This window comes from Procambarus clarkii, chromosome 26 (assembly GCF_040958095.1).
Source record: "Procambarus clarkii isolate CNS0578487 chromosome 26, FALCON_Pclarkii_2.0, whole genome shotgun sequence".
Classification (NCBI taxonomy): domain Eukaryota; kingdom Metazoa; phylum Arthropoda; class Malacostraca; order Decapoda; family Cambaridae; genus Procambarus; species Procambarus clarkii.
In genome coordinates this window covers 26,343,319-26,415,407 of record NC_091175.1, presented here as the reverse complement: position 1 = coordinate 26,415,407, position 72,089 = coordinate 26,343,319, and positions in this window count along the sequence as shown.

Genomic DNA, 72,089 nt, shown 5'->3' with positions numbered 1-72,089 from the left:
ACCGAACCTAACCAACCCTACCTAACCTAACCTATCTTTATAGGTTAGGTTAGGTTAGGTAGCCGAAAAAGTTAGTTTAGGTTAGGTAGGTTAGGTAGTAGAAAAACAATTAATTCATGAAAACTTGGCTTATTAGGCAAATCGGGCCTTGCATAATAGGCCGAGAAGTGCGTTCTGGCTACTAGTAGCCAGAACGCACTTCTCGGCCTACTATGCAAGGCTCGATTTGCCTAATAAGCCGAGAGATTTTCTTTATTTTCAATAAATTGTTTCCTATTGGTTTATTTTAAATATTATTATTATAATATATTAAGAACATAAATTATTGATTTAGTTATGTTAGTTTAGGTTAGATTAAGATAGGTTTGGTTATGTAGGGTTGGTTAGGTTCGGTCATATATCTACGTTAGTTTTAACTCAAATTTAAAAAAAATAGCTCATACATAATGAAATGAATAGCTTTATCATTTCATAAAAAAAAATGAGAAAAAATATGAGGAAAAATATAGGCCGAGTGATTTTCTTTTTCTTCGACAAATTGTTTCCAATTGGTTTATTTGAATTATTTGAATTTATTTGAATTTGGTAGCCGAGGGTAATTCCCCATCCTCCCGCCGGCACTCTGATGGTAATCTTGGGCATGGTATTTTATCAAATAACCTCATTCTTTGGGGCACATGTGAGGAACACAAATGCGAACAAGCCTGAACAGTCGGCATATATGCAACTGAAAACTCACACCCCAGAAGTGACTCAAACCCATACTGCCAGAAGCACTCTGCAACTGATGTACAGGATCCCTTAACAACTCGACCATCACGACCAGACAAAAGTGAATTGTGTCATTTATAAAATACCTTGTAAAGACTGTAATAAGTTCTATGTTGGGCAAACATCTAAAGATTTGAAATGTAGAATTTCGCAACATAAATACTCTGTAAGACATGGCCAATTGTCTAATGCTTTGTTTGTTCATCTGACAGAAGATGCTCACCAAATTGATTGGGAGATGTCTTCTTCAATAACGAATTGTAAAACACTTATAACATAAACATAATTGAATCTGCTTTGATACAGATTACAAAAGAAAGTAATTTGAACATTAGCAGTAGTTTATATAACTTCGATCCATTTTTGATAGATCAATTAAAGGGCGATTTGAGTAGGATGATTGGGACACATTTGTCTCACTAATTCATTGTAAATATTTACTATCTTATGCTATTATAAACCATGTGTGGACCTGTTGGTGGGTATAGATGGGAGCTGCATCGTATGGGCTAATAGGCCTTCAGCATTTCTTGTGCGGCTCATATTTGTGTCCACCTAACTGCCATTCATTTGTTATTGTACCTCACCTCACTCCACCATTCTCTTCTGCCTATTTATGTCCAGTACTTGACCTGTAAAATCACTCCTTCTGAAGATGTATTAATATACGAATGTACTTAAGGAAATCTATGTTTCAATTTTCCTCCGTGGTCTGACACTGTTTGACAAAATATCATGATTTGATAAAATACCATGCCCAAGATTACCAACCGAGTGCCGGCGGGCTGATGGGCTAATAGCCTCGGCTACCATCAGCTTTTGTCCGGTCGTGTTGGTCGAGAGGTTAAGGGATCCTGTACGCCAGCAGAATGCTCCTGGCATTATGGGTTCGAGTCAATTCTGGGGTGTTATATATATATATATATATATATATATATATATATATATATATATATATATATATATATGTATATATATATATATATATATATATATATATATATATATATATATATATATATATATATATATATATATATATATATATATACATATATATATATATATATATATATATATATATATATATATATATATATATATATATATATATATACATATATATATATATATATATATATATATATATATATATATATATATATATATATATATATATATATATATATATATATATATATATATATATATGTCGTACCTAGTAGCCAGAACGCACTTCTCAGCCTACTATGCAAGGCCCGATTTGCCTAATAAGCCAAGTTTTCATGAATTAATTGTTTTTCGACTACCTAACCTACCTAACCTAACCTAACCTAACTTTTTCGGCTACCTAACCAAGCCTAACCTATAAAGATAGGTTAGGTTAGGTTAGGTAGGGTTGGTTAGGTTCGGTCATATATCTACGTTAATTTTAACTCAAATAAAAAAAAATTTACCTCATACATGTTGAAATGGGTAGCTTTATCATTTCATAAGAACAAAATTAGAAAAAATATATTAATTCAGGAAAACTTGGCTTATTAGGCAAATCGGGCCTTGCATAGTAGGCCAAAAAGTGAGTTCTGGCTACTAGGTACGACATATATATATATATATATATATATATATATATATATATATGCCTATACTTGCATAAACCACAAGTGAAGATTAACAATCTTTGGACAACACCCACCAGTGGGCCTCGAACCCAGAAAGCACAACTACCTTCCAGTAGCTGCCATAACTAATACGCCTTAACCCATATATATATATATATATATATATATATATATATATATATATATATATATATATATATATATATATATATATATATATATATATATATATATATATATATATATATATATATATATATGTCGTACCTAATAGCCAGAACTCACTTCTCAGCCTACTATTCAAGGCCCGATTTGCCTAATAAGCCAAGTTTTCCTGAATTAATATATTTACTATAATTTTTTTCTTATGAAATGATAAAGCAACCCTTTTCTCTATGTATGAGGTCAATTTTTTTTATTGGAGTTAAAATTAACGTAGATATATGACCGAACCTAACCAACCCTACCTAACCTAACCTAACCTATATTTATAGGTAAGGTTAGGTTAGGTAGCCAAAAAAAGCTAGGTTAGGTTAGGTTAGGTAGGTTAGGTAGACGAAAAAACATTAATTCATGAAAACTTGGCTTATTAGGCAAATCGGGCCATGAATAGTAGGCTGAGAAGTGCGTTCTGGCTATTAGGTACGACATATATATATATATATATATATATATATTAGTATATTTTGGTAGCAGTCTTTCCTGTAGACATATATTATTAAATATGACCGAAAAGGTAAGATTAATAATTCTAACACGAATTTTCTCAATCTTTCGTACATTACGCTTCACTGTTGGAGGTAAATCAAAAATCACTTCTCCAAAATTCATTTTTATTTCTAGTCTGACGCGACACGGGCGCGTTTCGTAAAACTTATTACATTTTCAAAGACTTCACAAATACACAACTGATTAGAACGTATCTCTGATTTTATATCTACATTTGAGTGAGGTGGTAAGGGTGATGTGGCATTAACACAAGACAGAACAGGAGGGGATATTAATAGGGTATTAAAAGTATCAACACAAGACAGAACAGAAACAATGGGTATTGAATAGAAGTGTTTGTAGAAAGCCTATTGGTCCATATTTCTTGATGCTTCTATATTGGAGCGGAGTCTTGAGGTGGGTAGAATATAGTTGTGCAATAATTGGCTGTTGATTGCTGGTGTTGACTTCTTGATGTGTAGTGCCTCGCAAACGTCAAGCCGCCTGCTATCGCTGTATCTATCGATGATTTCTGTGTTGTTTACTAGGATTTCTCTGGCGATGGTTTGGTTATGGGAAGAGATTATATGTTCCTTAATGGAGCCCTGTTGCTTATGCATCGTTAAACGCCTAGAAAGAGATGTTGTTGTCTTGCCTATGTACTGGGTTTTTTGGAGCTTACAGTCCCCAAGTGGGCATTTGAAGGCATAGACGACATTAGTCTCTTTTAAAGCGTTCTGTTTTGTGTCTGGAGAGTTTCTCATGAGTAGGCTGGCCGTTTTTCTGGTTTTATAGTAAATCGTCAGTTGTATCCTCTGATTTTTGTCTGTAGGGATAACGTTTCTATTAACAATATCTTTCAGGACCCTTTCCTCCGTTTTATGAGCTGTGGAAAAGAAGTTCCTGTAAAATAGTCTAATAGGGGGTATAGGTGTTGTGTTAGTTGTCTCTTCAGAGGTTGCATGGCTTTTCACTTTCCTTCTTATGATGTCTTCGATGAAACCATTGGAGAAGCCGTTATTGACTAGGACCTGCCTTACCCTACAGAGTTCTTCGTCGACTTGCTTCCATTCTGAGCTGTGGCTGAGAGCACGGTCGACGTATGCGTTAACAACACTCCTCTTGTACCTGTCAGGGCAGTCGCTGTTGGCATTTAGGCACATTCCTATGTTTGTTTCCTTAGTGTAGACTGCAGTGTGGAAACCTCCGCCCTTTTCCATGACTGTTACATCTAGAAAAGGCAGCTTCCCATCCTTTTCCGTCTCGTAAGTGAAATGCAGCACGGAACTCTGCTCAAATGCCTCCTTCAGCTTCTGCAGATGTCTGACATCAGGTACCTGTGTAAAAATGTCGTCAACATACCTGCAGTATATGGCCGGTTTCAAGTTCATGTCGACTAAGACTTTTTGCTCGATGGTACCCATGTAGAAGTTTGCAAACAGGACACCTAGGGGAGAACCCATGGCGACCCCATCTACTTGCTTATACATGTGCCCATCCGGGCTCAAGAAGGGTGCCTCTTTAGTACAAGCTTGGAGTAGTTTCCTCAGAATACTTTCTGGCATGTCAAGAGGAGTACAGGCTGGATCACGATACACTCTGTCGGCTATCATTCCGATTGTCTCGTCCACAGGTACGTTGGTAAACAGCGATTCTACGTCCAACGAGGCTCTTATCCCTGTGGCCCGTGTGCCCCGCAGTAAGTCCAAAAATTCCTTTGGAGACTTCAGGCTGAAGGCGCAAGGAACATAAGGAGTCAGCAGGCCGTTGAGTCGCTTTGCCAGTCTGTACGTGGGTGTGGGTATCTGGCTAATGATTGGCCGAAGTGGGTTTCCAGGCTTGTGCGTCTTGACATTTCCATACGCATATCCAGGTTTATATTCCCCAATGATCTTTGGCAGGTGGAGTCCGGATTTCTTGGCGTTTACAGTTTTGATCAGTTTGTTGACCTTTGCTTTTAATTCGGCTGTAGTGTCCTTCGTTACCCTTTGGAACTTAGTTTGGTCAGAGAGTATGATGTTCATTTTCGCCAGATATTCGTTTTTTTTAAGAATGACATATATTGGCGACTTGTCACCTCTCCTGATAACTATCTCCTTGTTCTCACGAAGGCTTTTAGCTGCCGCTTTAAGCTCGGGGGACAGTATGGTGCTTCTGTAGTTGCCTCGATGCTTTCCTCCTTCTGCAATAAGTTCTGCTTGTAAGGTATCTTTGGTAGTGACCTTCTTTTGTGTCTCGAGGTCGAATATGTCGTCCAACAGAATTTCCAACTCTACTTTCCGGGCCATTTCACTCGGTCTGGACATAACATGACAGTTTATGCCCAGATTTAGGAGAGTAACTTGGTCCTCAGTGAGGTTAATTCCTGCAAGGTTCAGGAAGCCATCTCTTGGTCGTGGAATTGCCATAGGTCCTCCATATAATGTTGTTAGTTTCTTGATAATCCTTGTTTCAGTGCTGAGGTGATGTTGGTCTGTGAGGATGTCGAGGTGTTGTTCAATGCGGGTACGGATACTATGGTCGATGTTGCTATTTCTCCACTCGTTTGTAGCATGAAGTAGTTGCGTTTTGTTGTCTTTGATTTCATTCTCTGCCTTGTATATCTGATCACGAATCAGATCCTGGCGATATTTTATCGTGAAGGCTTGATTCCTTGCTGCTGGGTCGTGCACTTTAATATTAGTATATTTTGGTAGCAGTCTTTCCTGTAGACATATATTATTAAATATGACCGAAAAAGTAAGATTAATAATTCTAACACGAATTTTCTCAATCTTTCGTACATTACGCTTCACTGTTGGAGGTAAATCAAAAATCACTTCTCCAAAATTCATTTTTATTTCTAGTCTGACGCGACACGGGCGCGTTTCGTAAAACTTATTACATTTTCAAAGACTTCACAAATACACAACTGATTAGAACGTATCTCTGATTTTATATCTACATTTGAGTGAGGTGGTAAGGGTGATGTGGCATTAACACAAGACAGAACAGGAGGGGATATTAATAGGGTATTAAAAGTATCAACACAAGACAGAACAGAAACAATGGGTATTGAATAGAAGTGTTTGTAGAAAGCCTATTGGTCCATATTTCTTGATGCTTCTATATTGGAGCGGAGTCTTGAGGTGGGTAGAATATAGTTGTGCAATAATTGGCTGTTGATTGCTGGTGTTGACTTCTTGATGTGTAGTGCCTCGCAAACGTCAAGCCGCCTGCTATCGCTGTATCTATCGATGATTTCTGTGTTGTTTACTAGGATTTCTCTGGCGATGGTTTGGTTATGGGAAGAGATTATATGTTCCTTAATGGAGCCCTGTTGCTTATGCATCGTTAAACGCCTAGAAAGAGATGTTGTTGTCTTGCCTATATACTGGGTTTTTTGGAGCTTACAGTCCCCAAGTGGGCATTTGAAGGCATAGACGACATTAGTCTCTTTTAAAGCGTTCTGTTTTGTGTCTGGAGAGTTTCTCATGAGTAGGCTGGCCGTTTTTCTGGTTTTATAGTAAATCGTCAGTTGTATCCTCTGATTTTTGTCTGTAGGGATAACGTTTCTATTAACAATATCTTTCAGGACCCTTTCCTCCGTTTTATGAGCTGTGGAAAAGAAGTTCCTGTAAAATAGTCTAATAGGGGGTATAGGTGTTGTGTTAGTTGTCTCTTCAGAGGTTGCATGGCTTTTCACTTTCCTTCTTATGATGTCTTCGATGAAACCATTGGAGAAGCCGTTATTGACTAGGACCTGCCTTACCCTACAGAGTTCTTCGTCGACTTGCTTCCATTCTGAGCTGTGGCTGAGAGCACGGTCGACGTATGCGTTAACAACACTCCTCTTGTACCTGTCAGGATTTTGGAGAAGTGATTTTTGATTTACCTCCAACAGTGAAGCGTAATGTACGAAAGATTGAGAAAATTCGTGTTAGAATTATTAATCTTACTTTTTCGGTCATATTTAATAATATATATATATATATATATATATACATATATATATATATATATATATATATATATATATATATATATATATATATATATATATATGTATATATATATATATATATTTGCAAGACAGTAACATCTCTTTCAAGGCGCCTAACAATGCATAAGCAGTAAGGACCTATTAAAGAACATATAATCTCTACATATTACCAGCCATCATCAGAAATATACTCACAAACAACTCCAAAATAATAATTCTATACTCTATAGAAATTACTCTATAATATTATAGAACTATAGAGACTGAAATTAATAATAGTTTGCCTTTTTTATATATACTTACTTGTCCATAGTGAACATTTTTCTCTAAAGTTTAGTGTTTACAGAAAGCCTACGAATAATTTATCTCATGTTCATTATTTTTCAGGGCATAGATACAATCTGAAACAATGAATGTTTCCTCTATGTATCTAAGCGCTCTTTAGGTTTTTAGTCCAGAATTCTTGGATAAGTTTAAGAATTCTCTTGGTCTCAAGTTTTGTTATCCACTGAGTTTTCTGGAAGTTTGCCGTAGCAAAGCACATCGTACATATTATAATATTATATGCAGTGAGAAAATTCGCCCAAACAGTGTGTTATGTTTTTCTGGGTACGAAAATATTATCAAGGCCTTGAACATTTTTTATATACATGTATACTTTTTAATTACAAAAATACTGTTGGAAAAATATTAGTTAGACACAGTCCTTGTAGTGATAATTATGCCATTTACAAAATATCTTGTAAAGACTGTAATAAGTTCTTTGCAGGGCAAACATCCAAAGATTTGAAATTTAGAATTTCGCATCATAAATACTCTGTAAGACATGACCAATTGTCTAATGCTTTGTTTGTTCATTTGTCAGAAAGTTCCAACAAAATTCATTGGGAGAGAGCTTCTTCAAAAACGAATTGTAAAACTATTTTCAATGGAAATATTATAGAATATGCTTTAATACAGAAGACAAAATCATGTAATTTGAATATTAGTAGTGGTCTGTATAATTTAGATCCTTTTTTGACCGATCAGTTATAGGGCGATTTGAGTGGGATCATTGATACACATTTATCCCAATAATACTTTATTAATATCCCTTATCTCATTAAAGACTGAAAGAAAAAAAATGGAAAGCATCTCAAGACCGACAACCACTCACATCTTCACAGATGGACCAGTTGATCAAGAAAGAGTTTCTGCTGGGGCAGCAGTTTACACTACCATGAAACATGACTGCTGGAGCATGAATAGTGAGTGCTCAACTTTTCAAAAAGAATTATATGCCCTGAAAGAGGCCATAAACTATGCAATTGAGAATAAGTCACATGATGTCATCATTCATACAGACTCAAAATCTTCGCTCCAGGTATTGCTATCCAGCCAAGCACAGAGATAATATACAACTCATCACATAAATCCTACATATTGGAAAAGAAGCACACAATCTAGGGCATTCAATCACCCTAAATTGGACACAACTCACATTGACATAGATGGAAATGAAAAGGCAGACACACTTGCAAAAACTGCCACTACTCTACCTGTTGTACAGGTTAAAATACCTCCAAATTTTTTCACAGATTCAAGAACAAGTCAAGTCGAAAATACTCCCTAACTATCAAAAGTTGCAACAGAGCCAAAGTAGTGGGTAGAAGATCCACTGCGATGTGATTCGAACAAGTCACTCGGTACTCCTCTTTCAATCCTGGCAAAAAGATATCCAGAGACATTGCAATAGACATACACAGACTCAGACTTGGTTACAAGTGCTGCTGGGAGGTAATAAACCCAATAGTTAAAGAATATCATATCTGAAGAACCGATAAAGAGGTGCCAATGTTACACTACTTACCGGAATGAGAAGCAACTGAAGCCCTGCGCATCAAACTCATCATTATACCAACTAGAGCAGCTGTAATAGATACAAACCCACAGTTAACAATGGTTAGAAACGCAGTTAAAGAATGGGACGCACTAGTGAACATTCTGCATCTATATCTGCCACCAAGATAATGTTATTAAAAGAAGACTAAAATCAGTGCACTAAAACAGAAGCGAAGGAAACAGGAGAAAAGGAGGAAACCCCATATCTATTTAAAATTTTGACCCAAATATCACAGTAACAAGGTTATCGCGAATAACCGAACTCAATTACGGGCTCACTATAGCCCGTGCTACATGGATATTTCGTTCTGAGTTGCTAAATCTAAATCAACAACAACATATAAACAGAATTTGAACCCAGACAGCCAGGGCTGCATGAATATCCTAGCTAGCGAATCCAGTACTATACCAACTAGACCATACTGACTGTGCAAAATCTAAGGTGCATGGAACCCTGGCTGTCTGGGTTCGAATCATTCAGGGGTGAGAAGTTTTCAGCTGCATACTGGTTTGCGAACCACTCAAACTTGTTTGCATGTATGTATGTATGTATGTATGTATGTATGTATGTATGTATGTATGTATGTATGTATGTATGTATGTATGTATGTATGTATGTATGTTTTAAAGAAAATATGTGTATTTAATGCTGGAGGCCAGATGCTTGGAGCTAGCCTTACCTAACTTTCCAAAGATATATCATGAGGGTGTAAAAGTATCATACGTCAATCGGGGTTGGCCCCAGTACCACACTTTAAGAAACATCAGCATCTCTATTGCCCCCATTATCTGCGAATTTCATGAATTCAAGCCTAAAATAGAGACTGTGGTCCATAGTGTTAATTAGCAGTTTCGTCATGATCTCAAACTACATTACTGAATATCCAATCCTGCCGTTACGATGTACCTTTATAATTACTTTATTAACTCTAGTATTCTTGAGGCTATCCCCCACAATGCATACAAAGTTTGGCAGTGCAGATTACTGATCACATGGACTTGTATAATTAATCATCCTGTGTGATAGGATTTATTAGCATTACATACCGAGTTCTTGACGCACTTATAAACCTTTTTAAGTCTACGGAAGCAGCGTAAATGCAGATGTACCTAATAATACATAAAATATAATAATAAAATCAGTGTTTCATGATTTAATTTTTGAGAAGTAGAAAGAGAGAGAGAGAGTGCATGTGTGTGCGTACTCACATATTGGTACTCACTTATTTTTGCCTGCAGGATCGAGCATTGACTCTTGGATCCCGCCTTTCTAGCCATCGGTTGTTTATAGCAATGACTCGTGTCCTATTTCCCTATCATATTTAATTTTAAAATTCTGAATAGAGTTTGCTTCCACAAACGAAACGCTAAACGAAAACTTCCTAACATCTCTGTGACTCATCTGAGCTTCCATCTTCTACCTATGACCCCTTGTTCTGTTAGTATTCAGTGTGAACATTTCGTATATTTCCATTCTGCCAATCACACTGAGTATTTTATATGTTCCTATTATATCCCCCTCTCCCTTCATTTTTCTGGTGTCATCAGGTTCAGTTCCTTCAGACGCTCTTCATATCCCATCCCTCGTAACTCTGGGACGATCCTCGTCGCAAACTTCTGAACTTTTCCAGTTTCCTTAAGCGTTTCTTCAGATGGGGGCTCCACGATGGGGCGGCATACTCTAAGACTGGTCTCGCATATGCAGTATAAAGCACCCTAAATGCCACCATACTTAGGTTTCTGAATGATGTTCAAACTTTTGCCAGTGTAGAGTACGCTGCTGTCGTTATCCTATTTATATGTGCCTCAGGAGTTAGATTTGGTGTTACGTTCACTCCCAGGTCTCTTTCTCGAATCATCACAGGCAGGTAGTTTCCCTTCACTGTGTACTGTCCCTTTGGTCTCCTATCACCTAATCCTATTTCCATAACTTTACATTTGCCCGTGTTAAACTCCAGTAGCCATTTCTCTGACCATCTCTGCAACCTGTTCAGGTCCTCTTGGAGGATCCTTCACTCCTCATCTGTCACAACTCTTCTCATTAATTTTGCGTCATCCGCGAACATCTATAAATAGGACTCTAATCTTGTAAACATGTCATTAACGTATACTAGAAATAGAGCTGGTCCCAGCACCGATCCTTGAGGTACTCCACTCGTTACAGTTCTCCAGTCCGACTTATCGCCCCTTACCGTTACTCTCTGGCTCCTTCCTGTTAGATAGTTTCTAACCCATTTTAGAGCCTTTGCCCTTATTCCCGCCTGCCTCTCAAATTTGAATAGCCGTCTCCTGTGCGGTACTGTATCAAAGGCTTCTTGGCAGTCCAGAAATATGCAGTCTGCCCATCCTTCTCTGTCTTGCCTTATTCTTGACATTTTATCATAGAATTCCAGAACGTTTGTTAGGCATGATTTCCCTTCCCCGAACCTAAGTTGGTGTTTGTTTACAAACCTAATGTTCTCAATGTGTTCAACAAGTCTGCACACCTAGAGATTATTCTTTCAAGTAATTTGTAAGTGATGCTTGTCAGTGATAAAGGACTGTAGTTAAGTGTCTCCTCCATATCCCCTTTCTTGAAGTTTGGTACCACATTTACCTTCTTCCAGAAACTGGGCAACTTTCTCGTCATAAGTAACTCATTAAAGATCCTCGCCAGAGGCACGCTGAGGGCCTGCGCTTCCTCTTTGAGAATCCACGGTGATACTTTATCTGGTCTAACTGATTTAGTTGCATCCAGTGTTGTCAACTGTTTCATTATCTCCTCTACTGTCACCTCTATATCTGATAGTCTTTCATCTAAGGCCATTTCTTCTAACAATGGGAGCTGCTCAGGCTCGGTTGTGAACACTCCGTGGAAACTGGCATTCAGTGCCTCGCAGATTTCCTTGTCACTTTCTATACATGCCCCTTCTGATTTTCTTAGTCTTGTCACTTGGTCGTTCACCGACATTTTCCTTCCTATATAGCTATGTAGTAATTTAGGTTGCTTTTTCGCTTTTATCGCAATATCGTTCTCATAATTTCTTTCCGATACTCTTATGTTAATGTAATCGTTCCCAGCTCTGTTGCATCTAATCCTGTTGTCCTCTGTCTTCTGTACTTCCTCCACTCCCTCCTGCTTCTAATTTTTGCTTCTTGACACGGTCTATTAAACCATGGGCTTTTATATTCCCTCCTACTTTTTTCCTTTACTGTTGGTATAAATCTTTCTTCGGCCTCCTTGCATTTTCTTATGAAAAGGTCCATCATATCTTGGACTGTTTTTTCTCTACTTTCTTCCTCCCACTGCACTTCTCCCATATATTCGCATATCCATCTGTAATCCACTTTCCTGTAGTCAGCTCGCCTTTCCCAAACCTCTTGTCCCGTGGTCAGAATTGTAAGTTCCATTATGTAGCCAAAGACTAGAACACAATGGTCACTGGCTCCTAGAGGTATTTCATGTTCCAAATTTTTATGTCTTCTACGTTCTGGGTGAAAATTAGGTCTCTGTGTGTGTGTGTGTGTACTCACCTAGTTGTGCTTGCGGGGATTGAGCTCTGGCTCTTTCGACCAGCCTCTCACCTCTCAATCAATCAACAGATTTTTTCACACACGCACACCCAGGAAGCTGCTCGTAACAGCTGTCTAACTCCCAAGTACCTATTTACTGCTAGGTAGCAGGGCATCAGGGTGAAAGAAACTCTGCTCATTTGATTCCGTCATAGCCGGGGATCGAACCCGGGCCACTGGACTACGTATCCAGCGTGCTGTCCACTCAGTCACAGGCGCCCCAGGTGTGTGTGTGTGTGTGTGTGTGTGTGTGTGTGTGTGTGTGTGTGTGTGTGTGTGTGTGTGTGTGTGTGTGTGTGTGTGTGTGTGTGTGTGTACTCACCTAGTTGTACTCACCTAGTTGTGCTTGCGGGGGTTGAGCTCTGGCTCTTTGGTCCCGCCTCTCAACCGTCAATCAACAGGTGTACAGGTTCCTGAGCCTATTGGGCTCTATCATATCTACACTTGAAACTGTGTATGGAGTCAGCCTCCACCACATTGCTTCCTAATGCATTCCATTTGTCAACCACTCTGACACTAAAAAAGTTCTTTCTAATATCTCTGTGGCTCATTTGGGCACTCAGTTTCCACCTGTGTCCCCTAGTGCGTGTGCCCCTTGTGTTAAATAACCTATCTTTATCAACCCTGTCGATTCCCTTGAGAATCTTGAATGTGGTGATCATGTCCCCCCTAACTCTTCTGTCTTCCAACGAAGTGAGGTTCAATTCCCGTAGTCTCTCCTCGTAGCTCATACCTCTCAGCTCGGGTACTAGTCTGGTGGCAAACCTTTGAACCTTTTCCAGTTTACTCTTATGCTTGACTAGATATGGACTCCATGCTGGAGCCGCATACTCCAGGATTGGTCTGACATATGTGGTATATAATGTTCTGAAAGATTCCTTACACAAGTTTCTGAAGGCCGTTCTTATGTTAGCCAACCTGGCATATGCTGCTGATGTTATCCTCTTGATATGAGCTTCAGGGGACAGGTCTGGCGTGATATCAACCCCCAAGTCTTTCTGTGTGTGTGTGTGTGTGTGTGTGTGTGTGTGTGTGTGTGTGTGTGTGTGTGTGTGTGTGTGTGTGTGTGTGTGTGTGTGTGTGTGTGTGTGTGTGTGTGTGTGTGTGTGTGTGTGTGTGTGTGTATACTCACCACCAATTTATACTCACCTATTTGTGCTTGGGGGGTTGAGCTTTGGCTCTTTGGTCCCGCTTCTCAACTGTCAATCAACTGGTGTACAGATTCCTGAGCCTACTGGGCTCTGTCATATCTACATTTGAAACTGTGTATGGAGTCAGCCTCCACCACATCACTTCCTAGTGCATTCCATTTACTAACTACTCTGACACTGAAAAAAATTATCTCTAACGTCTCTGTGGCTCATCTGGGTACTAAGTTTCCACCTGTGTCCTCTTGTTCGTGTCCCACCCGTGCTGATGAGTTTGTCTTTGTTCACTCTATCAATTCCCCTGAGAATTTTGTAGGGGGTTATCATGTCTCCCCTTACTCTTCGGTTTTCCAGGGACATGAGGTTGAGCTCTTTTAGCCTTTCCTCGTAGCTCATACCTCTCAGTTCCGGGACGAGCCTGGTGGCATACCGCTGAATTTTCTCTAACTTTGTCTTGTGTTTAACTAGGTATGGACTCCAGGCTAGAGCTGCATATTCTAGGATTGGTCTGACATAAGTGGTATACAGGGTCCTAAACGATTTCTTACACAAGTTTCTAAAGGCAGTTCTTATGTTGGCCAGTCTAGCATATGCCGCAGATGATATCCTTTTGATGTGGGCCTCTGGGGACAGGTTCGGTGTGATATCAACCCCCAGATCTTTTTCTCTATTTGACTCTTGCAGGATATCACCTCCCAGATGGTACCTTGTGTTCAGCCTCCTGCTCCCTTCGCCTAATTTCATTACCTTACACTTTCCTGAGTTGAACTTTAGCAGCCATTTTCTAGACCATTCCTCCAGTTTGTTCAGGTCATCCTGTAGTCTCCGTCTATCTTCATCCGTCTTGATTCATCTCATAATTTTTGCATCATCAGCAAACATTGAGAGGAACGAGTCTATACCCTCCGGAAGATCGTTTACATATATTAGAAACAGGATGGGTCCAAGTACTGAGCCCTGTGGGACTCCGCTGGTGACATCCTCCCACTGCACTGCACATCCTCCCACTGCACTTCCACACATGATGTGTGTGTGTGTGTGTACTCACCTAATTGTACTCACCTAATTGTGCTTGCGGGGGTTGAGCTCTGGCTCTTTGGTCCCGCTTCTCAACCGTAAATCAACTGGTGTACAGATTCCTGAGCCTACTGGGCTCTATCATATCTACATTTGAAACTATATATGGAGTCAGCCTCCACCACATCACTTCCTAGTGCATTCCATTTACTAACTACTCTGACACTGAAAAAGTTCTTTCTAATGTCTCTGTGGCTCATTTGGGTAATCAGCTTCCACCTGTGTCCCCTTGTTCACGTCCCTCCAGTGTTGAATAGTTCATCCTTGTTTACCCGGTCGATTCCCCTGAGGATTTTGTAGGTTGTGATCATGTTCCCCCTTACATGATCCCCCTGTCTTCCAGTGTCGTAAGGTGCATTTACCGCAGCCTTTCCTCATAACTCATGCCTCTTAGTTCTGGGACTAGTCTAGTAGCATACCTTTGGACTTTTTCCAGCTTCGTCTTGTGCTTGACAAGGTACGGGCTCCATGCTGGGGCCGCATACACCAGGATTGGTCTTACATATGTTGTGTACAAGATTCTGAATGATTCCTTACACAGGTTCCTGAATGCCGTTCTGATGTTAGCCAGCCTCGCATATGCCGCAGACGTTATTCTCTTTATGTGGGCTTCAGGAGAAAGATTTGGTGTGATATCAACTCCTAGATCTTTCTCTCTGTCTGTTTCATTATATACCTCATCTCCTATTCTGTATCCTGTGTCTGGCCTCCTGTTTCCACTGCCTAGTTTCATTACTTTGCATTTACTCGGGTTGAACTTCAATAGCCATTTGTTGGACCATTCACTCAGTCTATCTAGGTCATCTTGTAGCCTCCTACTATCATCCTCTGTTTCGATCCTCCTCATAATTTTTGCATCGTCGGCAAACATTGAGAGGAACGAATCTATACCCTCTGGGAGATCATTTACATATACCAGAAACAGTATAGGTCCAAGGACTGACCCCTGCGGGACTCCACTTGTAACGTCTCGCCAATCTGAGACCTCACCCCTCACACAGACTAGTTGTCTCCTGTTCCTTAGGTACTCCTCTATCCACCGGAGTACCTTCCCTTTCACTCCAGCCTGCGTCTCCAACTTTCGCACTAGCCTCTTGTGTGACACTGTATCAAAGGCTTTCTGGCAATCCAAAAATATGCAGTCTGCCCACCCTTCTCTTTCTTGCCTTATTTTTGTTGCCTGGTCGTAGAATTCAAGTAACCCTGTGAGGCAGGACCTGCCATCCCTGAAACCATGTTGATGCTGCGTTACAAAGTTCCTTCGCTCCAGATGCTCCACTATTTTTTTTCGCACACTCTTCTCCATCAGCTTGCATAGTATGCAGGTTAGGGACACAGGCCTGTAGTTCAGTGCCTCCTGTTTATCCCCTTTCTTGTATATCGGGACTACGTTAGCTGCTTTCCAAATATCTGGCAGTTCCCCTGTTGCCAGTGATTTGTTATACACTATGGAGAGTGGTAGGCACAGTTCTCCTGCTCCTTCCTTTAGAACCCAAGGGGAGATTCCATCTGGGCCTATAGCCTTTGTCACATTCAACTCTAGTAAACACTTCCTTACTTCCCCGCTGGTAATCTCAAACTCTTCCAGTGGTTCCTGGTTAGCTATTCCCACACTTACCTCTGGAATTTCTCCTTGTTCTAAGGTGAAGACCTCCTGGAATTTCTTATTCAATTCCTCACACACTTCCTTGTAATTTGTAGTGAATCCTTCCGCCCCTATCCTTAATTTCATAACCTGTTCCTTTACTGTTTTTTTCTCCTGGTGTGGCTATGCAACAATTTAGGCTGAGTCTTTGCCTTGCTTGCGTTGTCATTTTCGTATTGTCTTTCTGCCTCTCTTCTCATCCTGACATATTCATTCCTGGCATTCTGGTATCTTTCTCTGCTCTCCAGTGTCCTGTTATTCCTATAGTTTCTCCATGCCCTTTTACTTTGCTGCTTAGCTAGCCCACATCTCCGATTAAACCATGGGTTTCTCATTTTCATTTCTCTGTTTTCCTTTTGGACTGGGACAAACTTGTTTGCTGCGGCCTTGCACTTCTGTGTGATGTAATCCATCATATCTTGGGCCGTCTTTCCCCTGAGCTCTGTTTCCCATGCTATATCTGTTAGGAATTTTCTTATCCTCTCATAGTTTCCCTTTCGGTATGCTAACCTTTTGGTTTCGGTATCCCTCCTCGAGTTCAATAACCCTTCTTCAATCAAGTACTCAAACACCAGTACACTGTGGTCGCTCATTCCTACTGGGTCCTCAAAACCGATTTTTCTTATGTCGGAGTCGTTCAGAGTGAAGACTAGGTCGAGTCTCGCTGGTTCATCATTGCCTCTCATCCTTGTGGGTTCTCCGACATGCTGGGTTAAAATGTTTCTTGTCACCACCTCCAATAGTTTGGCTCGCCACGTATCCTCGCCTCCATGCGGTTCCTTGTTCTCCCAGTCAATCCTTCCGTGATTGAAGTCGCCCATGATGAGCAGGTGGGATCTATTTCTACAGGCAGCAGAGGCTGCCCTCTCAATTATAGTGTTAACTGCCATGTTGTTGTTTTCATACTCTTGACTGGGTCTTCTGTCATTTGGTGGAGGGTTGTATATTACTGCTACTACTATTCTTGGTCCTCCCATTGTTATGGTGCCTGCTATGTAGTCTCTGAACTCCTCACAGCCCGGGATGGCCATCTCCTTAAAACTCCATTCCTTTCTCATGAGTAGGGCCACTCCGCCTCCTCCCCTACCTTCCCTCTCTTTCCTTATTACTGTGTACTCCTGGGGAAACATGGCATTCGTTATGATTCCAGAGAGTTTTGTTTCAGTGAGTCCGATTACATCTGGGTTAACTTCCTGTGCTCTTTTCCTTAGTTCACTTGTCTTGCTTGTGATCCCATCTATGTTCGAGTACATCACCCTGAAACTGACTCTCTTCTGCTTCTTCTCTGGGGGGGACCTGTGGGATCTGGGGTGAGTGGGAGCTGGGGGGGCCAGGCATGGGGAGACTGGTGGAGGAGGGAGGGCTTTGGGGGGGTGGGGGAGAGGGGGGTGGTGGGGGAGAGGGGGGTGGTGGGGGAGAGGGGGAGGGTAAGGGGGTGGGTAAGAGGGGGAGGGTAGGGGGGGAGAGTGAGAGGGAGAGGGTTGGGGGGAGAGTGAGAGGGGGAGGGTTGGGGGGGGATGAGAGAGGGAGGGTTGGGGAAGCATGGGAGGAGGAGAGGCTATGGGGGATAGGGGAGATGGGGGGGCTTGGGGGGGAGAAAAGGGTGGAGGGCTGAGTTGGGTGAGGAAGAGGGAAGGGTTTAGGGGAGTGGGGGAGAGGGGAAGACTTAGGTGGGGTAGGGGAGAGTGGGAGGGCTTAGTGGGGCGGGGGAGAAGGGAGGGCTTGGGGGTGGAAGAGACGGGAAGGCATGTGGAAGAGGGGAGGGCTTGAGGGATGTGGGAGAAGGGAGGTCCTGGGGAGAGGGGTGAGTGGGAGGAGGGGGGGTGGGTGGGGGGAGGGTGCCCTAGGTGGGTACTTAGTGGGGGGCTGACAGGGGATGGGGCAGGTTGGGTGTCTGTTGGGTAGAATGTGGGGGTGGTGCCCCAATCCCTGTGGCTGTTGCGCTGTTTGAGGAGGGTTCCCCATTCCCCTCTGAGATTGTAGGGATCGGGGTTGTGGCTCCCCGATTCCTTTCATTCTCCCTGCGCTCCTTCCTCGCGTCTGCTGCCTGCTTTCTCTCTTCCCTTGTCATATCCCTCTGCAGGAATACTCTTTTGAACTTCTCTACATCTGCTAGACAGCTCTTCCTTTCTAACAGTTCCTCCTTCGCGATTTCGCTCATGAATACCACCTTTATCATTCGGTCTCTGTCCTTGTTGTACTTTCCAAGCCTGAAAACCTTTTCAACATTTTGTTCAGCTCCCTCCATCCTTACCTCTTTTAAGATCTCTTTAACCATGTTTTTGTCCTTGTCTCTCCGCTCCTTTGGTCTGGTCCCTGTTTGCTCTTTAATGCCTGCTACTACTACTGCTCTTTTTCTCTTTATCAGCCAGCTAGTACATCTAGCTGCTTCCTGAGAGGAGGCCACTTCCATGGCAACTTCCTTAACTGCAGACCTAGCTTCAGGGCTCTTTTTAAGCATTTCAGCAAATGAGATCTGGGTTGTGGTGGTCCCCTCCACAGTAGCATTCCCATCTTCTTGGGGTACGGTTTGTGCCTGGTATTGTGAAAGAGTCTCCTTTAGGCATCTTATCTCCTCCTTTGCTGCCCTTAGATCATCTTACAGGTTGGCTACTGTCTCCCCCATTACCCTCAGTCCTTCACTGAATTCATTCCGCATTTGCTGGAGTACTTCCTTCATCCAGTCTTCCTGTTCCATCCCATCCTCTGTGTTTGTTCCAGTTGCGAATGTCCTCCTGCGTTTGGCAGTCAGAGTTCGTCTCCCTTCCATGATTTCCCTATGAGTGTGTGTGTGTGAGAGAGAGGGGAGGGGGAGAGAGAGGGGAGGGAGAGAGAGAGAGGGGGGAGGGAGAGAGAGAGAGGGGAGGGGGAGAGAGAGGGGAGGGAGAGAGAGAGAGGGGAGGGAGAGAGAGAGAGGGGAGGGAGAGAGAGAGAGGGGAGGGAGAGAGAGAGAGAGAGAGAGAGAGAGAGAGAGAGAGAGAGAGAGAGAGAGAGAGAGAGAGAGAGAGAGAGAGAGAGAGAGAGAGAGAGAGAGAGAGAGAGAGAGAGAGAGAGAGAGAGAGAGAGAGAGAGAGAGAGAGAGAGAGAGAGAGAGAGAGAGAGCGAGAGAGAGAGAGAGGAGAGAGAGAGAGAGAGAGAGAGAGAGAGAGAGAGAGAGAGAGAGAGAGAGAGAGAGAGAGAGAGAGAGAGAGAGAGAGAGAGAGAGAGAGAGAGAGAGAGAGAGAGAGAGAGAGAGAGAGAGAGAGAGAGAGAGCGAGAGAGAGAGAGAGAGAGAGAGAGAGAGAGAGAGAGACAGAGACAGAGAGAACGAGAGAGACAGAGACAGAGAGAGAGAGACAGAGACAGACAGAGACAGAGACAGAGACAGAGAGAGAGAGAGAGAGAGAGACAGACAGAGACAGACAGAACGAGAGAGACAGAGACAGAGAGAGAGAGAGAGAGAGAGAGAGAGAGAGAGAGAGAGAGAGAGAGAGAGAGAGAGAGAGAGAGAGAGAGAGAGAGAGAGAGACAGACAGAGACAGAGAGAACGAGAGAGACAGAGACAGAGAGAGAGAGAGAGAGAGAGAGAGCGAGAGAGAGAGAGAGAGAGAGGTGTGTGTGAGTGTATGGTGGGAAGGTGGAAGGTGGAAGTGAGGGAGGGGGACGTAGAGGGTGTGTGGGGGTGGATCAGAGAGGTTGTGTTTACTAGTTTTTTTTTTGCGGGGGTTGAGCTTTGCTCTTTCGGGCCGCCTCTCAACTGTCAATCAACTGTTTACTAACTACTTTTTTTTTTTTTTTTTTTTTTATTTCCCACCCCACAAACACACACCCCAGGAAGCAGCCCGTGACAGCTGACTAACTCCCAGGTACCTATTTACTGCTAGGTAACAGGGGCACTTAGGGTGAAAGAAACTTTGCCCATTTGTTTCTGCCTCGTGCGGGAATCGAACCCGCGCCACAGAATTACGAGTCCTGCGCGCTATCCACCAGGCTACGAGGCCCCTACTGTGTGTGTGTGTGTGTGTGTGTACTCACCTAATTGTACTCACCTAATTGTGCTTGCGGGGGTTGAGCTCTGGCTCTTTGGTCCCGCCTCTCAACCGTCAATCAACTGGTGTACAGATTCCTGAGCCTATTGGGCTCTATCATATCTACATTTGAAACTGTGTATGGAGTCAGCCTCCACCACATCACTTCCTAATGCATTCCATTTACTAACTACTCTGACACTGAAAAAGTTCTTTCTAACGTCTCTGTGGCTCATTTGGGTACTCAGCTTCCACCTGTGTCCCCTTGTTCGCGTCCCACCAGTGTTGAATAGTTCATCCTTGTTTACCCGGTCGATTCACCTGAGGATTTTGTAGGTTGTGATCATGTCCCCTCTTACTCTTCTGTCTTCCAGTGTCGTGAGGTGCATTTCCCGCAGCCTTTCCTCATAACTCATGCCTCTTAGTTCTGGGACTAGTCTAGTAGCATACCTTTGGACTTTTTCCAGCTTCGTCTTGTGCTTGACAAGGTACGGGCTCCATGCTGGGGCCGCATACTCCAGGATTGGTCTTACATATGTGGTGTACAAGATTCTGAATGATTCCTTACACAGGTTCCTGAACGCCGTTCTGATGTTAGCCAGCCTCGCATATGCCGCAGACGTTATTCTCTTTATGTGGGCTTCAGGAGACAGGTTTGGTGTGATATCAACTCCTAGATCTTTCTCTCTGTCTGTTTCATTTAGTACTTCATCTCCTATTCTGTATCCTGTGCCTGGCCTCCTGTTTCCACTGCCTAGTTTCATTACTTTGCATTTACTCGGGTTGAACTTCAACAGCCATTTGTTGGACCATTCACTCAGTCTATCCAGGTCATCTTGTAGCCTCCTACTATCATCCTCTGTTTCAATCCTCCTCATAATTTTTGCATCGTCGGCAAACATTGAGAGGAACGAATCTATACCCTCTGGGAGATCATTTACATATACCAGAAACAGTATAGGTCCAAGGACTGACAACTGCGGGAATCCACTTGTGACGTCTCGCCAATCTGAGACCTCACCCCTCACACAGACTCGTTGTCTCCTGTTGCTTAGGTATTCCTCTATCCACCGGAGTACCTTCCCTCTCACTCCAGCCTGCATCTCCAACTTTCGCACTAGCCTCTTGTGTGGCACTGTATCAAAGGCTTTCTGACAATCCAAAAATATGCAGTCTGCCCACCCTTCTCTTTCTTGCCTTATTTTTGTTGCCTGGTCGTAGAATTCAAGTAACCCTGTGAGGCAGGACCTGCCATCCCTGAACCCATGTTGATGCTGTGTTACAAAGTTCCTTCGCTCCAGATGCTCCACTAGTTTTTTTCGCACAATCTTCTCCATCAGCTTGCATGGTATGCAGGTTAGGAACACTGGCCTGTAGTTCAGTGCCTCCTGTCTATCCCCTTTCTTGTATATCGGGACTACGTTAGCTGCTTTCCAAATATCTGGCAGTTCCCCTGTTGCCAGTGATTTGTTATACACTATGGAGAGTGGTAGGCTCAGTTCTCTTGCTCCTTCCTTTAGAACCCAAGGGGAGATTCCATCTGGGCCTATAGCCTTTGTCACGTCCAACTCTAGTAAACACTTCCTTACTTCCCCACTGGTAGTCTCAAACTCTTCCAGTGGTTCCTGGTTAGCTATTCCCTCACTTACCTCTGGAATTTCTCCTTGTTCTAAGGTGAAGACCTCCTGGAATTTCTTATTCAATTCCTCACACACTTCCTTGTCATTTGTAGTGAATCCTTCCGCCCCTATCCTTAATCTCATAACCTGTTCCTTTACTGTTGTTTTTCTCCTAATGTGGCTATGCAACAATTTAGGCTGAGTCTTTGCCTTGCTTGCGATGTCATTTTCGTATTGTCTTTCTGCCTCTCTTCTCATCCTGACATATTCATTCCTGGCATTCTGGTATCTTTCTCTGCTCTCCAGTGTCCTGTTATTCCTATAGTTTCTCCATGCCCTTTTACTTTGCTGCTTAGCTAGCCTACATCTTTGATTAAACCATGGGTTTCTCATCTTCATTTCTCTGTTTTCCTTTTGGACTGGGACAAACTTGTTTGCTGCGTCCTTGCACTTCTGCGTGATGTAATCCATCATATCTTGGGCCGTCTTTCCCCTGAGCTCTGTTTCCCATGCTATATCTGTTAGGAATTTTCTTATCCCCTCATAGTTTCCCTTTCGGTATGCTAACCTTTTGGTTTCGGTATCCCTCCTCGAGTTCAATAACCCTTCTTCAATCAAGTACTCAAACACCAGTACACTGTGGTCGCTCATTCCTACTGGGTCCTCAAAACCGATTTCTCTTATGTCGGAGTCGTTCAGAGTGAAGACTAGGTCGAGTCTCGCTGGTTCGTCATTGCCTCTCATCCTTGTGGGTTCTCCGACATGCTGGGTTAAAAAGTTGCTTGTCACCACCTCCAATAGTTTGGCTCTCCACGTATCCTCGCCTCCATGCGGTTCCTTGTTCTCCCAGTCAATCTTTCCATGATTGAAGTCGCCCATGATGAGCAGGTGGGATCTATTTCTACAGGCAGCAGAGGCTGCCCTCTCAATTATAGTGTTAACTGCCTTGTTGTTGTTTTCATACTCTTGACTGGGTCTCCTGTCATTTGGTGGAGGGTTGTATATTACTGCTACTACTATTCTTGGTCCTCCCATTGTTATGGTGCCTGCTATGTAGTCTCTGAACTCCTCACAGCCCGGGATGGCCATCTCCTTAAAACTCCATTCCCTTCTCATGAGTAGGGCCACTCCGCCTCCTCCTCTACCTTCCCTCTCTTTCCTTATTACTGTATACTCCTGTGTGTGTGTGTGTGTGTGTGTGTGTGTGTGTGTGTGTGTGTGTGTGTGTGTGTGTGTGTGTGTGTGTGTGTGTGTGTGTACTCACCTAATTGTGCTTGCGGGGGTTGAGCTGTGGCTCTTTGGTCCCGCCTCTCAACCGTCAATCAACTGGTGTACAGATTCCTGAGCCTATTGGGCTCTATCATATCTTCATTTGAAACTGTGTATGGAGTCAGCCTCCACCACATCACTTCCTAATGCATTCCATTTACTAACTACTCTGACACTGAAAAAGTTCTTTCTAACGTCTCTGTGGCTCATTTGGGTACTCAGCTTCCACCTGTGTCCCCTTGTTCGCGTCCCACCAGTGTTGAATAGTTCATCCTTGTTTACCCGGTCGATTCCCCTGAGGATTTTGTAGGTTGTGATCATGTCCCCCCTTACTCTTCTGTGTGTGTGTGTGTGTGTGTGTGTGTGTGTGTGTGTGTGTGTGTGTGTGTGTGTGTGTGTGTGTGTGTGTGTGCGTGCGTGTCTGTGTGTGTGTGTGTGTGTGCGTGTGCGTGTGCGCGCGCGTGTTTGTGTGTGTGTGTGTGTGTGTGTGTGTGTGTGTGTGTGTGTGTGTGTGTGTGTGTGTGTGTGTGTGTGTGTGTGTGTGTGTGTACTCACCTAGTTGTACTCACCTGGTTGTGTTTGCGGGGGTTGAGCTCTGGCTCTTTGGTCCCGCCTCTCAACCGTCAATCAACAGGTGTACAGATTCCTGAGCCTATCGGGCTCTGTCATATCTACACTTGAAACTGTGTATGGAGTCAGCCTCCACCACATCACTTCCTAATGCATTCCATTTGTCAACCACTCTGACACTAAAAAAGTTCTTTCTAATATCTCTGTGGCTCATTTGGGCACTCAGTTTCCAACTGTGTCCCCTTGTGCGTGTTCCCCTTGTGTTAAATAGACTGTCTTTATCTACCCTATCAATCCCCTTCAGAATCTTGAATGTGGTGATCATGTCCCCCCTAACTCTTCTGTCTTCCAGCGAAGTGAGGTTTAATTCCCGTAGTCTCTCCTCGTAGCTCATACCTCTCAGCTCGGGTACTAGTCTGGTGGCAAACCTTTGAACCTTTTCCAGTTTAGTCTTATCCTTCACTAGATATGGACTCCATGCTGGGGCTGCATACTCCAGGATTGGCCTGACATATGTGGTATACAAAGTTCTGAATGATTCTTTACAAAAGTTTCTGAATGCCGTTCGTATGTTGGCCAGCCTGGCATATGCCGCTGATGTTATCCGCTTGATATGTGCTGCAGGAGACAGGTCTGGCGTGATATCAACCCCCAAGTCTTTTTCCTTCTCTGACTCCTGAAGAATTTCCTCTCCCAAATGATACCTTGTATCTGGCCTCCTGCTCCTTACACCTATCTTCATTACATTACATTTGGTTGGGTTAAACTCTAACAACCATTTGTTCGACCATTCCTTCAGCTTGTCTAGGTCTTCTTGAAGCCTCAAACAGTCCTATTCTGTTTTAATCCTTCTCATAATTTTAGCATCGTCCGCAAACATTGAGAGAAATGAATCGATACCCTCCGGGAGATCATTTACATATATCAGAAACAAGATAGGACCGAGTACAGAGCCCTGTGGGACTCCACTGGTGACTTCACGCCAATCGGAGGTCTCACCCCTCACCGTAACTCTCTGCTTCCTATTGCTTAGATACTCCCTTATCCACTGGAGCACCTTACCAGCTACACCTGCCTGTCTCTCCAGCTTATGTACCAGCCTCTTATGCGGTACTGTGTCAAAGGCTTTCCGACAATCCAAGAAAATGCAGTCCGCCCAGCCCTCTCTTTCTTGCTTAATCTGTGTCACCTGATCGTAGAATTCTATCAAGCCTGTAAGGCAAGATTTACCCTCCCTGAATCCATGTTGGCGATTTGTCACGAAGTCCCTTCTCTCCAGATGTGTTACCAGGTTTTTTCTCACGATCTTCTCCATCACCTTGCATGGTATACAAGTCAAGGACACTGGCCTGTAGTTCAGTGCCTCTTGTCTGTCGCCCTTTTTGTATATTGGGACCACATTCGCCGTCTTCCATATTTCTGGTAGGTCTCCCGTCTCTAGTGATTTACTATACACTATGGAGAGTGGCAAGCAAAGTGCCTCTGCACACTCTTTCAGTACCCATGGTGAGATCCCATCTGGACCAACCGCCTTTCTAACATCCAGATCCAGCAGGTGTCTCTTGACCTCCTCTCTCGTAATTTCGAACTCCTCCAAGGCCGCCTGGTTTACCTCCCTTTCTCCTAGCACAGTGACCTCACCCTGTTCTATTGTGAAGACCTCCTGGAACCTCTTGTTGAGTTCCTCACACACCTCTCTGTCATTCTCTGTATACCTGTCCTCGCCTGTTCTAAGTTTCAATACCTGTTCTTTCACTGTTGTTTTCCTTCTGATGTGACTGTGGAGTAGCTTTGGTTCGGTCTTGGCTTTGTTTGCTATATCATTTTCAAAATTTTTCTCTGCTTCTCTTCTCACCCTGACGTACTCATTCCTGGTTCTCTGGTATCTCTCCCTGCTTTCTGGTGTTCTGTTATTCCGGAAGTTCCTCCACGCCTTTTTGTTCAGTTTCTTCGCTTCCATACATGCCCTATTATACCATGGATTCTTCTGTTGCTTCTCGGATTTTTCCCTTTGGGCCGGGATGAACCTGTTTACTGCCTCCTGACACTTTTGGGTAACATAGTCCATCATACCCTGTACAGACTTGTCTCTGAGGTCTGTGTCCCAAGGTATTTCACTTAGGAAACTTCTCATCTGTTCATAATTCCCCTTTCGGTATGCCAGCCTTTTGATTCCTAGTTCTTTTTGGGGGGAGATAAGTCCTAGCTCTACCAGGTACTCAAAGTTCAATACACTGTGGTCACTCATTCCCAAGGGCGCTTCCATCTTAACTTCCCTTATATCCCATTCATTTAGGGTAAATATCAAATCAAGCATTGCTGGTTCATCTTCTCCTCTCATTCTTGTTGGCTCTTTGGTATGCTGGCTTAGAAAGTTTCTTGTTGCCACGTCCAGCAGCTTAGCTCTCCATGTTTCTGGTCCTCCATGCGGGTCTCTGTTCTTCCAATCTATCTTCCCATGGTTGAAGTCTCCCATAATTAGTAGTCCAGATCCATTCCTGCTAGCAACAGAAGCTGCTCTTTCTATTATGTTAATGGTGGCCATGTTGTTTCTATCATATTCCTGTCTAGGTCTTCTGTCATTTGGTGGTGGGTTATATATGACTGCGACTATAATTTTTTTCCCTCCATTTGTTACAGTACCTGCTATGTAGTCACTGAAACCTTCACAGCCCTGAATATCCATCTCCTCAAAATCCCAGCCTTTTCTTACCAGCAGAGCTACACCACCCCCACCTCTTCCTTCCCTCTCTTTCCGCATAACATAATAGTCCTGTGGGAACACTGCATTTGTTATTGTTTTCGTGATCTTTGTTTCTGTGAGGGCTATTATGTCTGGGTTTTCCTCTAGTACCAGTTCTCCAAGCTCATTTGCTTTATTTGTAATTCCATCTATGTTAGTGTACATCGCTTTGAGGCTCACTTTCTTCTGTCCCTTCTCAAATCGCCTCCTTGGTGAGTGTTCTGCTGGTGGGGGAGGCTGTTCCATGGGTGTGAGGACCTGTGAGGTGGGTAACAGGATCTCAGAGGATACTGGAATGAGGGGCGGGGGATCCAGTGAAGGGGGAGGGACAGGGAGGGTATGGGGTGAAAGGGGAGGGAGGACGGGAAGGAAAGGGGGGGAGGGAGGACTCGGGAGGAGGGGAGGGGTAGAAGGGTGGGGATTGGGTGCGGGGGAAGGGAGATTTGGCTGAACTTTTGAGTGGGGGCAGGGAGGGTTTGGGGTAGGGGGGTTTTCTATGCAGAGGAGGGAGGCGGGGTTGTCCTCCCTTCTGGTGTTACTGGGTAGCTGGTTGTGGGTTCCCCCCTCGCCTCTGGGGGTGTTGTGTTGGGAGCTGTGACTTCCTGGTTTTCCCCTCTCGCCCTGCGCCTCATCCTTGCTTCTGCCGCCACGGCTCTCTCCTCCCTTGTCATGTCTCGCTGGAGGAATACATTTTTTAATTTTCCCACGTTTTTCAGGGTGTGTGTGTGTGTGTGTGTGTGTGTGTGTGTGTGTGTGTGTGTGTGTGTGTGTGTGTGTGTGTGTGTGTGTGTGTGTGTGTGTGTGTGTGTGTGTGTGTGTGTGTGTGTGTGTGTCTGTGTGTGCGAGTGTGTGCGAGAGTGTGTGTATGTGTGTGTGTGTGTTTATTGTGGGGGTGGCACGGTGGTGGGGTTGGGTTAACCGGTGGAGGGATGGAGGGAGAGGGAGAGAGGGAGTAAAAGGGAGAGGGGGAGTGAAGGGGAGTGAAAGGGAGTGAGGGAGATTGAGGAAGGAAGAGAGGGAAATAGGCAGAGCGGGGAGGGGGGCGAGAGGAAGGAGGACAATCAGGGGGGTGAGGGATGGAAGGTCAAGTCCCAGTGGTGAGGGGTGAGGTTGGCGGTAGGCTGGTTTGTGCATGCGTGTGTGTGTGTGTTTACACTGGTGTGTTATGGTGAGGAGGAGGGGAGGGTAGGTCTAGTCAGTGGCGGTGTAATGTAACACACAGGTGTGAGAAACTAGTACCAAGCTGAGGCTCTTGAGCTACTTTTTCTTATTTTAATTAACTTATGTTGAAAGCTAATTACTATATAAAAAACACTGTACACCTTGTATGACTGACTTTGAGAGGCACTCACCTCCAAGTAAGCATCCCACAGTACAATTAGGTGATTTATGAAGGGATGTCCGCCTTAATTGTTGACGTCTCCGCCAGAGGTCCTCGCACGTGGTGGTCCAAGATCTTCCCTTCTCAGGCCTCTGGTGCCACCGTGTCGTTCTTTTTCAATTTTTTTCTTATCAAACGTTATAAGAATTCACTATGTTGCGTTATCACTGCGTTGCTGTACCCTTCATATGACCAAAAACTATGTTTTGGTCTCACTGGTACGTAAATATCCCCAGAATATTGAAGTAATTCGCGGACCGCACGTCCTACACTTGCTCCCTGACCGCCGTCTTACTGCCTACTGCCTGTGTGTGTGTGTGTGTGTGTGTGTGTGTGTGTGTGTGTGTGTGTGTGTGTGTGTGTGTGTGTGTGTGTGTGTGTGTGTGTGTGTGTGTGTGTGTGTGTGTGTGTGTGTGTGTGTGTGTGTGTGTGTGTGTGTGTGTGTGTGTGTGTGTGTGTGTGTGTGTGTGTGTGTGTGTGTGTGTGTGTGTGTGTGTGTGTGTGTGTGTGTGTGTGTGTGTGTGTGTGTGTGTGTGTGTGTGTGTGTGTGTGTGTGTGTGTGTGTGTGTGTGTGTGTGTGTGTGTGTGTGTGTGTGTGTGTGTGTGTGTGTGTGTGTGTGTGTGTGTGTGTGTGTGTGTGTGTGTGTGTGTGTGTGTGTGTGTGTGTACTCACCTAGTTGTGTTTGCGGGGGTTGAGCTCTGGCTCTTTGGTCCCGCCTCTCAACTGTCAATCAACTGGTGTACAGATTCCTGAGCCTACTGGGCTCTATCATATCTACATTTAAAACTGTGTATGGAGTCAGCCTCCACCACAACACTACTTAATGCATTCCGTTTGTTAACTACCCTGACACTGAAAAAATTCTTTCTAACGTCTCTGTGGCTCATCTGGGTACTAAGTTTCCACCTGTGTCCCCGTGTTCGTGTTCCACCCGCGCTAAAGAGTTTGTCTTTGTCCATCCTTGTCAATTCCCCTGAGAATTTTGTAGGTGGTTATCATGTCTCCCCTTACTCTTCTGTTTTCCAGGTTCAGCTCCCTTAGCCTCTCCTCGTAACTCATTCCTTTCAGTTCCGGGACCAATCTGGTGGCATACCTCTGAATCTTTTCTGAACCTTCTTGTGTGTGTGTGTGTGTGTATATGTGTGTGTGTGTGTGTGTGTGTGTGTGTGTGTGTGTGTGTGTGTGTGTGTGTGTGTGTGTGTGTGTGTGTGTGTGTGTGTGTGTGTGTGTGTGTGTGTGTGTGTGTGTGTGTGTGTGTGTGTGTGTGTGTGTGTGTGTGTGTGTGTGTGTGTGTGTGTGTGTACTCACCTATTTGTGTCTGCAGGATCGAGCATTGACTCTTGGATCCCGCCTAGTGTGTGTGTGTGTGTGTGTGTGTGTGTGTGTGTGTGTGTGTGTGTGTGTGTGTGTGTGTGTGTGTGTGTGTGTGTGTGTGTGTGTGTGTGTGTGTGTGTGTGTGTGTGTGTGTGTGTGTGTGTGTGTGTGTGTACTTACCTATTTGTGTATGCAAGATCTATAATTGGGTCTAAGATACAACCTCTTTAGCCACCGGTTGTTTACAGCAATGACTCCTGGTCCTATTTCCCTATAATGTTCACTTTTAAAATTGTGAATAGAATTTGCTTCCTCTACATGCTCCTTTAGTTCATTCCATTTTCCCACTATTTTTACGCTAAATTAAAATTTTATAACATCTCTATGACCCATCTGAATTTCCAGCTTCCACCCATGTTCCCCTTGTTCTGTTGGTATTCAATTTGAAAATTTTGCCTGTTTCCACTCTGTCAATCCTCCTAAGTATTTTATATGTCTCTATCATATGTCCCCGCTTCCTCCTTTTTTCTACTGTAGTCAGGTTCAGTTCTTTCAGTCACTCTTCATTTTCCGTCCCTCGCAATTCTGGGACGAGCCTCGTCGCAAACTTCTGAATCATTCCCAGTCTCCTTGTGTGTTTCTTGTGGAAGGGGCTCCATGATGGGGCTGCATACTCTAAGACTGGTCTCACGAAGGCAGTGTAAAGTACTCTAAATGCCTCCTTACTTAGGTTTCTGAATGATGTTCTAATATTGCTAGCGTAAAGAACGCTGCTGTTATTATCATATTTATGTGTGACTAAGGAATTAGATTTGGTGTTACGTCCACTCTTAGGTCTCTTTCTCGAACCGTCACAGGGAGGTAGTCTTCCTTCCATTCACTTGGACTGTATGGGTCTCGAACCGTGGACCCCATGTGTGTGAGGCCGACGCTCTTTCGACTGGGCTATTAATAGTGTTAAAAGGAAAGTTTTCAGAATTTTGTTCGAGACCCATACAGCCCAAGTGAATGGAATGTTTATTTCCGCGTAAGTGTGGATGATAATTTTATAGTCTCCCTTCCGTGTATACTGTCCCTTTGGTCTCCTGTTGCCTAGTCCAATTTCTACATCTTTACCCTTGCTCGTGTTGAACTCCAGTAGCCATTTCTCTGATCATCTCTGAAACTTGTTCAAGTCCTCTTAGAGGATCCTGCAATCCTCATCGGCCAAAACTCGTCTCAAGAATTTTGCATCATCTGCAAACATCGACATATAGGACTCGACTCTTGTACACATGTCATTTGCATATATTAGAAATAGAATTGGTCCCAGCACCGATCCTTGAGGTACTCCACTCGTTACTGTTCACCAGTCCGACTTCTTGTTCCTTACTGTTACTCTATGGCTGTTAGGTAATTCCTCACCCACGCTAGGACTTACTCCCATCTGTCTCTCATGTTTGAATAGCAGTTTCCTGTGCGATACTGTATCAAATGTTATTTGGCAGTCCAGAAATATACAGTCTGCCCATCCATCCCTGTCATGCCTTATTCTTGTTACTTTATCATAGAAATCCAAAAGATTATTAAGGCATGATTTCCTTTCCCTGAACCCATGTTGGTGCTTATTTCAGTATTTAATTCTTTCTAATGTGTGTGTGTGTATTCACCTAGTTGTATTCACCTAGTTGTGTTTGCGGGGGTTGAGCGTTGCTCTTTCGGCCCGCCTCTCAATTGTCAATCAACTGTTTACTAACTACTCTTTTTTTTCACACCACACACACATACACACACCAGGAAGCAGCCTGTGACAGCTGATTAACTCCCAGGTACCTATTTACTGCTAGGTAACAGGGGCATTCAGGGTGAAAGAAACTTTGCCCATTTGTTTCTACCTCGTGCGGGAATCGAACCCGCGCCACAGAATTACGAGTCCTGCGCGCTATCCACCAGGCTACGAGGCCGAAGGCTACTATGTGTGTGTGTGTGTGTGTGTGTGTGTGTGTGTGTGTGTGTGTGTGTGTGTGTGTGTGTTTGTGTGTGTGTGTGTGTGTGTGTGTGTGTGTGTGTGTGTGTGTGTGTGTGTGTGTGTGTGTGTGTGTGTGTGTGTGTGTGTGTGTGTGTACTCACCTATATACTCACCTATATGTGCTTGCAGGATCGAGCATTGACTCTTGGATCCCGCCTTTCTAGCTATCGGTTGTTTACAGCAAATGACTCCTGTCCCATTTCCCTATCATACCTAGTTTTAAAAGTATGAATAGTATTTGCTTCCACAACCTGTTCCCCAAGTGCATTCCATTTTTCTACTACTCTCACGCTAAAAGAAAACTTCCTAACATCTCTGTGACTCATCTGAGTTTCCAGTTTCCACCCATGTCCCCTCGTTCTGTTATTATTACGTGTGAACATTTGATCTATTTCCACTTTGTCAATTCCCCTGAGTATTTTATATGTCCCTATCATATCTCCTCTCTCCCTTCTTTTCTCTAGTGTTGTAAGGTTCAGTTCCTTCAGCCGCTCTTCATATCCCATCCCTCGTAGCTCTGGGACAAGCCTCGTCGCAAACCTCTGAACCTTCTCCAGTTTCTTTATGTGTTTCTTCAGGTGGGGGCTCCATGATGGCGCGGCATACTCTAAGACGGGTCTCACGTAGGCAGTGTAAAGCGCCCTAAAAGCTTCCTCATTTAGGTTTCTGAATGAAGTTCTAATTTTCGCCAGTGTAGAGTACGCTGCTGTCGTTATCCTATTTATATGTGCCTCAGGAGTTAGATTAGTGTGTGTGTGTGTGTGTGTGTGTGTGTGTGTGTGTGTGTGTGTGTGTGTGTGTGTGTGTGTGTGTGTGTGTGTGTGTGTGTGTGTGTGTGTGTGTGTGTGTGTGTGTGTGTGTGTGTGTGTGTGTGTGTGTGTGTGTGTGTGTGAGTGTGTGTGTGTGTGTGTACTCACCTAATTGAACTTGAGGGGGTTGAGCTTTCATCTCTTTGGTCCCGCCTCTCAACCGGTGTACAGATTCCTAAGCCTATTGGGCTCCATCATATCTCAGCCTATCCTCCTGTTTTGGTAGTACTTATAGTAACGATGAGGACCATAATATATATACCGACGTACAACGAAATTAGAAAGTAGAAATCGGCACTATTGAGTTGGACAACCCGGAACACATTTGTTTACTACTATTGATAAACTAACCAAACCTTCCAAGCCCTAATGCACAAAATATGAGGCTTAGTATAGTACATATGTGTGCTATATTAGGCCTAGGAATATTTAAGTTTGGTTTAGCTTCATTTATTTTTAAAGAATTCCTCACTAGTCAGTATACTTCTTTCTAAATGCTACTAAGTACGTACGAATTCGTGACTATTGATCTTTTTTTGCAGGGATTGCAGTACATTGATACACTGCACGAGCCCTAAGCCTTTGGCTGACCCACTAAGTATTGCTTCTTTCTGTTTTACTTATGCGGTGTATGAGTGTTTATGACTCGTATGGTCGCCTCAGCAAGATTTAGCACCATGTGTTCAAAAACTTCTTCTGCTCTGTTGAATCTTAGTTGAAATCTAATTGGGTTTGTAACTGTGCATTGTATTAGATAATGATCCAGTGGCCTGCTGTGGTTGTAGCTGTGCACTGTGTTAGATAATGTTCCAGTGGTCTGTTGTGGTTGTAACTGTGCACTGTGTTGGATAATGTTCCTGTGTTCTGTTGTGGTTGTAACTGTGCACTGTGTTGGATAATGTTCCTGTGTTCTGTTGTGGTTGTAACTGTGCACTGTGTACGATAATGTTCCAGCAGTCTGTGAGGCATTTCTTCACACTGCAGACATTTCGCGACTATTGATGATCGTCACAATAGGTACTATCTAAACAGGAGGATGAGTTGCATACCTACATGTAACATGTGTATGGAGTCGACCTCCACCACGTCACTTCCAATGAATTTCATTTGTTAACTACTCATTTAAAAAAGATACTAAGAACATTTATTCTAATGTCTCTGTGGCTAATTTGGGTACTCAATTTTCACCTGTGTCCCCTTAGTGAATGTGCCCCCCCCTGTGTTAAATAAACTGTCTTTATCAACCCTAGCCTTTACTCTGAGAATGTTGTATATGGTGATCATGTCTCTCCTAACTCTTCTGTCTTCCAGCGACGTGATGGTTAGTTCCCGTATTTTCTCCTCGTAGCTCATACCCCTCAGTTCGGGTACTAGTCTGGTGGAATGCCTCTGAACCTTCTTCAATTTAGTCTTTTGCTTGACAAGCTATGGACTCCATGCTGTACCTGCATACTCCAAAATTGGTCTGACGAAGTGGTATACAACATTCTGTATGATTCCATACGCAGGTTTCTGAAGGCTATTCTTATGTTAGCCAACCTGACAAATGCTTCTGATGATTTCCTCTTGATGTGGACTTCAGGGGACAGGTTTGGCATGATATCAAACCCCCAAGGTCTGCTGTGTGTGTGTTTATTTACTATCTGTATTTACTATTTATACCTGCAAAATCGAGTTATTAGCTCTTCGATCTCTCTTACACACGCGCGCACACACACACACACACACACGTTAGAAGGAACTTTTCAGTGTCAGAGTAGTTAACGGATGGAATGCATTAGGCAGTGATGTGGTGGAGGCTGACTCCATTCACAGTTTCAAATGTAGATATGATAGAGCCCAGTAGGCTCAGGAATCTGTATACCAGTTGATTGACAGTTGAGAGGCGGGACCAATGAGCCAAAGCTCAACCCCTGCAAGCACAAATAGGTGAGTACACAGGAAGCAGCCCGTCGCAACTCCCAGGTACCTATTTACTGCTAGGTACAGGAGCATCAAGGTGAAGGAAACTCTGCCCATTTGTTTTCCGACGGCTACCGGGATCGAACCTCGGTCCCTAGGTCCACTAGTCTAGAGCGATGTCCACTCAGCCAGCTAGCCCCAGGTGTGTAATTACCTAAGTGTAGTTACAGGATGAGAGCTACGCTCGTGGTGTCCCGACTTCCCAACACTCTTTGTCATATAACGCTTTGAAACTACTGACGGTCTTGGCCTCCATCACCTTCTCACCTAACTTGTTCCAACCGTCTACCACTCTGTTTGCGAAAGTGAATTTTCTTATATTTCTTCGGCATCTGTGTTTAGCTAGTTTAAATCTATGACCTCTTGTTCTTAAAGTTCCAGGTCTCAGGAAATCTTCCCTATCGATTTTATCGATTCCTGTAACTATTTTGTATGTAGTGATCATATCACCTCTTTTTCTTCTGTCTTCTAGTTTTGGCATATTTAATGCCTCTAATCTCTCCTCGTAGCTCTTGCCCGTCAGTTCTGGGAGCCACTTAGTAGCATGTCTTTGCACCTTTTCCAGTTTGTTGATATGCTTCTTAAGATATGGGCACCACACAACCGCTGCATATTCTAGCTTTGGCCTAACAAAAGTCGTGAACAATTTCTTTAGTATATCGCCATCCATGTATTTAAAAGCAGTTCTAAAGTTAGAAAGCGTGGCATAGGCTCCTCGCACAATATTCTTTATGTGGTCCTCAGGTGATAGTTTTCTATCTAGAACCACCCCTAGATCTCTTTCTTTATCAGAATTCTTTAAAAATTTCTCACATAATATATAGGTTGTGTGAGGTCTATGTTCTCCTATTCCTCATTCCATAACATGGCATTTATTAACATTAAATTCCATTTGCCAAGTGGTGATCCATATACTTATTTTGTCCAGGTCATCTTGAAGGGCATGACAATCATCTAAGTTTCTTATCCTTCCTATTATCTTAGCATCATCAGCAAACATGTTCATATAATTCTGCATACTAACTGGTAGATCATTTATGTAGACAATAAACATCACTGGTGCAAGAACTGAACCCTGTGGTACTCCACTTGTGACATTTCTCGATTCCGATACATTCCCTCTGATCACAGCCCTCATTTTTCTATCAGTCAGAAAAGTTTTCATCCATGTTAGAAGCTTACCTGTCACCCCTCCAATATTTTCCAGTTTCCAGAACAACCTCTTATGTGGAACTCTGTCGAAAGCCTTTTTTAGGTCCAGATAGATGCAGTCAACCCAACCATCTCTTTCCTGTAATATCTCTGTTGCTCGATCATAGAAACTGAGTAAATTCGATACACAGGATCTTCCCGATCGAAAACCATACTGTCTGTCTGATATTATATCATTTCTCTCCAGGTGTTCTACTCATTTAGTTTTAATTTTTTTCCAATATTTTTGGAAATATACTACACTTGTCAATGATACCGGTCTATAATTAAGGGGGTCTTCCTGCTTCCACTTTGTAGATTGGAACTATGTTAGCCTTTTTCCACACATCAGCTACAACTCCTGTAAACAGGGATGCCTGAAAAATCAGTTGAAGTGGAATGCTGAGCTCAGGTGCACATTCTCTCAGAACCCATGGTGAAACTCCATCTGGACCAACTGCTTTGTTCTCATTTAGCTCCTGGAGCATTTTTTCCACTTCGTCTCTAGACACCTCTATGTGCTCTATGTTGTTCTCTGGAATTCTTGTTGGATCTGGTTCCCTGAAGATTTCATTTTGTACAAACACACTTCGGAACTTTTCGTTTAATGTTTCACACATTTCCTTTTCATTTTCCGTGAATCTATTTCCCATTTTCAACCTCTGAATATTATCCTTTACCTGCAATTTGTTGTTAATGAATTTATAGAATAGACCTGGTTCTGTTTTACATTTGTCTGCAATCCCTTTTTCAAAATTTCTTTCTGTCTCTCTAATCACTGCCGTGTAGTTGTTTCTCGCATCTTTGTATCGTTGGTATGTTTGCGGGTTCGGCCTCTTCCTGTATTGATTCCATTTTTGTGTCTTTTGGTCTCTGGCCCTCTCGCAATTTCTGTTGAACCAATCCTGTTTCCTAGTTCTGCATCTCTGTTTTGGTATAATTTTTTTTGTGCCTTTATCATATATTTCACAAAACTTGACATACATCTCATTCACTTCCTTGCCTAGCAACAAGTCTGTCCAATTATACTCACTAAAACATTTTCTAAGGTTGCCATAATGTCCTCTCCTAAAGTCAGGTTTTTCAGTTTCATCAACCTTCACATTTTCTTCCAGATTATAACGCATTGCATACTTTATTCCCTAAAAGAAATGGTCACTTTTACCCAAGGGAGGAAGGTACTGAATGTCAAATATTTCTTCCTCCTTCCTGGTGAATATCAAATCTAGCATGGAGGGAACGTCCCCTTCCCTCATCCTCGTAGCTTGTTTAACATGTTGATACAAGAATGTTTCCAGGATGAGGTCTACAAATGTACAGGTCCAAAAATCTTCTGTTTTTGCTTCATATGCTTCCCAGTCTATGGATTTCAAGTTGAAGTCGCCGACTATCAACAGTCGTGATCTATCGTTATCCACTCTCGCTATGATCTCTCGCATTATTGTTATAAGACCTTCTCGTTTACTATCTAGCTCCTCCTTTTACCATGTGCTGCTTGGCGGTGGACTATATGCATTTATGATCATTAGTTTATCATCCTCATGGCAGATCTCTAGTGCTATTATGTCAACTTCTTGTGGATTGGCAGTCATTATTTCCTTCACCTTTAGGTGTTCTTTCACCAGCACAGCAACGCCACCGCCTTTCCTAATTTTTCTGTCCCGTCTCCAAATTGAGTCGCCCCTTGGGAATATGACCTCATTTAAAATAACATCTTCAAGTTTTGTCTCCGTGAGTGTAACAATGTCTGGTGTCTGTAGCTGTATTACATCACTTAACTCCAGTATCTTCGATCTTACTCCATCTATGTTGGTGTATGCAATCTTCAGGAACTTGTTCCCCCCTCTTCTTATTTTTCAATCCCCCTCTCTCTAATGATTGTTGGTTTGCCTTTATGTACCACTTTACTGGCCTGCCTACCCCTATCACTTTGTAGAAAAAAGAATTGATTTCTTCTTCATTCCTGCTCTCATTTAAACGTTTTGCCTCGGCGAGGTTCAGTTTCAGCTTCTCTCTATCTTCTTTTGAAAGATCTCGTCTTAACGACCACACTTTCCCATCCTCATCACTTTGTAATTTTCTAGCATTCCTTAGTACTTCTTCCATCTGTTTGGCACCATTTAGGGTGATCCTCAAAGGTCGATCTTTCCCTTTTACATATCTGCCTATTCTCCTGTAGTCGCACACATTCTCGATGGTTGTAAGACCTTCCACGAGGCCAACAATTTTATCTACTACTTTTGCTTCTTCTACAGCTCTTTCTGACCTAGATGTTATCTCCTTTTCTTTGCAGCCAAAAATTATCAGGCACTTACTCCGATCAACTGTGTTTTGCACCAACTTCGGGTTAGATGCCAATTCTTTTCTCACTTCCAGCCTAATGTTTGTTTTATCTTGGTTGCTGCAGTGTTTGACTTCCTTTACTGCTTCTTCAATTTTTTCCTTCTCCTTGGCCACTTGTGCATAGGTGAGTTTCATATCTTTCTTGCACTGTTCTATTCCCTGTGTAACTTCTTCCATGTGTGCTGACAAAAGCTGTTTCTCCTGTTGAATTTCCTTACCTAACCTATTGTAGTCATTTATGTTTAAATTTACTTTAACTTCTTCCAAAGCTATTTTTAAGAGTTTATTTTCTTCTTCCATGGCTTTGCAATTTGTTTTCAATTGATTCTTATCCTTGCGCAAGTCTTTCACTAAACCCTCAAGACATACAACTTTGCTATTTAAATGGTCATTACTTTCTTTCAATTTACTAATTATTTCTACATGAGAGGTCACTATATTATCTAGTTTTACCAACTTGTTGTATAGACTGGTTATATCAATGCGTTCTTCACTGAATCCAGCAAAATCAAGCTCTGTTTTGTATTTCCTCTTGCCGGCGGCCATCCTGAATGTTCTTCTCTGCACTGGAAACACTAGGGCAACTTTTTCTCATCCAATTTTTCACTTCCCTTGGCACATTCCTGTTATCTCACTTATTTTTCAAAAGCACTATACCTTTATGTTCTCTGGGACACCACTCACTATCATCATCCTGTACTACAACACTTAGGATTGTTGAAATATGCTGGAGCTCCTCTTGTCTGCCTCTTGGGAAAGAACTTGGGATAAAATAAGATAAGGTGTGTGTGTGTTTGCGTGTGTAAGAGGGTGGGAGGGGAAGAGAAGCACAATCCATCACTACCTGCCCAAGAGATCTTCCCCCAGCCAGTGATCGGTCAGATAAATTCCTCTCCCGTTTCTTTCTCTCATCTTTTGTTGGGGAAACTTTGTTATCTTCTTCGCCAACTTCTTTGTGCTTCCAGCTGTATAAGATTCCCAAACCCACTGACTGCAACATGAAACGTTTGGCCAGATATTATTATTATCATCTTTTACAGTTTTGCTAACCCAAAGATATCATAACACTGCGTATATTGACGCAATTATGTACACCAACGTATACGCAAGCGGAAAATATAATAACAGATAACCAGCAGGTTTAGGAAGCGGTTATCTCTCTGGGATGGAAAGAGACTACTTGTATTCCCAAAGTTTGGGTCCTTCCGGTTTAAATTTCAAAATGGAAAATAGTCGATAATAAGTACCACATCGGAGCGAAAAATGTTAAGGGAATTTTCACTGTTGTGGGAAGTTTTCACATTGGAGTTAAAAATTTCATGCGCTCTACAGCTTGGCTGTCCAGATCACCAACCACGAGGCCTGATCAGAGACCGGGCCTAGGAGACGTTGATTCTCGGAACCAACGCAAGGTACAATTAATGCTACAACTTTACTCTCTGCTGCTAATATCAGATGGTGCATTGCGACATTATCCTCTTCAACTGCTATTGTTTCTTCCATCTCAAGGAACTGTTGCGCTCAGTGAAACGTGCAGTTTCATCAATTCAACATATCATATTTTCATTTATCTGGCAATTGTTTTAAAATACCAATCTAACGATACCGACAGTCTACACAACTATCGGGTGTAGGCTAACGACATCGAAGGGCAAGTTATTCCAATGTTCTATATCCAACCCGTCCTAGACTCAAGTCCATTACATCCAGCGGTCGACCCCACAGACGCATTCATAAATTTTTACATGCAGTTCATTCAAAACGGGAATTTTCTCAAATATAAATTAATATTATAATATATTAGCATATTGTGCATATATAGGCATAGGTTAGATTAGGTGTTTAGGTTTTGTTTGCAATTATTTGTATTTGTAGTACATGGGTGAAGCATTTATAGCGTTGTGGTTCGAACAAAATTCGCCAGTGAAGCACTTGTTCCGGAAGTGTTCGAACGTAATCAGTTGTGAGTCGTGTGTAAACCGTTTTTCATTCATAAACAGGGGGTTTGGCGGGTGCATGAAATCCCTTTTTGGTCTTTGTTTGGAGGACGGGCTGTATGATGAGGAAGCGATGATTTTTTCGAACAGTGCTTCGTTCACGTCCTCGGCTTTTCGTTCCCTATAAATTCTTCATCCACGCACTCAAATACCAATAACAGCCATTATCCATCTCGCTCATCGTAACTTTGTTATCATCGTTATAATTATATGATAACTCGCTCATCGTAATTTAATAGCGTCAGAGCCATATGACGCTATTAAATTTTTTAGCATTAAATTCCCCCTACCAATCTTTCGGACAGATCATAAGCATATTGAATAGCAATTTTGAGTCTATTTGTCCCGTGCTATTTTTGTATCATCTGAAAATTTTTAAATAGTTATTTATGTGAAGACATAAATATTATAGGCGCATAATAGAAGAGCAAATGTATAGCATAGCAGTAGCAGGAGCCACCCACATCTTCACAGACGGATCGGTGGACACAGAAAATGAGTGCTGGCGCTGCTCTTTGCACGACCAGCGTTCAGGCATATTGGAGACTGGGAGGACTAGTATCATCAACCCAAACTGAGCTGTTTGCCATACAACAGGCATTCGCATATGTGATTGCACAAAACACTCAAAATGCAATCATACACACAGACTCAAAAGCTGCACTTCAAATACTAGGACAAAAACAGTGGAAAGATAATGTGGAAATAATTACCACCATTTTGTATCAAGGAGCAGTCGCTAAAGGCAAAGGCCTCAACATAACTTTAAACTGGATCCCATCCCATATTGGAATCCCATTAAATGAAAAAGCTGATGAAATTGCTAAATTGGCAACTCGTCATCCAGTGATACATAAAACAATTCAACCCAGCCTAGAGAACATAAAAAACATCATCACCAAAAAACTCTCACATCTCAACAAAGCCGACCTACACCAGAGAATAGCTGAAGGTTCGCCATCTGCAACATGGTATCTTCAGGCAACCAAATTAGAAAGGTTAAATATCCCAAAAGGAATCCACAGGGAAATAGCAGTTAGGCTATATAGACTACGTCTAGGTTACAGATGCAACTGGGAGATTGGTGAACCCCGACAGAGAGAGTGCATCTTCTGCCAAACTGTCACAGAAAAGCCATTACTTCACTATCTTCTGGAATGTGAAGCAACCAATGACCTTAGAAGAGCTTTAAGAGTTCCTGAATCATGCAGTGGCCACCGTGAAGCCATCAACACAGCCACTCTCCTGGTCAACAAAGGTGTCCAGCAGCTGGACACCCTCATAAAGACTGAAGCAGTATCCCCCCCACGATAACAGCTTGATGGTTAAATGCAACCTCAGAATACTGAGAAAAAAAATTGTACCACTTACGGGCTATTCATGCCCGTGCCACCTCTTGGGTGGCTTAATCTTTATCAATCAATCTACGTACAACGCACATACGTTGCTCAGCTCACCATCTGGTCACCATTTGGTCCGGGAGACATCTCCCGTCACACTGGGTGCAGTCGCACCTCCACAGATCTCCAGTATCATCTATTGATACTGGTGATGGCTTAAAATGGCCACCACTTACGAGCTATTCATGCCCGTGCCACCTTTTGGGTGGCTTCATCTTCATCTTAACACATTCACAAGGGAGACATCTCCCGTCATGCAGGGTGCATTCGCACCTCCACAGATCTCCAGTATCAGCTCTTGGTACTGGTAATGGCTTAAAAGGGCCACCACTTACGGGCTATTCATGCCCGTGCCACCTTTTGGGTGGCTTAATCTTCATCTTAACACGTTCACAAGGGAGACATCTCCCGTCATGCAGGGTGCATTCGCACCTCCACAGATCTCCAGTCATGCAGGGTGCATTCGCACCTCCACAGATCTCCAGTATCAGCTCTTGATACTGGTAATGGCTTAAAAGGGCCACCACTTACGGGCTATTCATGCCCGTGCCACCTTTTGGGTGGCTTAATCTTCATCAATCAATTCGTTGCTCAGCTACAGCAACGCGTGGCCGGGTACTGCTAGTATTTATATATATTATACAAAGATATTTAGCAATCAAAGTTATGTAGTTTTCGTAATTGCTAAGATATTAAAAAACAATCTTAGTTTAAACATTAAAATTAACTAAAATTTTAATTAAATTAAAATTAATTCAAATTAACTTTGAAATAAACTTGATCTATGGAGCTCATGTGGAGAATTCAGCAAGTTTACCACTTAAATATTAACTCTCAGGGAGTTAACATTTAACTCTCAACAGTAAACGAGACAATTTAATATATCCGTCTATCGGAGGATTTGAAACATGCATGGTGAAGGATAAATTATCTTTATTCAAGTTTTACAATAATATATTTAGTGATTTATCAATTAAATATGTAATACAATATTTTAAAGATACATGCAAATAATAAATATAGTTTGATTACTGGTTTTATTAATCGTGAAGGTAGGTTTGCCGCGGCATACAGGGCTCACATTATAGCGTTTGCCTGAGGAATAAATTGCTGATAAACAAAATTGCTAATTACATGCAGATTTTCTATGTAATTTGATAAATTACTGGGGCAAGAGCAGATGATTAAGTCACAGTTTTCGTATATATTTACAACATTATCAGATATGATCTCCGGAACTTGGGTTGTTGGGGACTGGTTGGGGCTGGTTGTGGAGTCTGTGGCCTGGACAGGGCAGGCACTTGTGGCCTGGGCAGGGAAGGCCTCCTTCGACAGGTGTGTCGTGACTTATACATATGACTGTAGATGACTGTGGTGAACGCTGCGAGGGGTGAAGGCTGCAGATGGCTGCGAAGCTGCGCAGCTGTGGTGGAGACTGCGAAGGCTGTGGTGGAGGCTGCAAGGGCTCCGGGTCATGGTATCTAAGAAGAGAAATACGTCGCAGATTTTTATAAAATAATGAAACTAGACAAAAAAACTAAACATATTGGACGTAAATGAAGGTCATTTGTCTCTCACAGACGTAGATCAACGAAAATCCATTTATAATCCATAATATTTATGTCAACTTAGCAGTCGGTTCAAGACAAGCTTTCAGTAAAAAACGAAGTGTTAAAATTGGTAAAAATAGAACTCTTCACAAAGGCTCACTTGAACAATGATTTCCTGGATCGGAAATAATTCTAGGACGAACAGAACATGCTGGCAAGGAATGTTATTGAGACAGGTAAATGGGACTCATAACTGAGTAGCATTCTTAGAACGAGTAATTTAACTTTGCATAAATAAACGCACACTTGAACTTACATTATATAAAGGCATGAGCACATATTTTTAATAGCCATCCCGAGGAGAACAGCAAGTAACAGGTATAGAGCAACAGCAGCGACGATGTCAAGCATGGTGGTGCAGCGAGGTCTCACAGCTCACACACCGTTCACCACCACACAATACTTTCACCAGGAACGTAACAGCAGATATATTGCAGCTAAATGGAAAGCTTTGTGTTGGTGTCGTGGTGGGTGAGAACGAATCTGATGGTGCTCGAAGTTGTTGTTTTAGATTTAGATACTCAGAATGAAATATCCACGTAGCACGGGCTTTGGTGAGCCTGTACATGGTGCTCGAGCCAAAGCGAGCTTATGTAAGGCTTGCACATCACCTTCCATATGGTGTAAATGAACAGTAAACTGCAGAAGGCCTCCTAGCCTATACCAATCACTGGAGTAGAACAAAAATTGTTCGAATCTTTGTTAAAAAGATTGGCAGATGCAGTTTAATGCTGATAAATGTAAGGTTTTGAGGCTAGGTAATGATGAAAGAGTTACTAGATATGAGCTAGATGGTGTTGAGATTGCGAATTCGGATTGCGAAAGAGATCTGGGAGTTATGATTAGTAAGAATTTAAAACCAAAGGATCAATGCATGAATGTTCGTAATAAGGCAAATAAGACACTGGGATTTATTAATGGAAGCGTTAGTAACAAGACACCCGGTGTTGTTCTTTAGCTATATCTTGCTCTGGTTAACATAAGAACATAAGAACAAAGGTAACTGCAGAAGGCTTATTGGCCCACACGAGGCAGCTCCGATCTATAACCACCCAATCCCACTCATATACTTGTCCAACCCGCGCTTGAAACAATCGAGGGACACCACCTCCACCACGTTACGCGGCAATTGGTTCCACAAATCAACAACCTTGTTACTGAACCAGTATTTAACCAAGTCTTTCCTAAATCTAAACTTATCCAATTTATACCCATTGTTTCGTGTTCTGTCTTGTGTTGATATTTTTAATACCCTATTAATATCCCCCCTGTTATGTCCATTCATCCACTTGTAAACCTCTATCATGTCACCCCTAACTCTTCGCCTTTCCAGTGAATGCAATTACAGCTTTGTTACTCTTTCTCCATATGAAAGATTTCTAATTTGAGGAATTAACTTAGTCATCCTACGCTGGACACGTTCAAGTGAATTTATATCCATTCTATAGTACGGCGACCAAAACTGAACTGCATAATCGAAATGGGGCCTAACCAGAGCTAGATATAGCTGAAGAACCACACCAGGTGTCTTGTTACTAACGCTTCGATTAATAAATCCCAGTGTCCTATTTGCCTTATTACGAACATTCATGCATTGATCCTTTTGTTTAAAATTCTTACTTATCATAACTCCCAGATCCCTTTCGCAATCCGAATTCGCAATCTCAACACCATCTTGTAACTCTATCATCATTACCTAGCCTCAAAACTTTACATTTATCAGCATTAAACTGCATCTGCCAATCCTTTGACCATTTCAAAACCCTATCTAGATCAACTTGAAGTGATAGTGAGTCTTCTTCCGCGTTAATTTCCCTGCCGATTTTTGTATCATCGGCAAATTTGCAAATGTTGCTACTCAAACCCGAATCTAAATCATTGATATATATTGTAAACAACAGAGGTCCCAGGACAGAGCCCTGAGGCACTCCACTTACAACATTTTCCCACCCTGACTTAACCCCATTTATACTAACTCTCTGTTTCCTTTGGAATAGCCATGCCCTAAGCCAACTTAATATAGCACCTCCAATACCATGAGCCTCTATTTTTTCAATCAGTCTTTCATGTGGCACGTATCAAAAGCTTTGCTAAAGTCAAGGTACACGACATCACAATCCTTACCACTATCAACTGTCTCAACTATACTGGAATAAAAAGATTGCAAATTTGTTAAACATGAACGGCCATTTGTAAAACCATGATGCGACTCATTTATTAATTTGTGTTTTTCAAGATGAAGACGAATTTTATTTGCAATTATCAATTCAAGTAACTTTCCCACAATAGACGTTAGGCTATAGGTAGATAGTTTGACGCAAGTGATCTATCTCTTTTCTTAAAAATTGGTATCACATTAGCAACTTTCCATAACTCTGGCACTCTGCCTAACTCTATTGATTTATTAAATATGGTAGACAGTGGGTCGCAAAGCTCCTCTTTGCATTCTTTAAGCACTCTGGCAAACACTTCATCAGGCCCTGGGGATTTGTTTGGTTTGAGTTTAACTATTTGTTTAATTACATCCTCCCTGGTAACTGCTAAACTAGTCAACCTGTCCTCGTCCCCACCCACATAGACTTGTTCGGCTGAAGGCATATTGTTAAGTTCCTCTTTAGTAAATACAGATATAAAATATTTATTAAAAATACTACTCATCTCTTCATCATTTTCTGTTATTTGACCTGTCTCAGTTTGAAATGTAGTCTCAAAGAGGGAATCAAAACTGAGCCACACACAGAAACTATTTGGATAGAATTAAACGAAAAAGCTAATAATATTACAATAGGAGTTATATATAGGCCACCAAATTTAGACAGAATGGAAGCAAAGCACCTATGGGATGAAATATCTAGAGCATCTAGATCTAACAGTATTTACGTCATGGGTGACTTTAATTTTAGTGGAATAAACTGGTTAAACAAAACAGGGAATAATGAAGCAGAAGATAATAATGAAGCTTGTGGTTCTCAAGATATCTTGCTCTAGTTAGGCCCCATTTAGATTATGCAGTTCGGTTTTGGTCGCCATATTATAGAATGGATATAAATTCACTTGAACGTGTCCAGCGTAGGATGACTAAGTTAATTCCCCAAATTAGAAATCTTTCATATGAAGAAAGATTAACAAAGCTTAAGTTGCATTCACTGGAAAGGCGAAGAGTTAGGGGCGACATGATAGAGGTTTACAAGTGGGTGAATGGACATAACAAGGGGGATATTAATAGGGTATTAAAAGTATCAACACAGGACAGAACACGAAACAATGGGTATAAATTGGAGAAGTTTAGATTTAGGAAAGACTTGGGTAAATACTGGTTCAGTAACAGGGTTGTAGATTTGTGGAACCAATTGCCGCGTAACGTGGTGGAGGTGGGGTCCCTCGATTGTTTCAAGCGCGGGTTGGACAAGTATATGAGTGGGATTGGGTGGTTATAGAATAGGAGCTGCCTCGTATGGGCCAATAGGCCTTCTGCAGTTACCTTTGTTCTTATGTTCTTATGTTCTTATGTTCAAAGGAAACATAGAGTTAGTATAAATGGGGTTAAGTCAGAGTGGGATAATGTTGTTATTGGAGTACCTCAGGGCTCTGTCCTGGGACCTCTGTTGTTTATAATATATATAAATGATTTAGATTCAGGTTTGAGTAGCAACATTTGCAAATTTGCCGATGATAGGAAAATCGGTAGGGAAATTAATTCGGAGGACTCACTATCATTTCAAGTTGATCTAGATAGGGTTTTGAAATGGTCAAATGATTGGCAAATGCAGTTTAATGCTGAAAAATGTAAAGTTCTGAGGCTACGTAATGATGATAGAGTTATAAGATACGAGCTAGATGGTGTTGAGATTGCGAAGTCGGATTGCGAAAGGGATCTGGGAGTTATGATTAGTAAGAATTTAAAACAAAAGGATCAATGCATGAATGTTCGTAATAAGGCGAATAGGACACTGGGATTTATTTATCGAAGCGTTAGTAACAAGACACCTGGAGTAGTTCTTAAGCTATATCTTGCTCTGGTTAGGCCCCATTTAGATTATGCAGTTCAGTTTTGGTCGCCATATTATAGAATGGATATAAATTCACTTGAACGTGTCCAGCGTAAGATGACTAAGTTAATTCCCCAACTAGAAATCTTTCATATAAAGAAAGATTAACAAAGCTCAAGTTGCATTCACTGGAAAGGCGAAGAGTTAGGGGTGACATGATAGAGGTTTACAAGTGGATGAATGGACATAACAAAGGGGATATTAATAGGGTATTAAAAGTATCAACACAAGACAGAACACGAAACAATGGGTATAAATTGGAAAAGTTTAGATTTAGGAAAGACTTGGGTAAATACTGGTTCAGTAACAGGGTTGTTGATTTGTGGAACCAACTGCCGCGTAACGTGGTGGAGGTGGGGTCCCTCGATTGTTTCAAGCGCGGGTTGGACAAGTATATGAGTGGGATTGGGTGGTTATAGATAGGAGCTGCCTCGTATGGGCCAATAGGCCTTCTGCAGTTACCCCTGTTCTTATGTTCTTATACCAATTTTTAAGAAAGGAGATAGATCACTTGCGTCAAACTATCTACCAATTAGCCTAACGTCTATTGTGGGAAAGTTACTTGAATTGATAATTGCAAATAAAATTCGACTTCATCTTGAAAAACACAAATTAATAAATGAGTCGCATCATGGTTTTACAAACGGCCGTTCATGTTTAACAAATTTGCAATCTTTTTATTCCAGTATAGTTGAGACAGTTGATAGTGGTAAGGATTGTGATGTCGTGTACCTTGACTTTAGCAAAGCTTTTGATACGTGCTTTTTGGTCGAGTTAGGAGTGAGGAACTGATTCAGAGGTATAAAACAGCCATAGAGTTAGTTAGGAGCAAGGGAGGAATCCCGATCATATGTGGCATTCTTCCAAGAAAGGGAGTGGGAAATGAATGGATATCGAGGGCACTTGGTGTCAATTGCCGGCTGGAAAGATATTGCAAATCAAATGCAATATCTTTCATAGACAACTGGGAACACTTCTATGGAAGAAATGAAATGTATGCTCGTGATGGGGTGCATCTATCGAGAGCTGGGGTTGTTGCTGTTGCGAACTCGTTAGAAGAAGTGGTTAGAGGTGTTTGTTTGGGTTTAAACTGTTAGTAGATAGAGGTATGGGAATTGATTTGGAGGAAGGAGGTAATAAAAGTATGTGTTTGTGGGAGAAAGGAATTGGCAAAACGATCAGGGAAAGAGAAGGTCCGCAAAATAACAATTCACTTAGGGTATATTACACTAACAGTAGAAGTCTAAGAAATAAAATTAACGAATTAAATGCTCTTGTCTGCACAGAAAAAATAGATATTATTGCACTTACCGAAACGTGGATGAATGTAGAAAATAGAGAACTATTAGCTGAATATCAAATATATGGATTTAAACTATTTCACACAGATAGATATATTAGACGAGGAGGTGGAGTAGCCATATATGTTAGGGACAATTTGAAATGTAGTCTCAAAGAGGGAATCAAAACAGAGCCACACACAGAAACTATTTGGATTGAATTAAACGAAAAAGCTAATAATATTATAATAGGAGTAATATATAGGCCACCAAATTTAGACAGAATGGAAGCAAAGCATCTATGGGATGAAATATCTAGAGCATCTAGATCTAACAGTATTTATGTCATGGGTGACTTTAATTTTAGCGGAATAAACTGGTTGAACAAAACAGGGAATAGTGAAGCAGAAGATTTTCTAGAATTAATTGACGATTGCTTTCTTACGCAACACATTAAGGAACCAACACGGGAAAATAATATTTTAGATTTAGTGTTAACTAACAGGGAAACGCAAATTAATGACATCGAAATAGGGAGTGAGCTAGGGAGCAGTGATCACAAAGAAATCAGATTTAGCATAGAATGGAATAGACCAGTATTCTATGTGTGTGTGTGTGTGTGTGTGTGTGTGTGTGTGTGTGTGTGTGTGTGTGTGTGTGTGTGTGTGTGTGTGTGTGTGTGTGTGTGTGTGTGTGTGTGTGTGTGTGTGTGTGTGTGTGTGTGTGTGTGTGTGTGTGTGTGTGTGTGTGTGTGTGTGTGTGTGTGTGTGTGTGTGTGTGTGTGTGTGTGTGTGTGTGTGTGTGTGTGTGTGTGGTGTGTGTGTGTGTGTGTGTGTGTGTGTGTGTGTGTGTGTGTGTGTGTGTGTGTGTGTGTGTGTGTGTGTGTGTGTGTGTGTGTGTGTGTGTGTGTGTGTGTGTGTGTGTGTGTGTGTGTGTGTGTGTGTGTGTGTGTGTGTGTGTGTGTGTGTGTGTGTGTGTGTGTGTGTGTGTGTGTGTGTGTGTGTGTGTGTGTGTGTGTGTGTGTGTGTGTGTGTGTGTGTGTGTGTGTGTGTGTGTGTGTGTGTGTGTGTGTGTGTGTGTGTGTGTGTGTGTGTGTGTGTGTGTGTGTGTGTGTGTGTGTGTGTGTGTGTGTGTGTGTGTGTGTGTGTGTGTGTGTGTGTGTGTGTGTGTGTGTGTGTGTGTGTGTGTGTGTGTGTGTGTGTGTGTGTGTGTGTGTGTGTGTGTGTGTGTGTGTGTGTGTGTGTGTGTGTGTGTGTGTGTGTGTGTGTGTGTGTGTGTGTGTGTGTGTGTGTGTGTGTGTGTGTGTGTGTGTGTGTGTGTGTGTGTGTGTGTGTGTGTGTGTGTGTGTGTGTGTGTGTGTGTGTGTGTGTGTGTGTGTGTGTGTGTGTGTGTGTGTGTGTGTGTGTGTGTGTGTGTGTGTGTGTGTGTACTCACCTAGTTGTGTTTGCGGGGGTTGAGCTCTGGCTCTTTGGTCCCGCCTCTCAACTGTCAATCAACTGGTGTACAGATTCCTGAGCCTACTGGGCTCTATCATATCTACATTTAAAACTGTGTATGGAGTCAGCCTCCACCACAACACTACTTAATGCATTCCGTTTGTTAACTACCCTGACACTGAAAAAATTCTTTCTAACGTCTCTGTGGCTCATCTGGGTACTAAGTTTCCACCTGTGTCCCCGTGTTCGTGTTCCACCCGCGCTAAAGAGTTTGTCTTTGTCCATCCTTGTCAATTCCCCTGAGAATTTTGTAGGTGGTTATCATGTCTCCCCTTACTCTTCTGTTTTCCAGGTTCAGCTCCCTTAGCCTCTCCTCGTAACTCATTCCTTTCAGTTCCGGGACCAATCTGGTGGCATACCTCTGAATCTTTTCTGAACCTTCTTGTGTGTGTGTGTGTGTGTATATGTGTGTGTGTGTGTGTGTGTGTGTGTGTGTGTGTGTGTGTGTGTGTGTGTGTGTGTGTGTGTGTGTGTGTGTGTGTGTGTGTGTGTGTGTGTGTGTGTGTGTGTGTGTGTGTGTGTGTGTGTGTGTGTGTGTGTGTGTGTGTGTGTGTGTGTGTGTGTGTGTGTGTGTGTGTGTGTGTGTGTGTGTGTGTGTGTGTGTGTGTGTGTGTGTGTGTGTGTGTGTGTGTGTGTGTGTGTGTGTGTGTGTGTGTGTGTGTGTGTGTGTGTGTGTGTGTGTGTGTGTGTGTGTGTGTGTGTGTGTGTGTGTGTGTGTGTGTGTGTGTGTGTGTGTGTGTGTGTGTGTGTGTGTGTGTGTGTGTGTGTGTGTGTGTGTGTGTGTGTGTGTGTGTGTGTGTGTGTGTGTGTGTGTGTGTGTGTGTGTGTGTGTGTGTGTGTGTGTGTGTGTGTGTGTGTGTGTGTGTGTGTGTGTGTGTGTGTGTGTGTGTGTGTGTGTGTGTGTGTGTGTGTGTGTGTGTGTGTGTGTGTGTGTGTGTGTGTGTGTGTGTGTGTGGTGTGTGTGTGTGTGTGTGTGTGTGTGTGTGTGTGTGTGTGTGTGTGTGTGTGTGTGTGTGTGTGTGTGTGTGTGTGTGTGTGTGTGTGTGTGTGTGTGTGTGTGTGTGTGTGTGTGTGTGTGTGTGTGTGTGTGTGTGTGTGTGTGTGTGTGTGTGTGTGTGTGTGTGTGTGTGTGTGTGTGTGTGTGTGTGTGTGTGTGTGTGTGTGTGTGTGTGTGTGTGTGTGTGTGTGTTGTGTGTGTGTGTGTGTGTGTGTGTGTGTGTGTGTGTGTGTGTGTGTGTGTGTGTGTGTGTGTGTGTGTGTGTGTGTGTGTGTGTGTGTGTGTGTGTGTGTGTGTGTGTGTGTGTGTGTGTGTGTGTGTGTGTGTGGTGTGTGTGTGTGTGTGTGTGTGTGTGTGTGTGTGTGTGTGTGTGTGTGTGTGTGTGTGTGTGTGTGTGTGTGTGTGTGTGTGTGTGTGTGTGTGTGTGTGTGTGTGTGTGTGTGTGTGTGTGTGTGTGTGTGTGTGTGTGTGTGTGTGTGTGTGTGTGTGTGTGTGTGTGTGTGTGTGTGTGTGTGTGTGTGTGTGTGTGTGTGTGTGTGTGTGTGTGTACTCACCTAGTTGTGTTTGCGGGGGTTGAGCTCTGGCTCTTTGGTCCCGCCTCTCAACTGTCAATCAACTGGTGTACAGATTCCTGAGCCTACTGGGCTCTATCATATCTACATTTAAAACTGTGTATGGAGTCAGCCTCCACCACAACACTACTTAATGCATTCCGTTTGTTAACTACCCTGACACTGAAAAAATTCTTTCTAACGTCTCTGTGGCTCATCTGGGTACTAAGTTTCCACCTGTGTCCCCGTGTTCGTGTTCCACCCGCGCTAAAGAGTTTGTCTTTGTCCATCCTTGTCAATTCCCCTGAGAATTTTGTAGGTGGTTATCATGTCTCCCCTTACTCTTCTGTTTTCCAGGTTCAGCTCCCTTAGCCTCTCCTCGTAACTCATTCCTTTCAGTTCCGGGACCAATCTGGTGGCATACCTCTGAATCTTTTCTGAACCTTCTTGTGTGTGTGTGTGTGTGTATATGTGTGTGTGTGTGTGTGTGTGTGTGTGTGTGTGTGTGTGTGTGTGTGTGTGTGTGTGTGTGTGTGTGTGTGTGTGTGTGTGTGTGTGTGTGTGTGTGTGTGTGTGTACTCACCTATTTGTGTCTGCAGGATCGAGCATTGACTCTTGGATCCCGCCTAGTGTGTGTGTGTGTGTGTGTGTGTGTGTGTGTGTGTGTGTGTGTGTGTGTGTGTGTGTGTGTGTGTGTGTGTGTGTGTGTGTGTGTGTGTGTGTGTGTGTGTGTGTGTGTACTTACCTATTTGTGTATGCAAGATCTATAATTGGGTCTAAGATACAACCTCTTTAGCCACCGGTTGTTTACAGCAATGACTCCTGGTCCTATTTCCCTATAATGTTCACTTTTAAAATTGTGAATAGAATTTGCTTCCTCTACATGCTCCTTTAGTTCATTCCATTTTCCCACTATTTTTACGCTAAATTAAAATTTTATAACATCTCTATGACCCATCTGAATTTCCAGCTTCCACCCATGTTCCCCTTGTTCTGTTGGTATTCAATTTGAAAATTTTGCCTGTTTCCACTCTGTCAATCCTCCTAAGTATTTTATATGTCTCTATCATATGTCCCCGCTTCCTCCTTTTTTCTACTGTAGTCAGGTTCAGTTCTTTCAGTCACTCTTCATTTTCCGTCCCTCGCAATTCTGGGACGAGCCTCGTCGCAAACTTCTGAATCATTCCCAGTCTCCTTGTGTGTTTCTTGTGGAAGGGGCTCCATGATGGGGCTGCATACTCTAAGACTGGTCTCACGAAGGCAGTGTAAAGTACTCTAAATGCCTCCTTACTTAGGTTTCTGAATGATGTTCTAATATTGCTAGCGTAAAGAACGCTGCTGTTATTATCATATTTATGTGTGACTAAGGAATTAGATTTGGTGTTACGTCCACTCTTAGGTCTCTTTCTCGAACCGTCACAGGGAGGTAGTCTTCCTTCCATTCACTTGGACTGTATGGGTCTCGAACCGTGGACCCCATGTGTGTGAGGCCGACGCTCTTTCGACTGGGCTATTAATAGTGTTAAAAGGAAAGTTTTCAGAATTTTGTTCGAGACCCATACAGCCCAAGTGAATGGAATGTTTATTTCCGCGTAAGTGTGGATGATAATTTTATAGTCTCCCTTCCGTGTATACTGTCCCTTTGGTCTCCTGTTGCCTAGTCCAATTTCTACATCTTTACCCTTGCTCGTGTTGAACTCCAGTAGCCATTTCTCTGATCATCTCTGAAACTTGTTCAAGTCCTCTTAGAGGATCCTGCAATCCTCATCGGCCAAAACTCGTCTCAAGAATTTTGCATCATCTGCAAACATCGACATATAGGACTCGACTCTTGTACACATGTCATTTGCATATATTAGAAATAGAATTGGTCCCAGCACCGATCCTTGAGGTACTCCACTCGTTACTGTTCACCAGTCCGACTTCTTGTTCCTTACTGTTACTCTATGGCTGTTAGGTAATTCCTCACCCACGCTAGGACTTACTCCCATCTGTCTCTCATGTTTGAATAGCAGTTTCCTGTGCGATACTGTATCAAATGTTATTTGGCAGTCCAGAAATATACAGTCTGCCCATCCATCCCTGTCATGCCTTATTCTTGTTACTTTATCATAGAAATCCAAAAGATTATTAAGGCATGATTTCCTTTCCCTGAACCCATGTTGGTGCTTATTTCAGTATTTAATTCTTTCTAATGTGTGTGTGTGTATTCACCTAGTTGTATTCACCTAGTTGTGTTTGCGGGGGTTGAGCGTTGCTCTTTCGGCCCGCCTCTCAATTGTCAATCAACTGTTTACTAACTACTCTTTTTTTTTCACACCACACACACATACACACACCAGGAAGCAGCCTGTGACAGCTGATTAACTCCCAGGTACCTATTTACTGCTAGGTAACAGGGGCATTCAGGGTGAAAGAAACTTTGCCCATTTGTTTCTACCTCGTGCGGGAATCGAACCCGCGCCACAGAATTACGAGTCCTGCGCGCTATCCACCAGGCTACGAGGCCGAAGGCTACTATGTGTGTGTGTGTGTGTGTGTGTGTGTGTGTGTGTGTGTGTGTGTGTGTGTTGTGTGTGTTTGTGTGTGTGTGTGTGTGTGTGTGTGTGTGTGTGTGTGTGTGTGTGTGTGTGTGTGTGTGTGTGTGTGTGTGTGTGTGTGTACTCACCTATATACTCACCTATATGTGCTTGCAGGATCGAGCATTGACTCTTGGATCCCGCCTTTCTAGCTATCGGTTGTTTACAGCAAATGACTCCTGTCCCATTTCCCTATCATACCTAGTTTAAAAGTATGAATAGTATTTGCTTCCACAACCTGTTCCCCAAGTGCATTCCATTTTTCTACTACTCTCACGCTAAAAGAAAACTTCCTAACATCTCTGTGACTCATCTGAGTTTCCAGTTTCCACCCATGTCCCCTCGTTCTGTTATTATTACGTGTGAACATTTGATCTATTTCCACTTTGTCAATTCCCCTGAGTATTTTATATGTCCCTATCATATCTCCTCTCTCCCTTCTTTTCTCTAGTGTTGTAAGGTTCAGTTCCTTCAGCCGCTCTTCATATCCCATCCCTCGTAGCTCTGGGACAAGCCTCGTCGCAAACCTCTGAACCTTCTCCAGTTTCTTTATGTGTTTCTTCAGGTGGGGGCTCCATGATGGCGCGGCATACTCTAAGACGGGTCTCACGTAGGCAGTGTAAAGCGCCCTAAAAGCTTCCTCATTTAGGTTTCTGAATGAAGTTCTAATTTCGCCAGTGTAGAGTACGCTGCTGTCGTTATCCTATTTATATGTGCCTCAGGAGTTAGATTAGTGTGTGTGTGTGTGTGTGTGTGTGTGTGTGTGTGTGTGTGTGTGTGTGTGTGTGTGTGTGTGTGTGTGTGTGTGTGTGTGTGTGTGTGTGTGTGTGTGTGTGTGTGTGTGTGTGTGTGTGTGTGTGTGTGTGTGTGAGTGTGTGTGTGTGTGTGTACTCACCTAATTGAACTTGAGGGGGTTGAGCTTTCATCTCTTTGGTCCCGCCTCTCAACCGGTGTACAGATTCCTAAGCCTATTGGGCTCCATCATATCTCAGCCTATCCTCCTGTTTTGGTAGTACTTATAGTAACGATGAGGACCATAATATATATACCGACGTACAACGAAATTAGAAAGTAGAAATCGGCACTATTGAGTTGGACAACCCGGAACACATTTGTTTACTACTATTGATAAACTAACCAAACCTTCCAAGCCCTAATGCACAAAATATGAGGCTTAGTATAGTACATATGTGTGCTATATTAGGCCTAGGAATATTTAAGTTTGGTTTAGCTTCATTTATTTTTAAAGAATTCCTCACTAGTCAGTATACTTCTTTCTAAATGCTACTAAGTACGTACGAATTCGTGACTATTGATCTTTTTTTGCAGGGATTGCAGTACATTGATACACTGCACGAGCCCTAAGCCTTTGGCTGACCCACTAAGTATTGCTTCTTTCTGTTTTACTTATGCGGTGTATGAGTGTTTATGACTCGTATGGTCGCCTCAGCAAGATTTAGCACCATGTGTTCAAAAACTTCTTCTGCTCTGTTGAATCTTAGTTGAAATCTAATTGGGTTTGTAACTGTGCATTGTATTAGATAATGATCCAGTGGCCTGCTGTGGTTGTAGCTGTGCACTGTGTTAGATAATGTTCCAGTGGTCTGTTGTGGTTGTAACTGTGCACTGTGTTGGATAATGTTCCTGTGTTCTGTTGTGGTTGTAACTGTGCACTGTGTTGGATAATGTTCCTGTGTTCTGTTGTGGTTGTAACTGTGCACTGTGTACGATAATGTTCCAGCAGTCTGTGAGGCATTTCTTCACACTGCAGACATTTCGCGACTATTGATGATCGTCACAATAGGTACTATCTAAACAGGAGGATGAGTTGCATACCTACATGTAACATGTGTATGGAGTCGACCTCCACCACGTCACTTCCAATGAATTTCATTTGTTAACTACTCATTTAAAAAAGATACTAAGAACATTTATTCTAATGTCTCTGTGGCTAATTTGGGTACTCAATTTTCACCTGTGTCCCCTTAGTGAATGTGCCCCCCCCTGTGTTAAATAAACTGTCTTTATCAACCCTAGCCTTTACTCTGAGAATGTTGTATATGGTGATCATGTCTCTCCTAACTCTTCTGTCTTCCAGCGACGTGATGGTTAGTTCCCGTATTTTCTCCTCGTAGCTCATACCCCTCAGTTCGGGTACTAGTCTGGTGGAATGCCTCTGAACCTTCTTCAATTTAGTCTTTTGCTTGACAAGCTATGGACTCCATGCTGTACCTGCATACTCCAAAATTGGTCTGACGAAGTGGTATACAACATTCTGTATGATTCCATACGCAGGTTTCTGAAGGCTATTCTTATGTTAGCCAACCTGACAAATGCTTCTGATGATTTCCTCTTGATGTGGACTTCAGGGGACAGGTTTGGCATGATATCAAACCCCCAAGGTCTGCTGTGTGTGTGTTTATTTACTATCTGTATTTACTATTTATACCTGCAAAATCGAGTTATTAGCTCTTCGATCTCTCTTACACACGCGCGCACACACACACACACACACACGTTAGAAGGAACTTTTCAGTGTCAGAGTAGTTAACGGATGGAATGCATTAGGCAGTGATGTGGTGGAGGCTGACTCCATTCACAGTTTCAAATGTAGATATGATAGAGCCCAGTAGGCTCAGGAATCTGTATACCAGTTGATTGACAGTTGAGAGGCGGGACCAATGAGCCAAAGCTCAACCCCTGCAAGCACAAATAGGTGAGTACACAGGAAGCAGCCCGTCGCAACTCCCAGGTACCTATTTACTGCTAGGTACAGGAGCATCAAGGTGAAGGAAACTCTGCCCATTTGTTTTCCGACGGCTACCGGGATCGAACCTCGGTCCCTAGGTCCACTAGTCTAGAGCGATGTCCACTCAGCCAGCTAGCCCCAGGTGTGTAATTACCTAAGTGTAGTTACAGGATGAGAGCTACGCTCGTGGTGTCCCGACTTCCCAACACTCTTTGTCATATAACGCTTTGAAACTACTGACGGTCTTGGCCTCCATCACCTTCTCACCTAACTTGTTCCAACCGTCTACCACTCTGTTTGCGAAAGTGAATTTTCTTATATTTCTTCGGCATCTGTGTTTAGCTAGTTTAAATCTATGACCTCTTGTTCTTAAAGTTCCAGGTCTCAGGAAATCTTCCCTATCGATTTTATCGATTCCTGTAACTATTTTGTATGTAGTGATCATATCACCTCTTTTTCTTCTGTCTTCTAGTTTTGGCATATTTAATGCCTCTAATCTCTCCTCGTAGCTCTTGCCCGTCAGTTCTGGGAGCCACTTAGTAGCATGTCTTTGCACCTTTTCCAGTTTGTTGATATGCTTCTTAAGATATGGGCACCACACAACCGCTGCATATTCTAGCTTTGGCCTAACAAAAGTCGTGAACAATTTCTTTAGTATATCGCCATCCATGTATTTAAAAGCAGTTCTAAAGTTAGAAAGCGTGGCATAGGCTCCTCGCACAATATTCTTTATGTGGTCCTCAGGTGATAGTTTTCTATCTAGAACCACCCCTAGATCTCTTTCTTTATCAGAATTCTTTAAAAATTTCTCACATAATATATAGGTTGTGTGAGGTCTATGTTCTCCTATTCCTCATTCCATAACATGGCATTTATTAACATTAAATTCCATTTGCCAAGTGGTGATCCATATACTTATTTTGTCCAGGTCATCTTGAAGGGCATGACAATCATCTAAGTTTCTTATCCTTCCTATTATCTTAGCATCATCAGCAAACATGTTCATATAATTCTGCATACTAACTGGTAGATCATTTATGTAGACAATAAACATCACTGGTGCAAGAACTGAACCCTGTGGTACTCCACTTGTGACATTTCTCGATTCCGATACATTCCCTCTGATCACAGCCCTCATTTTTCTATCAGTCAGAAAAGTTTTCATCCATGTTAGAAGCTTACCTGTCACCCCTCCAATATTTTCCAGTTTCCAGAACAACCTCTTATGTGGAACTCTGTCGAAAGCCTTTTTTAGGTCCAGATAGATGCAGTCAACCCAACCATCTCTTTCCTGTAATATCTCTGTTGCTCGATCATAGAAACTGAGTAAATTCGATACACAGGATCTTCCCGATCGAAAACCATACTGTCTGTCTGATATTATATCATTTCTCTCCAGGTGTTCTACTCATTTAGTTTTAATTTTTTTCCAATATTTTTGGAAATATACTACACTTGTCAATGATACCGGTCTATAATTAAGGGGGTCTTCCTGCTTCCACTTTGTAGATTGGAACTATGTTAGCCTTTTTCCACACATCAGCTACAACTCCTGTAAACAGGGATGCCTGAAAAATCAGTTGAAGTGGAATGCTGAGCTCAGGTGCACATTCTCTCAGAACCCATGGTGAAACTTCATCTGGACCAACTGCTTTGTTCTCATTTAGCTCCTGGAGCATTTTTCCACTTCGTCTCTAGACACCTCTATGTGCTCTATGTTGTTCTCTGGAATTCTTGTTGGATCTGGTTCCCTGAAGATTTCATTTTGTACAAACACACTTCGGAACTTTTCGTTTAATGTTTCACACATTTCCTTTTCATTTTCCGTGAATCTATTTCCCATTTTCAACCTCTGAATATTATCCTTTACCTGCAATTTGTTGTTAATGAATTTATAGAATAGACCTGGTTCTGTTTTACATTTGTCTGCAATCCCTTTTCAAAATTTCTTTCTGTCTCTCTAATCACTGCCGTGTAGTTGTTTTCTCGCATCTTTGTATCGTTGGTATGTTTGCGGGTTCGGCCTCTTCCTGTATTGATTCCATTTTGTGTCTTTTGGTCTCTGGCCCTCTCGCAATTTCTGTTGAACCAATCCTGTTTCCTAGTTCTGCATCTCTGTTTTGGTATAATTTTTTTTGTGCCTTTATCATATATTTCACAAAACTTGACATACATCTCATTCACTTCCTTGCCTAGCAACAAGTCTGTCCAATTATACTCACTAAAACATTTTCTAAGGTTGCCATAATGTCCTCTCCTAAAGTCAGGTTTTTCAGTTTCATCAACCTTCACATTTTCTTCCAGATTATAACGCATTGCATACTTTATTCCCTAAAAGAAATGGTCACTTTTACCCAAGGGAGGAAGGTACTGAATGTCAAATATTTCTTCCTCCTTCCTGGTGAATATCAAATCTAGCATGGAGGGAACGTCCCCTTCCCTCATCCTCGTAGCTTGTTTAACATGTTGATACAAGAATGTTTCCAGGATGAGGTCTACAAATGTACAGGTCCAAAAATCTTCTGTTTTTGCTTCATATGCTTCCCAGTCTATGGATTTCAAGTTGAAGTCGCCGACTATCAACAGTCGTGATCTATCGTTATCCACTCTCGCTATGATCTCTCGCATTATTGTTATAAGACCTTCTCGTTTACTATCTAGCTCCTCCTTTTACCATGTGCTGCTTGGCGGTGGACTATATGCATTTATGATCATTAGTTTATCATCCTCATGGCAGATCTCTAGTGCTATTATGTCAACTTCTTGTGGATTGGCAGTCATTATTTCCTTCACCTTTAGGTGTTCTTTCACCAGCACAGCAACGCCACCGCCTTTCCTAATTTTCTGTCCCGTCTCCAAATTGAGTCGCCCCTTGGAATATGACCTCATTTAAAATAACATCTTCAAGTTTTGTCTCCGTGAGTGTAACAATGTCTGGTGTCTGTAGCTGTATTACATCACTTAACTCCAGTATCTTCGATCTTACTCCATCTATGTTGGTGTATGCAATCTTCAGGAACTTGTTCCCCCCTCTTCTTATTTTTCAATCCCCCTCTCTCTAATGATTGTTGGTTTGCCTTTATGTACCACTTTACTGGCCTGCCTACCCCTATCACTTTGTAGAAAAAAGAATTGATTTCTTCTTCATTCCTGCTCTCATTTAAACGTTTTGCCTCGGCGAGGTTCAGTTTCAGCTTCTCTCTATCTTCTTTTGAAAGATCTCGTCTTAACGACCACACTTTCCCATCCTCATCACTTTGTAATTTTCTAGCATTCCTTAGTACTTCTTCCATCTGTTTGGCACCATTTAGGGTGATCCTCAAAGGTCGATCTTTCCCTTTTACATATCTGCCTATTCTCCTGTAGTCGCACACATTCTCGATGGTTGTAAGACCTTCCACGAGGCCAACAATTTTATCTACTACTTTTGCTTCTTCTACAGCTCTTTCTGACCTAGATGTTATCTCCTTTTCTTTGCAGCCAAAAATTATCAGGCACTTACTCCGATCAACTGTGTTTTGCACCAACTTCGGGTTAGATGCCAATTCTTTTCTCACTTCCAGCCTAATGTTTGTTTTATCTTGGTTGCTGCAGTGTTGACTTCCTTTACTGCTTCTTCAATTTTTTCCTTCTCCTTGGCCACTTGTGCATAGGTGAGTTTCATATCTTTCTTGCACTGTTCTATTCCCTGTGTAACTTCTTCCATGTGTGCTGACAAAAGCTGTTTCTCCTGTTGAATTTCCTTACCTAACCTATTGTAGTCATTTATGTTTAAATTTACTTTAACTTCTTCCAAAGCTATTTTTAAGAGTTTATTTTCTTCTTCCATGGCTTTGCAATTTGTTTTCAATTGATTCTTATCCTTGCGCAAGTCTTTCACTAAACCCTCAAGACATACAACCTTTGCTATTTAAATGGTCATTACTTTCTTTCAATTTACTAATTATTTCTACATGAGAGGTCACTATATTATCTAGTTTTACCAACTTGTTGTATAGACTGGTTATATCAATGCGTTTCTTCACTGAATCCAGCAAAATCAAGCTCTGTTTTGTATTTCCTCTTGCCGGCGGCCATCCTGAATGTTCTTCTCTGCACTGGAAACACTAGGGCAACTTTTTCTCATCCAATTTTTCACTTCCCTTGGCACATTCCTGTTATCTCACTTATTTTTCAAAAGCACTATACCTTTATGTTCTCTGGGACACCACTCACTATCATCATCCTGTACTACAACACTTAGGATTGTTGAAATATGCTGGAGCTCCTCTTGTCTGCCTCTTGGGAAAGAACTTGGGATAAAATAAGATAAGGTGTGTGTGTGTTTGCGTGTGTAAGAGGGTGGGAGGGGAAGAGAAGCACAATCCATCACTACCTGCCCAAGAGATCTTCCCCCAGCCAGTGATCGGTCAGATAAATTCCTCTCCCGTTTCTTTCTCTCATCTTTTGTTGGGGAAACTTTGTTATCTTCTTCGCCAACTTCTTTGTGCTTCCAGCTGTATAAGATTCCCAAACCCACTGACTGCAACATGAAACGTTTGGCCAGATATTATTATTATCATCTTTTACAGTTTTGCTAACCCAAAGATATCATAACACTGCGTATATTGACGCAATTATGTACACCAACGTATACGCAAGCGGAAAATATAATAACAGATAACCAGCAGGTTTAGGAAGCGGTTATCTCTCTGGGATGGAAAGAGACTACTTGTATTCCAAAGTTTGGGGTCCTTCGTTAAATTTCAAAATGGAAAATAGTCGATAATAAGTACCACATCGGAGCGAAAAATGTTAAGGGAATTTTCACTGTTGTGGGAAGTTTTCACATTGGAGTTAAAAATTTCATGCGCTCTACAGCTTGGCTGTTCCAGATCACCAACCACGAGGCCTGATCAGAGACCGGGCCTAGGAGACGTTGATTCTCGGAACCAACGCAAGGTACAATTAATGCTACAACTTTACTCTCTGCTGCTAATATCAGATGGTGCATTGCGACATTATCCTCTTCAACTGCTATTGTTTCTTCCATCTCAAGGAACTGTTGCGCTCAGTGAAACGTGCAGTTTCATCAATTCAACATATCATATTTTCATTTATCTGGCAATTGTTTTAAAATACCAATCTAACGATACCGACAGTCTACACAACTATCGGGTGTAGGCTAACGACATCGAAGGGCAAGTTATTCCAATGTTCTATATCCAACCCGTCCTAGACTCAAGTCCATTACATCCAGCGGTCGACCCCACAGACGCATTCATAATTTTTACATGCAGTTCATTCAAAACGGGAATTTTCTCAAATATAAATTAATATTATAATATATTAGCATATTGTGCATATATAGGCATAGGTTTAGAATTAGGTGTTTAGGTTTTGTTTGCAATTATTTGTATTTGTAGTACATGGGTGAAGCATTTATAGCGTTGTGGTTCGAACAAAATTCGCCAGTGAAGCACTTGTTCCGGAAGTGTTCGAACGTAATCAGTTGTGAGTCGTGTGTAAACCGTTTTTCATTCATAAACAGGGGGTTGGCGGGTGCATGAAATCCCTTTTTGGTCTTTGTTTGGAGGACGGGCTGTATGATGAGGAAGCGATGATTTTTCGAACAGTGCTTCGTTCACGTCCTCGGCTTTTCGTTCCCTATAAATTCTTCATCCACGCACTCAAATACCAATAACAGCCATTATCCATCTCGCTCATCGTAACTTTGTTATCATCGTTATAATTATATGATAACTCGCTCATCGTAATTTAATAGCGTCAGAGCCATATGACGCTATTAAATTTTTTAGCATTAAATTCCCCCTACCAATCTTTCGGACAGATCATAAGCATATTGAATAGCAATTTTGAGTCTATTGTCCCGTGCTATTTTTGTATCATCTGAAAATTTTAAATAGTTATTTATGTGAAGACATAAATATTATAGGCGCATAATAGAAGAGCAAATGTATAGCATAGCAGTAGCAGGAGCCACCCACATCTTCACAGACGGATCGGTGGACACAGAAAATGAGTGCTGCGCTGCTCTTTGCACGACCAGCGTTCAGGCATATTGGAGACTGGGAGGACTAGTATCATCAACCCAAACTGAGCTGTTTGCCATACAACAGGCATTCGCATATGTGATTGCACAAACACTCAAAATGCAATCATACACACAGACTCAAAAGCTGCACTTCAAATACTAGGACAAAAACAGTGGAAAGATAATGTGGAAATAATTACCACCATTTTGTATCAAGGAGCAGTCGCTAAAGGCAAAGGCCTCAACATAACTTTAAACTGGATCCCATCCATATTGGAATCCCATTAAATGAAAAAGCTGATGAAATTGCTAAATTGGCAACTCGTCATCCAGTGATACATAAAACAATTCAACCCAGCCTAGAGAACATAAAAACATCATCACCAAAAAACTCTCACATCTCAACAAAGCCGACCTACACCAGAGAATAGCTGAAGGTTCGCCATCTGCAACATGGTATCTTCAGGCAACCAAATTAGAAAGGTTAAATATCCCAAAGGAATCCACAGGGAAATAGCAGTTAGGCTATATAGACTACGTCTAGGTTACAGATGCAACTGGGAGATTGGTGAACCCCGACAGAGAGAGTGCATCTTCTGCCAACTGTCACAGAAAAGCCATTACTTCACTATCTTCTGGAATGTGAAGCAACAATGACCTTAGAAGAGCTTTAAGAGTTCCTGAATCATGCAGTGGCCACCGTGAAGCCATCAACACAGCCACTCTCCTGGTCAACAAGGTGTCCAGCAGCTGGACACCCTCATAAAGACTGAAGCAGTATCCCCCCCACGATAACAGCTTGATGGTTAAATGCAACCTCAGAATACTGAGAAAAAAAATTGTACCACTTACGGGCTATTCATGCCCGTGCCACCTCTTGGGTGGCTTAATCTTTATCAATCAATCTACGTACAACGCACATACGTTGCTCAGCTCACCATCTGGTCACCATTTGGTCCGGGAGACATCTCCCGTCACACTGGGTGCAGTCGCACCTCCACAGATCTCCAGTATCATCTATTGATACTGGTGATGGCTTAAAATGGCCACCACTTACGAGCTATTCATGCCCGTGCCACCTTTTGGGTGGCTTCATCTTCATCTTAACACATTCACAAGGGAGACATCTCCCGTCATGCAGGGTGCATTCGCACCTCCACAGATCTCCAGTATCAGCTCTTGGTACTGGTAATGGCTTAAAAGGGCCACCACTTACGGGCTATTCATGCCCGTGCCACCTTTTGGGTGGCTTAATCTTCATCTTAACACGTTCACAAGGGAGACATCTCCCGTCATGCAGGGTGCATTCGCACCTCCACAGATCTCCAGTCATGCAGGTGCATTCGCACCTCCACAGATCTCCAGTATCAGCTCTTGATACTGTAATGGCTTAAAAGGGCCACCACTTACGGGCTATTCATGCCCGTGCCACCTTTTGGGTGGCTTAATCTTCATCAATCAATTCGTTGCTCAGCTACAGCAACGCGTGGCCGGGTACTGCTAGTATTTATATATATTATACAAAGATATTTAGCAATCAAAGTTATGTAGTTTTCGTAATTGCTAAGATATTAAAAAACAATCTTAGTTTTAAACATTAAAATTAACTAAAATTTTAATTAAATTAAATTAATTCAAATTAACTTTGAAATAAACTTGATCTATGGAGCTCATGTGGAGAATTCAGCAAGTTACCACTTAAATATTAACTCTCAGGGAGTTAACATTTAACTCTCAACAGTAAACGAGACAATTTAATATATCCGTCTATCGGAGGATTTGAAACATGCATGGTGAAGGATAAATTATCTTTATTCAAGTTTTACAATAATATATTTAGTGATTTATCAATTAAATATGTAATACAATATTTTAAAGATACATGCAAATAATAAATATAGTTTGATTACTGGTTTTATTAATCGTGAAGGTAGGTTTGCCGCGGCATACAGGGCTCACATTATAGCGTTTGCCTGAGGAATAAATTGCTGATAAACAAAATTGCTAATTACATGCAGATTTTCTATGTAATTTGATAAATTACTGGGGCAAGAGCAGATGATTAAGTCACAGTTTTCGTATATATTTACAACATTATCAGATATGATCTCCGGAACTTGGGTTGTTGGGGACTGGTTGGGGCTGGTTGTGGAGTCTGTGGCCTGGACAGGGCAGGCACTTGTGGCCTGGGCAGGGAAGGCCTCCTTCGACAGGTGTGTCGTGACTTATACATATGACTGTAGATGACTGTGGTGAACGCTGCGAGGGGTGAAGGCTGCAGATGGCTGCGAAGCTGCGCAGCTGTGGTGGAGACTGCGAAGGCTGTGGTGGAGGCTGCAAGGGCTCCGGGTCATGGTATCTAAGAAGAGAAATACGTCGCAGATTTTTATAAAATAATGAAACTAGACAAAAAAACTAAAACATATTGGACGTAAATGAAGGTCATTTGTCTCTCACAGACGTAGATCAACGAAAATCCATTTATAATCCATAATATTTATGTCAACTTAGCAGTCGGTTTCAAGACAAGCTTTCAGTAAAAAACGAAGTGTTAAAATTGGTAAAAATAGAACTCTTCACAAAGGCTCACTTGAACAATGATTTCCTGGATCGGAAATAATTCTAGGACGAACAGAACATGCTGGCAAGGAATGTTATTGAGACAGGTAAATGGGACTCATAACTGAGTAGCATTCTTAGAACGAGTAATTTAACTTTGCATAAATAACGCACACTTGAACTTACATTATATAAAGGCATGAGCACATATTTTAATAGCCATCCCGAGGAGAACAGCAAGTAACAGGTATAGAGCAACAGCAGCGACGATGTCAAGCATGGTGGTGCAGCGAGGTCTCACAGCTCACACACCGTTCACCACCACACAATACTTTCACCAGGAACGTAACAGCAGATATATTGCAGCTAAATGGAAAGCTTTGTGTTGGTGTCGTGGTGGGTGAGAACGAATCTGATGGTGCTCGAAGTTGTTGTTTTAGATTTAGATACTCAGAATGAAATATCCACGTAGCACGGGCTTTGGTGAGCCTGTACATGGTGCTCGAGCCAAAGCGAGCTTATGTAAGGCTTGCACATCACCTTCCATATGGTGTAAATGAACAGTAAACTGCAGAAGGCCTCCTAGCCTATACCAATCACTGGAGTAGAACAAAATTGTTCGAATCTTTGTTAAAAAGATTGGCAGATGCAGTTTAATGCTGATAAATGTAAGGTTTTGAGGCTAGGTAATGATGAAAGAGTTACTAGATATGAGCTAGATGGTGTTGAGATTGCGAATTCGGATTGCGAAAGAGATCTGGGAGTTATGATTAGTAAGAATTTAAAACCAAAGGATCAATGCATGAATGTTCGTAATAAGGCAAATAAGACACTGGGATTTATTAATGGAAGCGTTAGTAACAAGACACCCGGTGTTGTTCTTTAGCTATATCTTGCTCTGGTTAACATAAGAACATAAGAACAAAGGTAACTGCAGAAGGCTTATTGGCCCACACGAGGCAGCTCCGATCTATAACCACCCAATCCCACTCATATACTTGTCCAACCCGCGCTTGAAACAATCGAGGGACACCACCTCCACCACGTTACGCGGCAATTGGTTCCACAAATCAACAACCTTGTTACTGAACCAGTATTTAACCAAGTCTTTCCTAAATCTAAACTTATCCAATTTATACCCATTGTTTCGTGTTCTGTCTTGTGTTGATATTTTTAATACCCTATTAATATCCCCCCTGTTATGTCCATTCATCCACTTGTAAACCTCTATCATGTCACCCCTAACTCTTCGCCTTTCCAGTGAATGCAATTACAGCTTTGTTACTCTTTCTCCATATGAAAGATTTCTAATTTGAGGAATTAACTTAGTCATCCTACGCTGGACACGTTCAAGTGAATTTATATCCATTCTATAGTACGGCGACCAAAACTGAACTGCATAATCGAAATGGGGCCTAACCAGAGCTAGATATAGCTGAAGAACCACACCAGGTGTCTTGTTACTAACGCTTCGATTAATAAATCCCAGTGTCCTATTTGCCTTATTACGAACATTCATGCATTGATCCTTTTGTTTAAAATTCTTACTTATCATAACTCCCAGATCCCTTTCGCAATCCGAATTCGCAATCTCAACACCATCTTGTAACTCTATCATCATTACCTAGCCTCAAAACTTTACATTTATCAGCATTAAACTGCATCTGCCAATCCTTTGACCATTTCAAAACCCTATCTAGATCAACTTGAAGTGATAGTGAGTCTTCTTCCGCGTTAATTTCCCTGCCGATTTTTGTATCATCGGCAAATTTGCAAATGTTGCTACTCAAACCCGAATCTAAATCATTGATATATATTGTAAACAACAGAGGTCCCAGGACAGAGCCCTGAGGCACTCCACTTACAACATTTTCCCACCCTGACTTAACCCCATTTATACTAACTCTCTGTTTCCTTTGGAATAGCCATGCCCTAAGCCAACTTAATATAGCACCTCCAATACCATGAGCCTCTATTTTTTCAATCAGTCTTTCATGTGGCACGTATCAAAAGCTTTGCTAAAGTCAAGGTACACGACATCACAATCCTTACCACTATCAACTGTCTCAACTATACTGGAATAAAAGATTGCAAATTTGTTAAACATGAACGGCCATTTGTAAAACCATGATGCGACTCATTTATTAATTTGTGTTTTTCAAGATGAAGACGAATTTTATTTGCAATTATCAATTCAAGTAACTTTCCCACAATAGACGTTAGGCTATAGGTAGATAGTTTGACGCAAGTGATCTATCTCTTTTCTTAAAAATTGGTATCACATTAGCAACTTTCCATAACTCTGGCACTCTGCCTAACTCTATTGATTTATTAAATATGGTAGACAGTGGGTCGCAAAGCTCCTCTTTGCATTCTTTAAGCACTCTGGCAAACACTTCATCAGGCCCTGGGGATTTGTTTGGTTTGAGTTTAACTATTTGTTTAATTACATCCTCCCTGGTAACTGCTAAACTAGTCAACCTGTCCTCGTCCCCACCCACATAGACTTGTTCGGCTGAAGGCATATTGTTAAGTTCCTCTTTAGTAAATACAGATATAAAATATTTATTAAAAATACTACTCATCTCTTCATCATTTTCTGTTATTTGACCTGTCTCAGTTTGAAATGTAGTCTCAAAGAGGGAATCAAAACTGAGCCACACACAGAAACTATTTGGATAGAATTAAACGAAAAAGCTAATAATATTACAATAGGAGTTATATATAGGCCACCAAATTTAGACAGAATGGAAGCAAAGCACCTATGGGATGAAATATCTAGAGCATCTAGATCTAACAGTATTTACGTCATGGGTGACTTTAATTTTAGTGGAATAAACTGGTTAAACAAAACAGGGAATAATGAAGCAGAAGATAATAATGAAGCTTGTGGTTCTCAAGATATCTTGCTCTAGTTAGGCCCCATTTAGATTATGCAGTTCGGTTTTGGTCGCCATATTATAGAATGGATATAAATTCACTTGAACGTGTCCAGCGTAGGATGACTAAGTTAATTCCCCAAATTAGAAATCTTTCATATGAAGAAAGATTAACAAAGCTTAAGTTGCATTCACTGGAAAGGCGAAGAGTTAGGGGCGACATGATAGAGGTTTACAAGTGGGTGAATGGACATAACAAGGGGGATATTAATAGGGTATTAAAAGTATCAACACAGGACAGAACACGAAACAATGGGTATAAATTGGAGAAGTTTAGATTTAGGAAAGACTTGGGTAAATACTGGTTCAGTAACAGGGTTGTAGATTTGTGGAACCAATTGCCGCGTAACGTGGTGGAGGTGGGGTCCCTCGATTGTTTCAAGCGCGGGTTGGACAAGTATATGAGTGGGATTGGGTGGTTATAGAATAGGAGCTGCCTCGTATGGGCCAATAGGCCTTCTGCAGTTACCTTTGTTCTTATGTTCTTATGTTCTTATGTTCAAAGGAAACATAGAGTTAGTATAAATGGGGTTAAGTCAGAGTGGGATAATGTTGTTATTGGAGTACCTCAGGGCTCTGTCCTGGGACCTCTGTTGTTTATAATATATATAAATGATTTAGATTCAGGTTTGAGTAGCAACATTTGCAAATTTGCCGATGATAGGAAAATCGGTAGGGAAATTAATTCGGAGGACTCACTATCATTTCAAGTTGATCTAGATAGGGTTTTGAAATGGTCAAATGATTGGCAAATGCAGTTTAATGCTGAAAAATGTAAAGTTCTGAGGCTACGTAATGATGATAGAGTTATAAGATACGAGCTAGATGGTGTTGAGATTGCGAAGTCGGATTGCGAAAGGGATCTGGGAGTTATGATTAGTAAGAATTTAAAACAAAAGGATCAATGCATGAATGTTCGTAATAAGGCGAATAGGACACTGGGATTTATTTATCGAAGCGTTAGTAACAAGACACCTGGAGTAGTTCTTAAGCTATATCTTGCTCTGGTTAGGCCCCATTTAGATTATGCAGTTCAGTTTTGGTCGCCATATTATAGAATGGATATAAATTCACTTGAACGTGTCCAGCGTAAGATGACTAAGTTAATTCCCCAAACTAGAAATCTTTCATATAAAGAAAGATTAACAAAGCTCAAGTTGCATTCACTGGAAAGGCGAAGAGTTAGGGGTGACATGATAGAGGTTTACAAGTGGATGAATGGACATAACAAAGGGGATATTAATAGGGTATTAAAAGTATCAACACAAGACAGAACACGAAACAATGGGTATAAATTGGAAAAGTTTAGATTTAGGAAAGACTTGGGTAAATACTGGTTCAGTAACAGGGTTGTTGATTTGTGGAACCAACTGCCGCGTAACGTGGTGGAGGTGGGGTCCCTCGATTGTTTCAAGCGCGGGTTGGACAAGTATATGAGTGGGATTGGGTGGTTATAGATAGGAGCTGCCTCGTATGGGCCAATAGGCCTTCTGCAGTTACCCCTGTTCTTATGTTCTTATACCAATTTTTAAGAAAGGAGATAGATCACTTGCGTCAAACTATCTACCAATTAGCCTAACGTCTATTGTGGGAAAGTTACTTGAATTGATAATTGCAAATAAAATTCGACTTCATCTTGAAAAACACAAATTAATAAATGAGTCGCATCATGGTTTTACAAACGGCCGTTCATGTTTAACAAATTTGCAATCTTTTTATTCCAGTATAGTTGAGACAGTTGATAGTGGTAAGGATTGTGATGTCGTGTACCTTGACTTTAGCAAAGCTTTTGATACGTGCTTTTTGGTCGAGTTAGGAGTGAGGAACTGATTCAGAGGTATAAAACAGCCATAGAGTTAGTTAGGAGCAAGGGAGGAATCCCGATCATATGTGGCATTCTTCCAAGAAAGGGAGTGGGAAATGAATGGATATCGAGGGCACTTGGTGTCAATTGCCGGCTGGAAAGATATTGCAAATCAAATGCAATATCTTTCATAGACAACTGGGAACACTTCTATGGAAGAAATGAAATGTATGCTCGTGATGGGGTGCATCTATCGAGAGCTGGGGTTGTTGCTGTTGCGAACTCGTTAGAAGAAGTGGTTAGAGGTGTTTGTTTGGGTTTAAACTGTTAGTAGATAGAGGTATGGGAATTGATTTGGAGGAAGGAGGTAATAAAAGTATGTGTTTGTGGGAGAAAGGAATTGGCAAAACGATCAGGGAAAGAGAAGGTCCGCAAAATAACAATTCACTTAGGGTATATTACACTAACAGTAGAAGTCTAAGAAATAAAATTAACGAATTAAATGCTCTTGTCTGCACAGAAAAAATAGATATTATTGCACTTACCGAAACGTGGATGAATGTAGAAAATAGAGAACTATTAGCTGAATATCAAATATATGGATTTAAACTATTTCACACAGATAGATATATTAGACGAGGAGGTGGAGTAGCCATATATGTTAGGGACAATTTGAAATGTAGTCTCAAAGAGGGAATCAAAACAGAGCCACACACAGAAAACTATTTGGATTGAATTAAACGAAAAAGCTAATAATATTATAATAGGAGTAATATATAGGCCACCAAATTTAGACAGAATGGAAGCAAAGCATCTATGGGATGAAATATCTAGAGCATCTAGATCTAACAGTATTTATGTCATGGGTGACTTTAATTTTAGCGGGAATAAACTGGTTGAACAAAACAGGGAATAGTGAAGCAGAAGATTTTCTAGAATTAATTGACGATTGCTTTCTTACGCAACACATTAAGGAACCAACACGGGAAAATAATATTTTAGATTTAGTGTTAACTAACAGGGAAACGCAAATTAATGACATCGAAATAGGGAGTGAGCTAGGGAGCAGTGATCACAAAGAAATCAGATTTAGCATAGAATGGAATAGACCAGTATTCTATGTGTGTGTGTGTGTGTGTGGTGTGTGTGTGTGTGTGTGTGTGTGTGTGTGTGTGTGTGTGTGTGTGTGTGTGTGTGTGTGTGTGTGTGTGTGTGTGTGTGTGTGTGTGTGTGTGTGTGTGTGTGTGTGTGTGTGTGTGTGTGTGTGTGTGTGTGTGTGTGTGTGTGTGTGTGTGTGTGTGTGTGTGTGTGTGTGTGTGTGTGTGTGTGTGTGTGTGTGTGTGTGTGTGTGTGTGTGTGTGTGTGTGTGTGTGTGTGTGTGTGTGTGTGTGTGTGTGTGTGTGTGTGTGTGTGTGTGTGTGTGTGTGTGTGTGTGTGTGTGTGTGTGTGTGTGTGTGTGTGTGTGTGTGTGTGTGTGTGTGTGTGTGTGTGTGTGTGTGTGTGTGTGTGTGTGTGTGTGTGTGTGTGTGTGTGTGTGTGTGTGTGTGTGTGTGTGTGTGTGTGTGTGTGTGTGTGTGGTGTGTGTGTGTGTGTGTGTGTGTGTGTGTGTGTGTGTGTGTGTGTGTGTGTGTGTGTGTGTGTGTGTGTGTGTGTGTGTGTGTGTGTGTGTGTGTGTGTGTGTGTGTGTGTGTGTGTGTGTGTGTGTGTGTGTGTGTGTGTGTGTGTGTGTGTGTGTGTGTGTGTGTGTGTGTGTGTGTGTGTGTGTGTGTGTGTGGTGTGTGTGTGTGTGGTGTGTGTGTGTGGTGTGTGTGTGGTGTGTGTGTGTGTGTGTGTGTGTGTGTGTGTGTGTGTGTGTGTGTGTGTGTGTGTGTGGTGTGTGTGTGTGTGTGTGTGTGTGTGTGTGTGTGTGTGTGTGTGTGTGTGTGTGTGTGTGTGTACTCACCTAGTTGTGTTTGCGGGGGTTGAGCTCTGGCTCTTTGGTCCCGCCTCTCAACTGTCAATCAACTGGTGTACAGATTCCTGAGCCTACTGGGCTCTATCATATCTACATTTAAAACTGTGTATGGAGTCAGCCTCCACCACAACACTACTTAATGCATTCCGTTTGTTAACTACCCTGACACTGAAAAAATTCTTTCTAACGTCTCTGTGGCTCATCTGGGTACTAAGTTTCCACCTGTGTCCCCGTGTTCGTGTTCCACCCGCGCTAAAGAGTTTGTCTTTGTCCATCCTTGTCAATTCCCCTGAGAATTTTGTAGGTGGTTATCATGTCTCCCCTTACTCTTCTGTTTTCCAGGTTCAGCTCCCTTAGCCTCTCCTCGTAACTCATTCCTTTCAGTTCCGGGACCAATCTGGTGGCATACCTCTGAATCTTTTCTGAACCTTCTTGTGTGTGTGTGTGTGTATATGTGTGTGTGTGTGTGTGTGTGTGTGTGTGTGTGT